The sequence below is a fragment of the Molothrus aeneus genome, chromosome 21, assembly GCF_037042795.1.
Source record: "Molothrus aeneus isolate 106 chromosome 21, BPBGC_Maene_1.0, whole genome shotgun sequence".
In the NCBI taxonomy this organism is placed as follows: Eukaryota; Metazoa; Chordata; class Aves; order Passeriformes; family Icteridae; genus Molothrus; species Molothrus aeneus.
Window position 1 is genome coordinate 1,852,531 of NC_089666.1, and position 61,574 is coordinate 1,914,104.

Consider the following 61,574-nt stretch of genomic DNA (forward strand, 5'->3'; position numbering starts at 1 on the left):
GTCTTTGAATCCTTGAATTCTCCTCCTCCCCCTTCCAAGACCTTGCAAAGCCCCCAAGACAAAGCTGTGAACCCCAAGAATGGAGCTGTGAACCACAAGATGGTGCTGGGAACCCCAAGAACGGAGCTGGGAATCCCAACATGGAGCTGGGAACCCCAAGAAAAAGCTGGAACCCCGAGATGGAGCTGGGAACCCCGAGATGGAGCTGGGAACCTCGAGATGGAGCTGGAAGCCCCAACATGGAGCTGACAACCCCAAGATGCAACTGAGAATCCCGAGACAGAGATGGGAATCCCAAGATGGAGCTGGGAATCCCAGCACAGGTAAAACATGAATTACGACCTTCTCCCAGAAGAGGTTTTCCTTTTTCCCTTTAATTCAATCGTCTGAGGAAGCCAAGACACGGAAAGAGACCGAGACTGTCGAGAGTATAGAAAAAAAAAAGAGCGGGAGACCCGATGGCTGGAGGCAGGAATGCCAGGAGGAGCTGGACACGGAGGAGGAAGAGGAGGAGGAGGCGGTGAAGCTTCACGTGAGCTCCAGGATCACTGTCAGGGTGAGCGCCAAAACGAATCTGAAGCCGCAGTGGCCGGGAAGTGAACCTGGAGAGGAGGAAAAAGGGATCAGGAGTTCACGGAGCCACATCCCAGCGCTGGGTTTAGAGCAGGATGGGGGCACCACTGGTTAGGAGGGGACCCCCCCACCCCGCAAAACTTGGCCTGGGGGTTGGGTGGGGTTGGGTGGAGATGAGGGATGGGGTGGGAGCATCTGTGGGGTCCCTTTTGGTGCGAGGATGTTCCCGAGGACACCGGAGAGGGCTGGGAATGTGGAGAAATGGGAAAGGACATGGAATGAGGTGAGGAGATGGGAAAGGGCTTGGGATGAGGCTAGGAGAGATGGGAAAGGGCTTGGAGTGAGGCAAAGACAGATCAGAAAGGGCTTGGGATGGGTCAAGGAAGGATGGGCAAGAGCCTGGGACAAGGCAAGGAGAGATGGGCGAGTGCTTGGAGTGAGACAAGGAGAGGTGGCCCAGGGCCGGGGCCAAGGCAGGGCCAGGCCCTCTCCGCACGGCCCTTCCCTCCCTGAGCACCTCCATGGAAATCCCAGTGCCACCAGCACTGCTCACCGTTGGAGTCTTCTGGCCCTCTGGGAATATTCGGATTTTCTAGCGGGAAGCAAAGAGCAGAGAGACAATTTTAGGGGGGAGGCACCGCGCAGGGGCCCGTGGAGGGCGCGGCGGGGCCGCGGCGTGGCCGTACCGAAGACGATGAGGCGGGTGTGGGTGTCGGTGGAGCCCAGCGGGTTCTGGGCGGTGCAGCGGTACATGGAGCCGTTGAGCTCGGCCGGGACCCGCTCCAGCACCAGCTCCTTCCCGTCGTGCTCCGCGCTGCCGTCCAGGAGCCGGCTCCCCACGCGCGTCCACGTGAACAGCGGCTCCGGGAACACCTCGTTCTGCAGGGAGAGGGGCGGGGGCAGAGGAGAGCGGGATCAGCAAAGCTGGACATGAAATCATCGCATCTGGCTTGGGGCTGGGGTTGGGTTTAGGTTTGAGTCTGAGCTTAAGTTTGGGTCTGGGTTTGGGTTTGAGTTTGGGTTTGGGTTTAGGTTTGAGTCTCACCTTGAGTTTGGGTTAGGGTTTAGGTTTGAATCTGAGCTTGAGTTTGGGTCTGGGTCTGGATTTGGGTCTGGGTCTAGGTTTGGGTCTGGGTCTGAGTCTAAGTCTGGGTTTGAGTTTGGGTTTGGATTTAGGTTTGGGTTTGAGTTTGGGTTTGGATTTAGGTTTGAGTCTGGGTTTGAGTTTGGGTTTGGATTTAGGTTTGACTCTGGGTTTGAGTTTGGGTTTGGGTCTGGGTCTAAGCCTGGTTTTGAGTTTGGGTTTGGATTTGGGTTTGGCTTTGAGTCTGGGTCTGAGTCTAAGTCTGAGTTTGGGTTTGGGTGTGAATATATCTGGGTCTGAGTCTAGGTTTGAGTTTGGGTTAGAAAGAACCTTTAAGCTCATCCCATCCCAAGAGCAGGGACACCTTCCACTGTCCCAGATTGCTCCAAGCCCCACCCACCCTGTCCCTGGACACTTCCAGGGTGGAACAGCCACAACTTTGGGAACCCATCCCAACACAGACACCATGATGCCACCAAGGCCACCAAGGCAAGCCCACATCCACATCCTTGGATCAAGGCTGTCCATTGGCCTCCGTGGCCGTGGGAATGCTGACCTGGAAGCCCTGCACCAGGATCCGCACGGTGTCCCCCACGCGCGCCCTTGTCGGGGTCATCGTGATCTTCGGACCCTTGGGAGCAACTGCACGGGAAGGGGACAGGAGGAGCCGTCAGCGCCGCGCGACTTTCCCGGTGCCGGGGCTGCCCTTGGAGGGGTTAACGAGGCTTTGATGGATGATCCCGGTGAGGGGTGGCAGCCCAGGGGTGGCAGCTCCGCGATTGATGGCCGGGCTGAGTGACACCGGAATGACGGATGGACAGGGAGGGAAGGACCCCCCGGGCGGGAGAACGGGAGAAGTGTGAGGCTGATGGATGGCTGGGGTGGGATGGATTGATGGGAAGGAGTTATTTCCCAACCAAACCCTTCTCCGCTCGGATAAAAAAGGCCAAGAAGGATCAGGTTGGTTTGAAGCCAGGGAGATGGACACCTCAGAGGAACATTCCCAAAAAATGCGGCCTTGGTGACTCTCAGCCAGGTGCTGTTAGCACAGGAGCCAACCCCAAGGCCTGGCTGGCACAAAATCCCAAGGGCAGTGTGGAAAAACCGGGAATGCCTTTTCTCATGCCAGACTAGGGATGCTCCTCCGCTGGGATGGAGGGACACCACACAGGATCTGCTGCTGCTTCCACCTGGGGCTGTGTGGATGTCCCTGCTGGGCCAGAAGTGGGATGGGACATCCCAGGAGCTCCCTGGACTTTCATGGAGTGAGAAGGGGAAATGGGCAGGAGCGAGGCTGAGCTTTGGATGTGTCACCTTTTTCCATCCAAGCTTTGTCATGGATGGGACAAAATGGACCTGGATGTGACCCCAGCAGGACACAGAGGGACAAAGAGCCACCAGAGAGCTGTGGTGGAGGACACTGGAAGCCCTTGGAATGGCCATCCCTGCCCTGGGATGCTCTGCCTGGACACCCTGAGACCATGGGCTGCTCTTTCCATGTGGGATGTGGCCCTCTGGAGCAGGACCAGGTGGGATGCACTGAAGGTGATCCCACCACACCCTGATTGGGACCAAAAGGCAGCTTTTGGGTTGGTGTTGGGTTTAATGCAGCTTTTATTGGGAATATCTTCTCTTTTATTAGGAATCTATATTTTATATATACCCACAGGGTGTATTTATACTATGGATGTAGGGAAAGGGTTAAGGGGATCTGCTGGGATGGTTCCCAAAAAACTGGAGTGGATGGGCACCCAAGGAGCTGCAGGGACACCTCCAGAGACAAGGAGAGCCCTGGATTTGGGGGCTGGGGACAATCAGGGCTGAGCTTTGCCAATCCAGGTCTTGGACCCCCTGGGCAAGAGCAGCAAAGCCACGAGGTCTTGATCTTGGATCTAAACCCAAAGAGCTCCAGGAAGGGGAGCTCCAGGAAGTGGGAAAATGCAGGATTTCCATACGTTTTGGATGCTGGGGAAGAGATTTTATGCAAAGATGTCGGGAAGCCAAGGAGAAGCTCTCCAGGAGATGATGAGGAGCCAAGTGCTCCACTTGGCCTGGAGCAAAGCCCAGGCTGCTCCACCTGGCTGCAGGCTGGGAGAGCCTTTCCAGAGGATGTCCTGAGGCTGGAAAACCCCGTGGAGAGCTCAGCCTCTTCCAGCAGGAGCAAGAGAGGGGAGGGGAGCCTCAGGCAGGGTGAGAGATGGTGATGGACCCGTGGATCCCACAGTCACCTGAGGAGCTTCTGCTCTTCCAGGAGCCTGGGAATGTGGGGAGCCAAATTGCCTGGCTTCAATCCCATCAGCCTGTCACAGCTCCATGGGCAGGAGCCAGCTCGGGAATTCCCTCCCTGGCAATTCCCACTGGGATGAGCTTTGTGGCAGCCAATAAGGGTCATGGGATGTCCTTGGATCTCCTGGGATTGGGATGGAGGTGACAGCTCCGTCTGCAGCTCCAACACCTCTTCCTGCTCACCACGACACAGATTCCCCAAAAATCCCAGCAAACCCCACCCTAAACACTGCCCATGGCTGGAGGGCCATAAACACCTGGAAAATCTCTTCTCCTGCCTGGTGGACATCCCAGATTCCCTCCTCTCATCCCAAGTTTTGTGGAGCCTTGGCATCACCACCTCTATCCCAATGCAGCCCCATGGGATCCCTACGTGTGCCTAAAAGCCCCCAGAAGAAAAGGAAAAGGACAAAAGGAGAGAGAAAATGTGTGCAAGGAAAGCAAAGCACGTGGAAATAAAACAAAAAACAAAATCCTGTGGAAAATTCCAGAAAAATGGGGGGAAAGTGCCAAAAAACAAAGAAAAAAAGAAGTCAAAAATAAAAAATAAAAAGGAGCCAAAAATAAAAAAAAATAGAAAAAGTGGAGAAAAAAGAAAAAAATTAAAAACCCCAAAATTGAGAGGAAAGTAAAGAAACAAAAAGGAAAAAGCAAGGGGAAAAAAGGAAAACAGGTCAAAAATAGTGAAGGAAAAAAAAAAGACCGAAACTAGGTGGAAAAGGCAAAAAATGGGAGGGAAAGGCCAAAAAATGAAGAGAAAGGCCAAAAAATGGAGAGAAAAGGCAAAAAATTGAGAGAAAAGCCCAAACCTGTAGAGAAAGTCCAAAAAATGAAAACAGAAAAACCAAAAAAAAAAAAAAAAAAAGAAGAAAACCCCGCAAAATGGACAAAAGTGCCTGAAACCCAGGAAAAGCCCCAAATCCACTGGTTTACCTAGCGTGACCTCAGACTGCATGGGCATGGAGAGCGCCGGGTGCTTGACCTCGCAGCTGAAGAGGGCCTCGTTGTCGATTTGGGGGTTCAGGGTCCACGTGAGGGTGGCCCGGGCCTCGACGGTGCCGTCGCTGACGGGCGCGTGCGTGTGCCGGAAGTAATAGATGGGCTCGGCCATGTGCACCCACCGCGGGAATTCCCGGCTCACAACCGTCTCGGGAATGCTTTCCGTCACCGAATCCCGCTCGGCCGCCAGCCCCCGCGGCGCATCCGCCGTGGGAAAGGGGTTCCCCATTCCCAGCTCGCCGTCGGCCGCCAGCGATTTCGGCACCTTGGTGTCGTCCAGGTCACGGTGCAGGAGGCTCCGGGGGGCCCAGCTGCTGGCGCCGGCCGGCGGCTCCGGCAGCGGGGTGGCCTCGATGGGCTCCCCGTCCCGCTTGAAGTACACCTGGAGGGGACAAAGGGGACCGTGAGTGCGGCGGGGGTGTCCTCAGCACCCCTTTGGATGGAATCCGCGGTCCTTTGCCCACTCCCAAATCCCAAAGATTTGGTTCATTCTCCACTCCCAAATCCTGAAGGTTTGGTTCATTCTCTCCCTAATCCCAAAAGTTTGGTTCATTCTCTCCCAAATCCTGAAGGTTTGGTTCCTTCCCCACTCCCAAATCCCAAAGGTTTGGTTCATTCTCTCCCAAATCCTGAAGGTTTAGTCCTTTCTCCACTCCCAAATCCTGAAGGTTTGGTTCATTCCGTGCTCCCCAGTCCCAAAGATTTGGTTTGTTCCCTGCTCCCAAATCCCAAAGGTCCAGTTGGTTCCCTGCTCCTGAATCCCGAAGGCTTGGTCCTGTCCCCACTCCCAAATCCCAAAGGTTTGATCCTTTCTCCACTCCCAAATCCTGAAGGTTTGGTTCATTCTCTCCTGAATCCCAAAGGTTTAGTCCTTTCTCCACTCCCAAATCCTGAAGGTTTGGCTCATTCCATGCTCCCCAGTCCCAAAGATTTGGTTTGGACCTTTCCCCACTCCCAAATCCCAAAGGTCTGGCTGGTTCCCTGCTCCTGAATCCTGAAGATTTGCTCCTTTCCCCCCTCCCAAATCCCACGGTCTCCATGGAAAGATGGGATTTGGGGAGCGGGTTTGGCCTGATGGAAGAGCACAAGGATCTGGTGGATTTTACAGAGGAGGTGTTGGGTTATCCCAAGTGCCAGGGGGAGGGATGGTCCCGCCAGGAGCTCACCAGTGGCGCGGGCTTCCCGCCGGACACCACGCACACCAGGGTGAAGTTCTGCGCCTGGTAGCGGCTGAAGGGCGCCGGGGTGTCTGCGGCCAGCACCGAGATGGACGTCGGGGGAGCTGCAGGGGCAGAGCCAGGAGGTCAGCATGGAGTCCTCAACAACCCCCATCCCATCCTCATCCTTCATCTTCACCCCCGTCCTCATCCTTGTTCCCATTCCCATGCCCATCTTTGCTCCCATGCCTGTCCCCACCCTCAATCTATTCCCTGTCCTAATCCCTGTCCCTATCCTTATCCATGTCCCATTCCCATCTTAATATCCATTCCCATCCCCATGGGCATCCTCATTCCTCTCCCCACACCATCCTCACCCTCATCCCCAGCCCTGTCCTTGTTCCTATCCTATTCCCTATCACTGTCCTTGTCCCCGTCCCTGTCCTTGTCCCCATCCCTGTCCTTGTCCCCATCCCCATTCCATCCCCATCCCCATTCCATCCTCATCCCTATTCCTGTCCCCATCCTCATCCCCATCCCATCCCATCCCAGTCCTTGTCCCCATCCTCATCCCCATCCCTGTCCTTGTCCCCATCCTCATCCCCATCCCTGTCCTTGTCCCCATACCTATCCCAATCCCCATCCCATCCCATCCCATCCCATCCCATCCCATCCCATCCCATCCCATCCCATCCCATCCCATCCCATCCCATCCCATTCCATCCCATCCCCATCCCATCCCTATCCCCATCCCAATCCCATTACCCCATCCCCATCCCCATCCCCACACCCCATTCCTAAACCCAAGTATGGCAGGACAATCCCAATCCCTGCTGTTCCCACACCCTGAGACCCTGCAGTGGTTTTCCCTTGATCCCGATCCCGGCACTCACCCATCACATTCAGGAACACATTCCCGGAGGCCAGGACCACCTTCTCCCGCGTGGCTCGGTCGTAGATCCCCACGTGGCACTCGTAGGGACCGTTGTCCGAGATCCGGACCTCGGGAAGGCTGTGGAGGAGGGACAGTGCTCACCACTCCATCCCCACCCCGTTTTCCCCTGGGATTCATTGATCGGCACCCGGACAGTGCAGCGTTGGACAGGGATCAATAAACTCTTAATAACTCCAAAGGCTGTGGGAGGAGCTCGGGAATGCTTTAGCAGCTGGAGTTCCCTGGCACTGACAGCTCCTCCGAGGGGAAGGAATTGCGTTATTGGAAGGAGACGTGGATGGAGCACAAATCCATGGCCACAGACGTTGCCTGCCCGCAGATGCCAATGGGAAACCTTGACACCGGCCCTGCCAGGCCACCCCAGCACAGCAAATCCCAAACTCCCAGTGAACCCAGAGCGCTCATCGATCCACCTTTTATCTGGAGGCTTTAGATAGACTTGGGGAAAACAGGAGAGGAGCAGTTGTGCCAAAGGATCCGTGCTGCTGGAGCTGGGAATGCTTGGGAGGCTGCACAGGGGCCACTTGGCTGATGGGCAGCATCCCAGCTCCCTGGCCAGCAGCATCCCACCTTTCTGCTCCCCAGAATCCCACCTTTCTTCTCCCCAGAATCCCACCTTTCTGCTCCTCAGAATCCCACTTTTCTGATCCTCAACATCCCACAATTCTGATCCCCAGAATTCCGCCTTTCTAGTCCTCACCATCCCATCTTTCTGCTCTTCAGAATCCCACCTTTCTTATCCACAGAATCTCACTTTTCTACTCCCCAGTATCCCACAATTCTGATCCCCAGAATCCCACCTTTCTAATCCTCACCATCCCACCTTTCTTCTCCTCAGCATCCCACAGTTCTGATCCCCAGAATCCCACTTTTCTGGTCCTAACTGTCCCACCTTTCTTATCTTCACCATTCCCTTTTTCTGCTCTTCAAAATCCCACTTTTTTGGTCCTCAGCATCCTCAGCATCCCACCTTGTTGATCCTCAGCATCCCACTTTTCTGGCTGGCAGCATCCCACTTTTCCGTTCAGCAGCACCATCCCGCCTCACCAGCCGGCACCATCCCATCCCATCCCATCCCACCCCACAGTGCCAGCTGGCACCATCCCTCCCTCCCAGATGGCAGCACCATCCCGCCTCTCCAGCTGGGACCATCCTGCCTTTCCAGCCAATATCCCATCCCGCCTCTCCAGCTGGGACCATCCTGCCTTTCCAGCCAATATCCCATCCCGCCTCTCCAGCTGGGACCATCCTGCCTTTCCAGCCAATATCCCATCCCGCCTCTCCAGCTGGGACCATCCTGCCTTTCCAGCCAATATCCCATCCCGCCTCTCCAGCTGGGACCATCCTGCCTTTCCAGCCAATATCCCATCCCGCCTCTCCAGCTGGGACCATCCTGCCTTTCCAGCCAATATCCCATCCTGCCTCTCCAGCTGGGAGCATCCCACATTTCCAGGCATCATCATCCCACCTCTCCAGCTGGTCCCATCCCTTCTTGCTGGTCTGTGACTTCCTACCTCCCTGGCTGGAAGCATCATCCCAACTTCTCCCAGCTGGAAACATCCCACATTTCCAGTTGGCAGCATTATCCCACCTTTCTGGTTGGAAATGTTATCCCACCTCACTGGGTGGTGGCATCCTGCCTTTCCATCAGGAAGCATCCCACATTTCCAGTTGGCATCATCCCACCTCACCGCCTGGGAACATCCGGCCTTTCCAGTCAGAAGCATCATCCCACTTCTCCAGCTGGAAACATCCCACATTTCCAGTTGGAAGCATCCCATCTTTCCAGTCAGAAGCGTTATCCCACCTCACTGGATGGTGGCATCCCGCCTTTCCAGTTGGCATCATCCCACTTCTCCACCTGGGAACATCCGGCCTTTCCGGTCGGAAGCATCATCCCACCTCTCCAGCTGGCATCATCCCACCTCACTGCCTGGAAGCATCCTGCCTTTCCGGTCAGAAAGCATCATCCCACTTCTCCAGCTGGAAACATCCCACCTTTCCAGTTGTCATTATCCCACTTCTCCAGCTGGAAACATCCCACCTTTCCAGTTGTCATCATCCCACTTCTCCAGCTGGAAACATCCCACCTTTCCAGTTGTCATTATCCCACTTCTCCTGCTGGAAGCATCCTGCATTTCCAGTCAGGACCATTATCCCACCCCACCATCCAGAAGCCTCACCCTGCTTTTCCAGCAAATTTCCACCTTTCCAGCTGGCACAGCCATTCCTCTGTGGTGGAGAAGAGCATCCCAGCACCATCCCACCTTCCGGCTGGCAGCATTCCCTATTCCAGGAGATCCATCCCGCCTTCCATGTGGCAGCATTCCCTGTTCCAGGGATCCATCCCATCTTCTGGATGGCAGCATTCCCTCTTCCAGGAGATCCATCTCTCCTCTCCACCTGGCAGCATTCCCTATTCCAGGAGATCCATCTCTCCTCTCCACCTGGCAGCATTCCCTATTCCAGGAGATCCATGCCCCCTCTCCAGAAGCCTTATCCCACCTCACCCATCCCATGTGGGCAGGAGTGATTCCCTCATGGAGCGCCCCAGTTAAAAATCCCACCCAGGGGAATTTTCCCTGCCGGGGGGATTCCAGCTCCACTTTTCCCTTCTCCCAGCCCCTGGCCGCCTTCCCACTCCAAGGATCCTCCTGGAAGTGAACATTCCCTCCTTTCCATGGATACAACACTTCCAACCGAGCCTCCACCATCTGTTCCAGGCTCCGATTATCCACGCACGGATCGGGAATCTCCCGTTAGCAGCATTTCGGAGCGGCTCCGATCCCCCTCCAGCCCTTTTGGAAGGATTCCTTTGGATTTGCACGCGGATTTTGGGGCCTGGCAGGCTCAGTTTGGAATTCCCAAGGATGGGAGAGAGGGAACAACTGGCCCTGGAAAGGCAAATGCTCCCTGGTGCGTCCTGGAGTTGGAAATACAGGGAAAAAGGGATTTGGGAATTCCTAATGAGAATGGGATTTTAATCAAGGAAAAGGGGAAAAAAAAAACGGGATTGGAGGGATTGGATCTCTTCCAGCTTTGCTCTTCACGGCACAGAGCCAGGCTGGAAAGAGGCGGCGCTGGAGCCCCTGGGCTGTGCTGATAAGGCCGGGAAAACACTGATAAGGAGCGGGAAAAGGCTGATAAGGAACTGGGAAAACGCAGATGTGGCCGGCTTCTCCCGGGATAACGTTCTCTGGGACGGGAAAACGCTGATAAAAGCTGGCTCCACCGGAGTAAAACGCTGATAAGAAACGGGGAAAATGCAGATGTGGCTGGATTCTCCCGGGACAATTCTGCCCGGGAAAATGCTGATAAGGATGGGGATAATGCTGATAAGGACCGGGATAACGCTGATAAGGACGGCTCCTCCTGGGATAAAGCTCCTTGGGATGGCTCCAGCTGTGCCTAAACCGCGGCAAAGATTCCCAAAACAAGAGAGAACAAAAAGATGGAAAAAAAAAGGGAGAATGAACAGGAGCAAAAACCTGGACGGGGAAATGCTTCCTCCATCCCCAAACCCTTCCCGGGTTTGCCCCACTTCTTTGGGAGAGCCCAAAATCCAGCAGGACCTTCCCAAAAAATTCCAATGCCTGGGAAAACAGGCTCTGGGAATGATCTCCTCAGGCTGGCTCCTGTTTTCCTTGGAAAAAAAAGGCCATGCCATGAAAACCCTTTTCCTGCTGGCATCTCCTGGCTCCACGCCCAATTTCCTGGACATTCCCGAGGCCTTCAAGTGCCTGGTGCTGGGGTGGGGGAATTTTCTGCTCCCAAATTCCATTTGTTCTACAATGTGTGGAGCCAGGAAAAGTGGGAGCTTTTCCTTGTTGGGTCTGGGAAATATTCCATGATCAGGGAATGGGTGATTCCTTGTTGTCCTTCTCCAGGGATGCTTCTGATCCCCCGTTCCAAGAGCAGGGAATGTTTGATCCTTGCTCCTGCTCCAGGGATGCTCCCAATCCCTCATTCCATGAGCAGGGAATGTTTGATCCTTGCTCCTGCTCCAGGGATTCTCCTGATCCCTCATTCCATGGAATGTCTGATCCTTGTTCCTGCTCCAGGGATGCTCCCAATCCCTCATTCCATGAGCAGGGAATGTCTGATCCTTGTTCCTGCTCCAGGGATTCTCCTGATCCCTCATTCCATGGAATGTCTGATCCTTGCTCCTGCTCCAGGGATGTTCCTGATCCTTCATTCCGCACACAGGGAATGTTTTAATCCACTTTAATTCCCTGATTTTCCCGTCTGGAGGCAAGTGATGGCCAAATCCCAAGGGAAGCGCTGAATTTACAGCCCTGGAGTCAGGGATGTGAAATTCCTGCCTGGAGCTGCCAAAACCTTCTCCACACAGGAGTCAGGAATGTGTTCAGCATCCGAGGAGCAGCTCTGTGGATCCAGGGAAACAAAACAGGGATGGAGCAACTCTGGAGCATCTCCAGAGCATCCCCGGAGCATCCCTTGAGGATCCCTGGAACATCCATGGAGCATCCCTGGAGCATCTCCAGAACATCCCCTGAGCATCCTCTGAGTAACCCTTGAGTATCCCAAGCATTGTCTGACTCCTCTGAGTAACCCTGGAGTACCTCCTGACCTACCTGAACATCCACGTGAGCATTCTGAACTTTCTGGAGTATCCTCTGAGTAACCTTGGAGTATCCTCTGAGTATCCTCTGAGTGGCCCCCGGGCACCCTGAGCATCTCCAGAGCATTCCTGGAGTAATCCCCGAGCATCTCCTGGCCCCCCTGAGCATCTCAAACTCCTCCTGAGCCTTTCCTGAGCAGGGCCCGAGCATCCTCCTGACCCATCCCATAATATTCCCTCCCCAGCCCCCTTTTCCCACTCTGAATCCACATCCATTCCCACGCAGCCACTCTTTTCTTTAAGGAGAAAAACTAACTCCAAATGCAGCAGGGAAAAACAGCAAAAAGAAAAAACCCCAAAAATTCCCAAATTAATTCCAAAGGTTTGGGAAGGATTTCTCGCTTCCCACCAGCTCATCCCAGGCCATTCCGGATATTTCCAGGTGGGAAAACCTCCTGTGACTGGAGGAAATCCCAGTTTTTCTTACTCCCTGTGCCGGAAAAAACGAGCTGGGAAAATCCGATCAGGAAATTCTCATTTCCTGCAGAAACGAGACTGGAAAGAAACCGGGAGGAAGGGAAATTTCATCCCATTTTTTTTTCCCTTGGATGAAGCCTCTCCTGACCTTTTTTCCAAGCTCCAGAGTTGGTTTTAGAGCAGTGGGAATGGAGCAGGTGAATCAGGAATAAACCTGGAATTCTGGAAGTTATTGCCACTTGGAATAAAAGCAAGGAGACGCTCCCATGCCTGTTTTATAAATAAATATGGACCTGTTTTCCCCAATTTTCCCAAGCTTTGCATTTCTCTGCCCATTCCCACCTCTAAAAACCCCCGTTTTTCCCACCTTTTCCCTGAGAATCATCAGGAAAACGGGAACAACGCTTGGACGGGGCGCGGGTTCTGCTGGAATGCTTTGAACGGGGCCAATAATAGGGAAAAAAAATTCCCTAAAAATTTGCATTAATAGGGAGAAAGGACTCACCGCACGGTGGATTGGTAAACGAGGTCTTCCCGCTTCCGGTAGTTTTCCATCTGGGAAAAGTTGGTGGAAAACATGGCATCGAAGGTGAAGATCTTCTGCTTGATGGTGCCACCATCAGTGACCTGTGGGAAACAGCCCCAGTGTCCCAAATCTTGGAATTTTCGGCCCTTTTTGGAATATTTCAAAGGGTTTTCACTCCAAGAATTTGAATAAATTGATTTCTATTTAAATAGATTTGTTTAAATTTGAATGTATTTATTTAGATTTTAATAGATTTATTTGCATTTTGATATAATTTTTTTATATTTCGGTACTTATTTAGATTTGAATAAATTTATTTGAATTTTAATCTATATTAAATGCAGTAAATACATTTATTTTAATATTCTATGTGGTGCATTTAAATACTTACATTAGAATTTTATTTTTATTTTTGTTTTTATTTTAATTTTTGCTTTTATTTTAATTTTTGTGTTTATTATATCACAATTTCCACATTTATCCATAGAATCCCAGCGTCTTTCATCTTGGAATTTATGGATTTATGATGCCTCTGCCGAGATGAAACTGAAATCCACGTTTTCCATCCCATTATTCCATTTTCCAGCTGGGAATTGTAATTTTTTAATGGAAAATGGCTTTTTTTACGATTCTATACCCTGTGCCTCCCAGCACCTCTGGATTTATCTTCCCTGCTTTTGAGGAGTTTTAGAGGAAAAAAATGGAGGGAAATGGGAATTTTGAGGCTAAACCAGCTTCCAGAGAGTGAAAATTCCCATTTTTTAAATTAAACCAGGAACAACAGAAGAAGATTTTGGGATTTAATCCTCAAATTCAACATTTCCCAAGGACAAAGCCCCAGATCCCCACCCAACGCTTGGCCAAAATTCTGCTATTATTCCCCGTTTCCTCTTTTCCCTCTTTTTTTATGGCAAAAAGTGGCGGGAAAGGAGGGGGAAAAAAAATCCATCACTAAAAAAACTCTTCCAGTTTATTATCCCAGGCTGAGGCTTTTATGGGAAAGAAATTCCACCCTGGCACGGATGTGGGATGAAGAAAAGTGGGAAAAATGACGGGAGTTGTAAATCTCCGGCCTTGGGAAGTTTCCAGGGATTTTTCCTGACTTTTCTTTGGGTTTGAAGAGAAACCTGGGAGCTGCTCTGGGATGGAGAAGGGATCCAAATCCAAAGGGATTTTAGGGATTCTTTTACGGTGGGAAGTGCTGGGAATGGTGGAGGCGACGCCTTTGGATTGGGAATTTGCAGCCTTGGGATTTTCTCAGCACATCCGGACAGATGTGAGCCCAAATCCTGCCCCATCCAAGGGGAGCTGGAATCACCCTCTGGGAATCCTCACATTCCCTGAGCTTCCACTCCGGAGGGAATTCCAGGAAAAGGCCCATCAGGAACTCTCTGTCTCCAGGGATCAGCCCTAATTCCAGCCTTTTATCCAGACCTGGGGAGATTTTTGGGAAGAGAAACTCCATAGCAATTTGCAGCCCAACTCTTCCTGCTGGGAGTCAAAAAGGGAGGATAATTGGGCAGCATCCCATGGTTCCCATCCCAATGGATGTCTCCACATCCAGGAATTTTGGGAAAAGGGGCACAGGAACATAAAATGGGTGCTGCTTCCTGCATTAATCATAAATCCCAGGAAAAATTCCATTCCCACCCAAATTCCCACCTGCTGCCCTCCCCTCCACAATGACCTGAACAAATCCCAAAATCCATTAAAATGGACATTTGCTGTTCCCAAAATCTATTAAAATCTCCGGAGCGTCCCGTCAGGATGCCCAAAGGACCCAAAATCATCAGAAAGTGATGGATGTGGGACGAAAGGGGCAGAATTGGGATCTGATCCAGGCTCCGTGTCCCAAGGATGGATCGATGGATTCCCTTTCTCCAAGCAAATGGAAATGGCTCTGGAAAGAGGGAAAATTCCCTGGAGCGGCTGCAGCACTCCGGGTGTTTGGTGGGGAAAAGGAGGGGGTGCAGCGTCCACGTCAGAGACACCAAGAAGAACTGGTTATCCTGGAAAACTCCAGATTTAGGATATTCCTACCCATTCCCTGGAAAATCAACTGGGAAAAATTTGTTATCCTGGAAACCTCCAGATTTAGATTTTTTTCCTGGTCATTCCCTGGAGAATCAACTGGGCAAAATTTGTTATCCTGGAAAATTCCGAATTTTTTTTCCTGTCCATTCCCAGGAGAATCACAACAATGGGAAGAACTCGTTATTCTGGAAAACTCTGGATTTAGGTTTTCCTTCCCATTCCCTAGAGAATCAACCAGGAAAACACTTCATCCTGGAAAACTCCAGATTTAGGATTTTCCTGCCCATTCCCTGGAGAATCAACTGGAAAAAACTCAATATCCGGGAAAATTCCTGGTTTCACTTTTTCCTGCTCATTCCCAGGAGAATCAACCGGGAAAACTCTATCCTGGAAAACTCCAGATTTAGGATTTTCCTGCCCATTCCCAGGAGAAGCAAACAGGAAAAACTTGTTATCCGGGAAAACTCCTGGTTTAGGTTTTTTCCTGCTTCCCTCACCCATTCCCCAGAGAATCACAACCAATGGGAAAAACTCCTGGGATGCTCTGGATTTAGGTTTTTCCCATACTCCAAGGTTACTACCAGCAGCAATGCCAGGGCCCTGCTCCCAGCAATCCCAGCTCCAGTTCGTTCCCTTCCCGCTAATTACCCTGAGCACGAAACTCTAATTAATGGAGGCAGAGCCCTGTGGGCTCCCCTCCATTCCCACCCTTCATTCCTGGACATCCCAGGAATCCCACGCAGCACCAGGGAATGGTGTCCGGCCCTGCTCGGACACCCCAGATCCACCAAACCCCATTTGCAATTCCCAAATTCCCATGCTCTGAGCCCAGCCCAATCCAGCTCCGCTTCCCTTCCTGCTGCACGAGGCTGGATTGGACCCTCCAAGGATTTCCCCTCCCACTCCTGCTTCCCTGTTATTTTTCCTGAGCTCCACTGGGAAAAGAAGGAATTTTCCCAGTTCCCATCCTGGAACCAACCACACAAATCCGGGGCAACCCCGGAGAGGCTGGCAGCGGGACCCAAGGAACAGCTCTGGGTGTTCCCAGCCTCATTCCGAGCGGATTCTGCCACCCCCATCTCCCGCCAAGGCTTTTTCAGGAGCTCTCCAGGTGCAGATCCGTGTTTGCACCTGTTCCCGGGAACATCACACCTTGCGGAGGTGTTGGGATTGTGGGATGTTAATTAACGCCTCCGCCTGAGGGATGTGTTCCTGTTTATTCTGGGAAAAATTCCCTTTGCTCGTCCCAGGAATGCTGAAACCGGCGGCATTCCAGCAGCTGAGGGGTTTCCCAGCGGGAAGAAAGGGTTGTCCCTGTCCGTCCCTCATCCCCGGGGAATCCAGGGGAATTGCTGGAATTGTGGGTGCTGGTTCCAGTGTGGGGTTTCTCCATGGAGTTTCACCCATGGGATGAGGCTCCTCAGCCTTGGAGAGCACAGATCCCAATGGGATCATCCACTCGGGAGTTATGGATCCACCCCAGGGGTTATGGATCCACCCCAGGGGTTATGGATGTACCCCTGTGGGTTATGGGTCTATCCCACAGGTTATGGATCCATCCCAGGGGTTATGGATCCATCCCATGTGTTATGGATCCATCCCAAGGGTTATGGATCCATCCCACAGGTTATGGATCCATCCCAAGGGTTATGGATCCATCCCACAGGTTATGGATCCATCCCAAGGGTTATGGATCCATCCCAAGGGTTATGGATCCATCCCACAGGTTATGGATCCATCCCAAGGGTTATGGATCCATCCCACAGGTTATGGATCCATCCCACAGGTTATGGATCCATCCCAAGGGTTATGGATCCATCCCAAGGGTTACGGATCCATCCCACAGGTTATGGATCCATCCCACAGGTTATGGATCCATCCCAAGGGTTATGGATCCATCCCAGGGGTTATGGATGTACCATGTGGGTTAGGGATCCATCCCAGGGGTTACAGATCCATCCCACAGGTTATGGATCCATCCCAAGGGTTATGGATCTGTCCCATGGATTATGGATCCATCCCAAGGGTTACGGATCCATCCCACGGGATCCATCCTGGGGGTTATTCCCAACTCCAATCCCCACCAAAGCGCTGCCATTGACTTTTCCTCCTCTCTCCCCTTTTCCCTGCCCCTTCCCGCCCCTGGAGCAGCTCAGATCCCTCAGACTCCAGGAGCTCCCTCTGCTCCCTGTCCAATAAATCACGGGAACGAGGAGCCGGGCGTGACCCCAATCCAGCGCTCCGGAGCCACATTCCCGTGATTTACGGGTGGAATAAACGGAACCCACAGCTCCAGAGGCTCCGCCCCGGCTCTCCCAGATCCATCCATCACCTCCAACACCCTGGAGCTGCCACGGGAGCTTTGGGAAGCTGCAAAAGTCCGGGAGTGAGGCAAGACAGGGAGAAAAATGGGAAAAAAACCCTTAAAATCAGGAAGGAATTGGGCAAATCCTGAGCTGCTCCACCAAAAACCCAACTTCCCAAACCTGGGAAAGTTCCTGGGAAAGAAGCAAGAGGGAAGGAGGGGTAAAAACCCCTGGAAGAAAGGGGGGATTTGTGGGGATGAAAATCCAAGCTGGGATATTTCTGCCCTTCCCTTTGCCTCCGAGGTTTCTCGGAGCGTCGTTTGCTCCGGAGCAGCAGCGGCTCCCACATCCCTGCTCGCAGGGGGGATTATGCAAATCCAGCTCCCGGGAAAGTGGGTTAATCCAATATTACCCAGTGGAAAAGGGAAGGAAAAACCTGGTGGAGATGGCGGAGCCAGAAGAAAAAAAAAAAAAAATCCTCCCTAAAAAAAGGAGGGAGGTGAAACCAATTCCAAGCTGGGATTTTGGATTCGGGGCAGGTTTGGGGTTCTGTTCCCTGCCTGTCCAACATTTAGGGGTCCAGCCATAAATAATTATAGGAAAATCCATCTCAGATTCCATGGAGATGTTCCTGTGCACACACCACATTCCAACAGATGGATTTGCACCGATCCTTTCCCTGCTCATAAACCTGGAAATGGAGGAGAGCATTAGGGAAGGGCAGCTCCTTGGGCAGGGAGCAGGAACAGGATGGGAAATCCAAGGAAAAATATTCCCAGCTGCTCCATCTGATGCCACTGGCAGCACTCGCCCTCTCTTTGCCTCCTCCAGGAGTTTTCCCTGGAAAACCTCAGGTTTTCTTGGATAAAACCATTTGTGCTTGGCAGCTTATCCCAAATTTCCCTGGAGAAAGCTCAGGATTGGTGAACCTGAGGCTGGATCAAGGCTCAGGAATGATGATCCAGGAGCAGCTCCAGCCTCCAAATCCTTCCTTTCCCGAATAAAATTGGTCTCAAAATTTGCCTTTCCCAAAGAAAATCAACATTCAAATGCCCCTTTCCTAAATAAAACTGGCCCCCAAATTTACTTCTCCCAAATAAAACCAACCTCCAAATCCTCCCTTTCCCAAATTAATACAACATCCAAATCCTTCCTTTCCCAAATAAAACTGGCCTCCAAATTCCTCCCTTTCCCAAATAAAACCAGACTCCAAATTCCCCCCTTTCACAAATACAGCCAGGTTCCTAATTCCTCCCTTTCCCAAATAAAACCAGGCTCCAAATCCTTCCTTTCCCAAATAAAACTGGCCCTCAAAATCCCCATTCCCAAATAAAATCAGACTCCAAATTCCCCATTCCCAAATAAAGCCAGGCTCCAAATTCCCCTTTCCCAAATAAAACCAGGAGCTTCCCTCCCATTCAACATCCCAAATTCCCAAATAATTTGGGAACAGGGAAATTTGGGGCTTTTTTAAAAGCTCTACATGAAGAACCCCAAACTTCCCCCCAAACCCCGGATATCCCAGATTTTCCGCATTCCTGCCTTTTCCCCATCATTTTCCACCCTCCAAGCTCTTGGCAGAGCGGTGCCAACCCCAGCTCCAGTTCCAAATCCCAACCCAATCCCGAGCCATCCCTAAACCCACCTGGCAGCCAATCCAAAAAAAAAAAAAAAAAGGATGGGGACTCCACGTGAAGCCCAAATCCAACGATGATCCCAAATCCCAATGATCCCAAATCCCAATGATCCCAAGTCCTGATGATCCCAAATCCATCCTGCATCCCTCCCAGCCTCATTTCCCGAGTCCAGCCCAGCTGCCTCCCTCCTCCTCCTCCTCCCAGGAATTGATATTCCCATCAGCCCAAGCTCCGTCTGCTTTTCCTGCCTCATCCAGCCCTGACCTTCTGTTCCCGGCCGGCTCCGCATTCCCATTCCCGAGGCGTCGGAGCTCACCCGGTACCAGACGATCTCCCGCATTTTCCCGTCGGTTTTGAAGTTGCATTTCAGGGTCACGGCGTCTCCCACCACCACCGGGGGCAAGGGCTCGATGCTGACGGTCAGATATCCTGGAAAAGTGGGGGGAAAAAAGGCAGGGAAAGAGAGCTGAGCCCCAGGGAAGTTTGGAATTGGTGGTGACCAGGAATTTTATGGGTTAATGGCACTGTTGGATGCCAGGGAAAGCCCTGACCCCTCACAGGGCCGTCCCCAATGATCCCAAAAAAGCCAAAGTTGAAGGAAATCCTTCCTGAATTTGGGAAAATCCCAGCGGCCACCATTCCCACTGCAAATTCCCGTCCTTCCTACGGGTTTGCTTTGGGCTCCATTGTCTCTCCCCATTCCCTGCCCTGTGCTTGCACAAAACTTCCCAAATTCATCATTCCCGGTGGGAATTCCCCAACAGCTTCCCCCGAGGATGCACAACCCTCATCCAGCTCCTTTTTCAGCTCCTTCCCCATCTCCCCATGGCCGGATTCTGAATCCGTCTTCGATCCAGAGGGAAAATCAAAGCCCGGGCAGCTCCATCCGTTCCTTTTCTCCCTCTTTCCCCTTGATTTGTTGGGAAATTGGGAGCAGGGAGCAGCCGGGGGGGGCAGCAAGGACAGGAATTGCATTCCTGGTTTGTTTTCCTGCCTTTCCTGCAGCTGTTGGGAACTGATGGATTGACAGCCTGGCAAATCCCAGGCATCCTTCCCTGTTTGACACCGGGACACCCCAAAAAAAACAAAATAAAAACCCTCACCCAATCCAAATTCCTTTTTTTTTAATCTCTCCTCGCACCAGGTGGGAAAAGAGCCGAGAAAAAGTCAGGGAAACAGGAGCCGGTTTGGAAACGGGGCTGGAAATCAGAGATTCCTTTGAGGAAGATGCCCTGGGAGGGCAGAAGGTGAATTCCCAGGATTTTTTGTGCCTCCCAGGCGGTGATCCTGAGGCTCAGCATTCCTTGTAAAACAACTTGGAGGTGTTTGTGCCATAAATCCCAGGCACGACCTGCGGGAGAACACGCTCCGGGAACACGTGCAGGCTGCGGCAGCCGGGCAGCGTGGCCTGGAATATTGAACACCGGGAAAAAGCCGGAAAATCCCGTTTTGTGCTGCTTTTGGGGGCTGCGGGAACAGCTCTGCACAAGGAAACACAGGGGGAAAAGTGGATTTTTTGGGACTGTTTGGGGGTAGGGCTGAGGGTTAAATCTCTTTTCAGCTCCAAATGATGCTTGGAACGAGGGAATTTTGCTGTTGCATCCCAGAATCCTGGTTTTCCTAGCTGGGAGCGACCCAAATCCTGGTCAACATTCCCAGCCTGCCTGGGGCCGGCTCCTTTCCAGCCTCTCCCTGCCTGTCCAGGGTTTATTTTTGTTCCTAAAGCGGGGATTAAATCCCTGCGATTGCCAAGGCTGCACGAGGGCCCCTTGGATTCGGGACCGTGCGGATGGAAAAGGCAGGAACGGGAGGAGGAGGAGGAGGAGGAGGAGGGAGGGAGGAAGGGCTGCCCCGATTCCCCTCGCTCGGCTCCTGACATTTCCGAACGCCGGGATGAGCAACAGGCACGGGAAAGCGGCGGGGAAGGAGGGGGATGAGCAAATCCTTGGCAGCGCGGCAGGATCCGCCCCGAGGAATTCGGGATGGAGCCTCCGTGCGTGCGGAAGAGCTCCCGCCTTTCCATGGAGCCCCCGGCTGGGATCGCAGCTCCCGCCTTCCCCCGGATCAGCCGGAGATTAAAGGGAGCCGGAGAGGAACTGGCAAAGCTGGAGCAAAGATTGGATTTTCACTCCTGTCCGTGGCATGTGGAGATCCAGGAGTTCCCACCTCAGCATTTCTGGGTGGTTTCCATCCCTTTTCCCACCTTATTCCCTTCCAGACCCGTGCACTTCCATGCAAAACCATCCCCATCGCAGTCCAGAGCAGAGACTGGATTTTCTTCCTGTCCGTGGGATCCAGGAGTTCCCAGCTCAGCATTTCCACATGTTTCCCATTCCTCTTCCTACATTATTCCTTTCCAGACCCCTGCACTTCCATGGGGAAGGGATCCATCCCCATCCCAGTCCATCCAAGGCTTTTGGTGCTGTTTGGACCTTTCCCTGATTTTTGGTGGATTTTTAAAGTGAAAAAGAACCAAGTTTGGGGTGGCCCCAGCCACTCCCATGCAGCAAATCCACCCATCCAAGCATTATTTCCAAGGAAATCCGCCTCCAAACCCATCCCTGACCTGCATCTTCTGGGTGGCCAAAAAAATCCCACAAAATTGGAATTTTTCCTCTCTCTGCTTCCTCCATGTGCTGGAAAACCACTCAGAGCTGGCATTGGGAGCAGCTTCCACTCATATTCCTGGGAATTGTGGCTTGGCTGGGCCTTAAATCCAGACATTTGATCCCTAAAAACACCAGTGTGGAAACAGAGGATGCTCCCGAGCTTCTCCTGTGTGGAAGCTCTGGAGTTCCAGGATTTATTGCTGTGGTGCTGTGGGATCAGGATCCCACGGACAGTGATCCAGAGCCCTGACTGGGCCTGGAAAAGGCAGGAAGGGGAAAACTCAAACGCTCCAAGAGCACCCCTGCCCAAATCCAGTGCAAAACCAGCCCGGAAGTTGTGGAAAAGAAGGAGAGAAGGGGGAGAGGGAAACAGATGCCGAGTGCCCACAGGAGCCGGCCAAGGATGCGTGGAGGGGAGGGGGAAAAGCAGGAAAACAAAGGAAAATAAAGCAGGAATCCAGATGGAGCCGTCCAGACCCCGCTGCTTGGCTGCGCCTGACGTGCGAATCCCATCCCTCATCCTCCGCTTCCCTTCGCCTCCCGACAGGGAACAACTGCCAGGTGCCAGCGCTGCTCCAGAGCCTCCCTCGGCTCCCTTTTTTTTGGGATTTACTGAGGAGAACAAAGCTGCCGTGACGGGAATGGCTGGGTGGGAAGAACTCTTCCAAAAGGAAGAGCCCATCCCGAATTTCTGTCATCCCTCGCGTTATCAGCGTCCCTTTATCAGCGTCCCTTTATCAGCGTCCCCTTCTCAGCCTCGCTCCGCTTCCCTTTTGCTCTTTTCAATCCGAGATTTTCCAGAGAATGCCGGGCCCGGCCTCCCCCGGATCGGCTTCGGCCCTCTGGAAATTCATCCCTCTGATTAGATGGCAGCCCTGGGGAGGAGAGGATATTTTTGCTGGCAATCGCTGGGAATTCTGGCACCATCCAGTTTAAGGGGGATTTAAAAAAAAAGGGAAAAGGGAAGGAGGGGGAGGAGAGGGGGAAGGGAGGGATAAAGGAAATGTCCTTTGAAATTGGGAGTGACGCGTTCATAAAGGAGAGCATCGGAACAAGCTCGGTGCTTCCAATTACAGAAGAGCTCCCAGGGATAAGGCAGGAATTGCTCCAGCCCTGGAAGTGTGAGATGCTGGATGAAAACCCCGTTTCCAGCCCTTTCCAGCATTCTGTGGGGATTTCTGCCCACAAATGCAGCTGGACACTCCATGGGAATGGCCAGGGTGGCTGGAATCGCTCAGAGGCTCCTGGGGAGGATGGGATGGGACGGAATGGGATGGGAATGTCCTAAGGAGAGGCCTTGGAGTAATGGAGCCTTCCAAGGAATCCCAGCACCACATGGAGCCCCTTCCACATCTCCCCCGGGCGCCTGATTCCTTCCATCCCACATGGAAATCCAAGATTTATTTATGGAGATCACCCAGTGCTCCCATTCCCAGATTTCTCATCTCCCAGTGCTTCCCAAAAATCTCCAACCAATGGAATTCTGGAACTGGATTGGAAGGGACCTGAGCAGGGACTCTTCCCACTATCCCAGGTTGCTCCAAGCCCCCTCCAAGACTGGACAAATCCTGGGATGGGGCAGCTCCAGCTGAGGATGGATTTTCCCCCTTTCCGTGTCCCCAGAGTCCAACCTGTCCCCATCCTTTTAGGAATGGTCCTTGGAAGCAGCAGCGGATCTGAGCAGACTGGGAGCTCGGGATGGAGCCAGAGGAGGGGATTCTTGGGATCCAGTGGCTCCATCCCCCTCTGGAACGTCCCCAGCCTCCTCGAGGAGCTGCTGACAACACAAACACTTCATCATTTTAATTAGCCATCGATTAACGGGGCTTATCCATAATTCCCTCCTATTCCTCCACCTCCCTTTTCCAAGGGCTGGGATGGGATGGGAAAACCAGGAGGGAACAGGAAAACAGACACCAGCACTCCCTTAACCGGTCAATATCCCAAAATTCCCAGGATTTAAGGAGAGCAGGAGACATTTCACTCCTTTCAGTGGGATCCAAAGGGATGCAAACCCCCCTGGAAAAATCTGGGAGTACTCCTGCAAATTCCCAACCATGGAACGTCCACGGCCGTGGCAGATCCAGGGATGGAAGCCCCGGATCCTCAAGAACCAAACGTGCTCTGACTGGCGGCGCTTTGCAACATCTTGTCCATGAAAAATTCAGCAGCTCCAGTTGTTCCTGGGAACGCAGCAAATTCCTTCCCGCTCCCTTCCCGGCTCCGGCCATGCTTTATTTATGACATTCCAGGACAATTTACAGTCGGAATATGATGCTGCCTCTCGTTGTTAACCCGGGAGGGCTCCAAGGGCAAAGAATTCCCAGCTGGCCCCATCCAGGGAGGTGGAATTTTGCTGAATCCGGAGCTTTTCCTCCTGGAAAGCTGCGGCAGGATTTTATTTCTTGTTTAAACAGGAATAAGCGTCTGGCATGGGTTTAACACCAGCCAGGGAATGGGACATGACAGCCAGAGTCGGCGCCACGCTTCCAAGGAAAATGGGCCTTTGGGAAGTGGCGGAAATGGATTGCGGGAGCCTTGTGCTGAGTTTTCCTTGGATATTCAGCTTTGCTTCCCAAAAATCCACCAGCTCAGTTAACGGGGTTAAACATCCCCAACCCTTCCACCACCCTCCCAAAAGTCATCCTGGCTTTTGGAAAACGGGCTCATTCCCTAAAATAAACCCGGGAAAGTTGGCGTCACCCCCAGGAGAGGAGGAGCCCGGCTGGCAGGGAGCGAATGGCATTAATCCCGGGAAAATGGGATATTAATGGGCCGAGCAGACAATTAAGAGCCAGTAATTAAAATTCCTCTTCCCTCACAAACATCTCATTAGGCGCCGCTTCCCTCTCTCATTTCCATAAGTGGGAGGGAACGATTCCGCAGCTGGATCTGGAATTATTCCTTAGGCGGGGCTGCTGGACCAAACCAGCTCCTAAATTTTTAGGGATCAGGAGAAAATGTATGGAATGAGCAGGGGGACGTCCAGCCCATGCTTTGGGTCCATTTTTCTCCAATTAGCGGGATGCAGAACCTGCCGGATCCTATGGATGTGTCCCGAGGCTCTTTGTGATGGGAATCAATGGTTTGGATCAATCCTTTGGATCAATCCATGGATTGAGCGCGGCCCCTTCGGCCTCCCAGCCCCTTTCAAATGAAGATGAAGTGAGGGAACCCCTTCAAGCCGGGCTCCGGGGGCTGTTTCCTGTCCATTCCATGAGCAAACCTTGTGGGAATTATGGAATGATGGAATTTTATGGATCAATTCAGCCTGGAGAAGCCAAGGCTGCTCCATCCCTTGAAGTGTCCAAGGCCTGGTTGGACTTGGAACAGCCTGGGATAGGGGAAGGTGTCCCTGTCCATGGCAGGGACTGGGATGGGATTTAAGGTCCCTCCAATCCAACCCATTCCATGATTCCCCATTTTTATAAAATACGGATAAAACAAACTCACAAATCCCAGCTCCCAAGGATTTCAACACCTAAATCCCATCAAGATGGAATTTTTAACCACTGTCCAGCTTCCCTTTTTTCCTTAAATCCCAGATTCCTCCTAAGCAAAATATCCTGAAGAAAAGATATCCCAAAATATCCCAGTCCAAAGAAAAAGGATGAATTCCCGATTTGCTCCGTGCCCATGATTCCCAATGTCCTTGTGTCCATGGGGAGCATCTCCAACACCACCTGAGGGCTTCCCAAGGATTGATGCTGATGGATCTTCAGGAAAAATCCATTTTGGGGCTGGTTTTCTCCTCATGATGAGCTCCAGAGTCACTTTTATGTTCTGGAGGGGTGGGATTGGCTCTCATCAGCTCCGAGACTCCAGCGGCTCCAGAGGCAGCAGAAAAAAGAGGAATGAGATCCAAATGGATCCTGCTGGGCTAAAAACATTCCAAACATTCCAGCTCTGTGGGACTTTCATCCCCATCAGCACAACCTCAGCACAGCAAAGGATTTCAGATGGAAGGGGAGAGTTTGGGCACTTTGGGAGCAGAAAGGCCACAGGAAATTTGGGATTTGGGAGCCTCCCGGTGGTGCTGTGTCCCATCTCTCCAATTCCAATCTCCTTTCCATCTCCTCCTTCCCACATTTCCACTTTTCCCCGTCCAGCTTCCTTCCCACAACGACTCAAGTCCAGCTCTCTCCCTGCCGAGTAAATCCTAAGAAAACTCCAGCGTTTTCCACCTTTGCGCCTCCCGACAGACAAATCCGGGTGGGATTGAGCCGTCGGAATCAGCCCCGTGGCCTGGGCACGGGCTGGAATAAATCCTCGAACGTCTTCATCCGGCTTTTCCCAAGCTCCTCGGAGCTGTTCCGGCTCATTGGAGCACGGGATGAGGGAGCCCGTTCCCGGCTTGGCTTCAGCTCACGGCGTCGATTCCGTGCTTGTTCGACATCTCCGGCACAAATCCACAGGGAATGCGGCGTTCCAGGAAAAAGATGGATGTTTGGAGGGAAAACCGTGACGGCTTTGGCTGGAGGGAGACCAGGCCCTGCTACAAACCCATGGAATGGCTTTGGAATTTTTGGATGTTAAGGGGGTCTCTCATCCCAAAAGTCCAGGGATTTCCTGGATGCTCAGAGATGAAATTCCATGGTGGATCTAAGGGCTGCATCCCTCCCACCCCGGGAGATAAATCCAGTGGCTACAAAAGCAGGGATGCTGGAAAAGTGAGGATTTGGGGGTGAACACAAGAAAAACAGGACCGGAGGGAAGCAACATCCATCGGAAAGCCAGGATCTCTCAGATTTGGGAAGTATTTCCCTGGGATGGATGGGAATTATCTTGTTTGGAACAAAATCCCAACACCCCCAAAACTGAACCCCCCTGGAAGAGAATTCCTTTCCACGAAAACACACAAAGAAGGATCCAAGACCCTCCCAAGGCTTGGGAAACCCCTCCCAATCCCAAAACTCCTTAAATCAACTCCGTCAAGGCGCAGCTGGCGCAGAAAAGATGGATTTTCCTGGCCCATGCCGCTTATCAGCGAGAATGTGGTGGCTGCATTGATATTCCCAGTGATTTATGGGATTTTATCCCGCTGCCCGCACAGCCTGGGAATGCAGGGCCGTAAATCACACATGGAATATTTATCTCCGCATGGGAAGGATGTTTAGGAGCATTTACTGAAACGCTGGGAAGTTTTATTTATAACTTTCCCCCCCCCCCCCTTTTCCACTTCCAATGTTTCCATAAAATCCCTTGGCCTCCCAGCGGTGCTGGAGGGGGGAATATTTTATCTCCACATCTTCATCCCACTGATATTCCCATAACATAAAACGCTGGACATCCCACTGGAGCTCCCACAGCTGCTCAAAGTGGTGGCTTGGGATGGGTCACTGGGATTTTGGGAAGAGCACAAGATGAGTGATTGACTTTGGATTTCGGGAAGAGCTTGGAATTTCAGGAAGAGCTCGGGATGGGTTGTTGGGCTGGGATCATGGAAAGAGGAAAGAGCTCCTGGTGGATCTTTGGGTTGGGGTTTTTGGAAGAGCCTGTGATGGGTCAGTGGGTTTGGATTTTGGGAAGAGCTCCTGGGTTGGTGGATCAGGATTTTGGGAAGAGCCGGATGTTTGTCATCATTCCGCTGTTGTTTCTCCTGTTCCATTAACCCCTTTTCCTCATTATCCAAGGATTTTTCCAGATTATTCGTTTTGTTTGGATCATTTTGGGTGCTTTCAGAATCCAAAATGATGCCTCATCCTGGGAAAGGTGGGAAGGTGAATCCAGCAGAGCCAAATTCCCTCAAAAACCTGGCACCATCCCTAATTTGGACCGATGGCTCCACCAGCACCTTGTGGCCTCTTCCCAGATGTTGGAACAGCTGCCGGAGCCAAAACGGAGCCAAAAATTCCGCAGGGCCAGGCTGGGTCTGAGACGCCTCGTTTGATAAATGGAGATCATGGCCCTCATTTGCATCTATGCAAATATGCAAATCAGGGCTGATTCCCAGCTGCCAAACGACTCCCCCCAAGTTAATTAAGGCACAATTCCCCAGATCGGTCACTCCCCAATTTTATTGCCATTCCATGGGGTGAAGCCAATGGATTTTGGGCACACAAGGCCCAGCAGGTGGGAGGTGCCACCTCTCATCCCAAATTTTCCCTTTTCCCTATAAATGAACCCCGTTCCTGCAGGATTTCCTCCACATCAGCTGGATTTTCCTGTTTTCCCCCTGGAAGTCCTTCCACCCCCAGTCTGGGCTGCAGGGCAGGAATTCCCTCCTGCTGATAAATCCCAGGAGGGAGTTCCTTCCTCCTTTTTTCCAGCAGATCCCAATGACACTCGGGAATAGTTAAAAAAATCCCAATTTTTCCTTCTTTTCCCCCATTTTTTCCATCTGCCCCCAGCTGCCCCATGGATCACTCTCCAATCCATATCCATGGAATTTTTGTCTATTTCCAGCAAATCCCAAGCTCACCAGACGGGCATTTTTCCTACAATCCCAATTTTGCCGAGCGGGAGTGATCACTGACCACCAAATCCAATGGAATGCCTCCAGAATGGCTCAACATTCCCTAAAACCCTTCCATCAGAGCATGGTGCCTCCTCAACACCTGGATTAACCAGGATTAATGCTCCAAACCGGAATGTCCAGGTGTCCCAGGGCTAAAAATTCCCCCTGTTCTGCTTTTCCCTGGTTTTTAATCAAGCAGCTCCACGGAAAACACAGCAGGATCTGATCTCCATGTGCAGATGTGGAATTAATCCTGAATTAAGTGTGGCAGGAGAAGGAGAGGCTGTATCCTAATCCCACACTGAAAAAGATTGGAAATGGGATTTTTTCCTCACATCAGCAAATTCCCAGCCCTCCTCTTCCAGCGGATCAGCTCTGCATCCTGACAAGGGAGAGATTCCCGCCAGCTGGATGCTCCTGGAGCTCCCTGGGAAGCTGCACCCTCTGAATGCCACCCCTGGGCACTGGGATTATGGAGAACCTCACCTGGGATAAAGGATTTTATCCCCAGATGGTGTTGCCGTACAAAATCCAACCCAGGAATGCAATTCCAGAGTGAAAAAAAGGAGAATTACTGCACCCAGTGCTCCTTTTTAGAGTCCCAAACCAGAGCTGAGGGATTGGAAAACTGGGGAAAAAATCCCAAACCCCTGGCAGAGCTCAATCAGTGGCTTGGGAGGGATTTGCTGACAGCAGCTGAGGATTTTCCTGCTGTTCCAGCTCCGTTGGGATGGGGATTATGGCACCAGCAGCCAATTCTGGGAAGCTATTCTGGCTCGGGGTGTTAATCCCTGCTGGAGTTAATCCCAGCAGGAATAATTAACAGAGCAGGAAGGAGCTGGGAGCTGCTCCCTGTTCCTGGAAGTGCTCAAATCCACGTTGGAACAACAGCCTATGGGAAATGTCCCTGTCCATCCCAACCCAAAGCATTCCAGGGTTCCAGGTCTTTCCATGCCTCAGTTTCCCCACTTGGGAAGGGGAAAGCAAGGTCCTTTCCAGCTCATCTGAGATCCAGGAAAATCCCATCCCAAAGTAACAGCAAGGGGTTATTAGAGATCCCAATAAATCCTGGAGTAACAACAAGGGGTTTTTGGAGATCCTCCCCCAAAAATACCGGAATAACAGCAAGGGGTTTTTAGAGATCCTAGAAAATCCCATCCCAAAGTAACAGCAAGGGGATAATTTGAGATCCCAAAAAATCCTGGAATTACAGCAAGGGGATAATTTGAGATCTCAGAAAGTCCTGGAATAACAGCAAGGGGATAATTTGAGATCCCAAAAAATCCAATCCTGGGAGAACAGGAGGGGGGTTATCAGAGGTGCTCTTGCTCCCAAAAATAACACCAGGAAAGAATTTTCCCACCCAAAACTCCTCAGTCCTCCCTAAAACTCCTCTTTTTCCAGCTTTACTGGGAGACCCACAGGCTTGGGAGGGGGAAAAGAGGGAAAACCATTAATTCCATTCAGGAAAGTCAGCAGGTTTCGGTTTGGGAGACCCCGCCGGGTTTCCCACCAGTTCCAAGCAGGTTTTCCCAAGCCCCGGTGGCCCTGGAGCAGGGGTGACCCTGACCCGGATAATGAATTCCCTGATTTATTTCTCCACTTGCGGGAAATCCAATTATCCCAGATTTTTGATTGGTGACAAACGAGGAGCCATCGATCCCCCCTCCCTCCCAGCTGTTGGCTCCGGGCAATCTCCACTCCTTCCATCGATTCCTGCATGGAGGAGCTGGGAAGGGATCATTGTTACTGATATTTTGGGATTTTTCCTTCTGAACTCTTTCTCCGGAGGCACAACCTCAGGCAGAGGAAGCACAAAAATAAACCCAGTCCCTGCAGGAATCCCAGGAGCTCCAAAATCCACTTTGTTTTTGGAATTCGGGGTGCGATGTGCAGCTTTTTCCCAAAAAAATGACCTGGAGGGTGCCTGGGGCACCTGGATCAGCCCCAAATGGTCCCGGCTAAGTTGGAAAACCCTTGGTATTCCTGGAGGAATGTTCTGGAGGGGGAAGGTTTGGGAAGGTTTGGGAAGGGAAGGTTTGGGAAGGGAAGGGAAGGGAAGGGAAGGGAAGGGAAGGGAAGGGAAGGGAAGGGAAGGGAAGGGAAGGGAAGGGAAGGGAAGGGAAGGGAAGGGAAGGGAAGGGAAGGGAAGGATTTTTGGGACAGACTCCTCCAGACCTTCCATGGAAACAGCCAAAATTCCCACCAGGATTTCCAGCTCCAAAATTTGACCGTGGCCTGGAGATGCTTTTCCCAGGCACAGGGATGCAGCTGCATCCCAAACTCTCCCTCATCCCTTGGGAACACCGTGATCCCATCCCCCAGGGATCTCCCCGGCCCAACCTCATCCAGCCCCATCTTTCCCGTCCTCTCCAGCCCCATTCCCTGGACAAAGCACGATTGTGATCGCTGCTCTCTCTCCTCCAGATTCACACTCCACGGTTGATGACCCCTCTGCTCTCCCGGTAATTCCGCATCCCTAATGGGATTAATGGATATCTCCCTCTTCCAGCCTTGATTCCAGGCACTGATTCCCGACACTTCCCTCTCCCACAGAGAGGATGTGCGGGGCTCTTCCCTTAATCCCGATCCATCTCCATGGGGCAGTTTCCTTCATCCCGATCCATCCCCCCTCCACTAGGAAACCACTGCTAATTAACACCTTTCCCTCTCCCATCACTTCCAGAGCTGTCCCATTATCCATGTTTGGCTTTTCCCGCTGATCCCAAAGGCTGATGGAGCAAAATCCCAGCCCCAATCCCTCCTTTAGCTCTGCTTGTGGAATGCTGGCGTTTTTTGGGATCTTTTCCCTCAAATGCAACATTCTGGGGGTTCTCCCACCCCTGAGATGGAGCAAAGCTGGAAAATCAGGGAGGAGATTTTTCCACGGCTCCACGTCGTGTCCATGACTCTGCTTTCCCAAATCCATCACTATTCCCGCATCCATCCCTATTCCCGCTGCGAAACTCCCATCCCAAAGCCTGCCAGGACACAGAGAATCCTCAGACAAACCACACATTCCCATTTTTCATCCCAAATTTCCCTCCTTTTCCTGAATACCCCAGCCCGACCCCCCAGCCAAGCCAAGGACTGGAATTGGGAATATCAGCAGCAGCCAGACCTTGGAAAAGAGGGACAAACGCCCGGCAGAGCCTCGGATCCTCTGGATGTGCCGGGGGGCCGAGGCTCCGCGTTAATAAAACATAACCAAGCGTGGGATCATCCAATATTCCTTTAATTCAGTGCTCCCGGGAGGGCGGGAAGAGAGGCCGGGAATGTGGGAGGTTTTCCTGCTCAGCGGGGCGGAGAGGAGTGCCCGGGATGTTAAACAGCTGGAAAAGCCCCCCATTCCCATTCCCATTCCCATTCCCATTCCCAATCCCATTTTCCAGGCTGGAAGTGCCCTCCATTCCCTTTCTCCAGGCAGGAAGTGCTCTCTGTTCCCAATCCCATTCCCATTCCCATTCTCCAGGCTGGAAGTTCTTTCCCTTCTCATTCCCATTCCCATTTTCCAAGCTGAAAGTGCTCTCCATTCCCATTCCCATTCCCATTCCCATTTCCATTCTCCAGGCTGGAAGTGCTCTCCTTTCCCATTCCCACTCCCATTCCCATTCCCTCCCTCCCCCTGAGATAAAATCATTCCAATCAAATCCTTTCTGCCCAAAAACTCTGGGATTTTTTTCACCCATTTTTTTGGGAATCATGGAGCAGGTCTGGAGCGTGATCCACGCAAACCAAGAACGGCAGGAGCATCCTGACCATCCCATTGCCCAAACCCTCTCTCTCCCACCATGGAATCTCACAGATTTTCCTGCCCTAAATAAAAACAACCCCACAAATTCCAAGGAATGGGAAGATTTAATTTGGGAAATGCTTCCCTAAGCTCCTCTCGCCTTCCCATCCCTGCACTAATTACAGCGGAAATTCGGGAGGAATCCAAACAATCTCCACTCCTCACAAAGCGCTTCCCTACAGAAAAAAAGCTGGAATAGCGCAGGGAGATGCAAACAGAACTTCAAAAGGGTCACCGGGAGCTGCCGTTAATGGAAAACATCTCATTATCCAATTCCAAAGGGAAGGACTCTGAGTGGAGCCGGAGCGCTGGAGGCTTTTCCATACAGGATGGGCTCTCTGGGACCCTTGTTCCTGGTGGGAATTGCATCCTTTGGATCTTTTCTGGAACAGGATCTGCCCATTGCCTGATCTGCCTGGGAAAATCCCATTCCCCGGCAGATCCAGCGTTTCCATCCCCCATGGAAAATCCCATTCCCCGGCAGATCCAGCCTGTTATCCCACATGGAAAATCCCACACAGTGGATCCATTTTCATCCATCCATCCATCCATCCATCCATCCATCCATCCATCCATCCATCCATCCATCCATCCATCCATCCATCCATCCATCCCCTATGGAAAATCCCACTCCCCAGCAGCTCCCTGGGAATATTTCATTGGCCTTTCCCAGCCCCCCAAACCCTCCCACCCCTCTCAGAGTCACGGGGTCCTCCCGCAATCCAACATTCCCTGCTTTATTTTTAGGAGGAAAGCCAGGAAAGCAGCCAAATTCCACCCCCGGTTCTCGGGATGCTCCCAGAGCTGCCGAGGGTGGAATGGCAGAGCCCGTGTTCCCACGTGGACCCCGTGTTCCCACGTGGATCCCGTGTTCCCACACTTTGTGTGACTCCATCCGCAGGGAACGGGGGCGGCCGGGCCTAAAAAAAGGAGGAAGATTCTCCATGGAGCGGTGGGAGAATCCCAAATCCTGGTCCAGGAATCCAGGCTTGGAATCTCCCAAAGCCTTGGAGCCGGAGCTTTGGAATGCTCTCTCCAGAGGGGCAAAGCTGGGCCGGGAATTTCCATCCCATCAAAATCCCTTCCCAGGCAATTCCCATCCAATCCATGGGGTTTTTCCAAAGGAAAGATGCAGCCACAGAGAACTCAGGATGAGGAAGGGGAACATCTCCACAAGAGGCTCACAGGGAGCCCATCCACTTCCCCCTTATCCCAAAATTGGGATGATCCCGAGGATTTTGCTGGAATTTGCTGAGCTGGATTCTCTGTGCCCCTCTTCTGCTGTCCCAGTCCCGCCAGGAAGAGCCGGAGATTCCCGAATCCATGCCAGGACATCCCATGGTGACCATCACTGGCCAAAAATGTCCCTTCCGTCACTTCCCTCTTTTCCAGGCCCCAGCTCCAGGAGCAATTCCCACCTTGGGACCAGCCTGGCACGAGCGGCCTCCAAAGCAACGTTCTACCCAGAAATCCAGGCTTACCCATGGAATTCATCCCAAAAAATAAAAGCATTTCCATGGACTGGAGGCCACGAGGACGCAGATCCCTCCTCACCCTTCCTCCCACCCGTCCCTCGGATCCCAAACTCCCCTCACGAAGCCTCTCCCTGGATCCAGCCCTTCCCTGGGGCTGCAGATCCTTGGAAAAGGAGCAAGGAGGTGGAAAAGCAGGAGGTGCATCCCAAAGGAAGATTCCCAGCTCCCATTTTCCCTGTCCTGGCTGGATGGGAAGCGGCTCCTGGATTTATCCCTGAGCACAAGGAGATGGAGAGGGGTTTTTAATCCCCTCTGCCTGGAGAATATTGACCAAGGAATTATAGGAATGGGAAAATATTCCAGAGTTTTGGGCAGGAGATGAACAAATTCCCTGCCTCCCCTGCTCCAGGCGGGATTTTCCAGACGGAGAAGTTCTCCCAGCACTGGAGGAGCCAAAATGTGTGGTCTGGAGGCCAGGACAGGCCCAGTGGAGCCACATTCCCATCTCCATTCCCTTTTCCATGAATTGTGGGGTTTCCTGGCATGTCCCCAACCTCCCCGGAGCTGAATCCCAGCTGGGAATGGGAACGAGGCACCTTCCCTGATCCAAAGGCTTTGGAGAGCCCCCAGTCCCTAATTTGACAAAACCAACAACTCCAAAGAGGGAGCAACAGCCGCGGGTTGTTATCCCTGCCTCTGGAATCCGCCCGTCCTTGGCGCTCCCGCCGGATCCGGGCCCCACCGCGCTGAAAACAAGCCCGTGATTGACGGGTTATTTTGGGAAAAAATAAAAAGAGGGGAAAAGTGGGAAGCAGAGAATGGAACGGGAGCGCCAGCCACGAGCTCGGAACGAGCCCGGCAGCGCCGCGCAAGCAAACAAAAGGGCACAGAGAGCAGCTGGATCGGGAAGGATTCCAGCCCCGTCCGTCAGCTGCATCCCTCCCGCCGGGATTCTCCAGCCAGGAATTCACACGGCCGGAGCTGCCTCCCAAAATTAAGGATCTGGGGGCCCCTTCCCTCGCTTTGCCTCTCTGTGGGGTCTGAGCGCAGAGCTGGATGTGGTGAGGCTGAATCGAGGACTTGACTTGGAAAACTGGGGAAAATCCCGAAAAATCCCATCACTGGGAGTTGTGAGGGGGTGATGCTGCTTCACCCCCCCCCACCACCTGTTCCAGGTAGGAATCTGTGCCCATTCCCAGCCATCCAGGGCGAGCTCTCAGCTCCATTCCCAGCTCCCTGCGGAGCTTTTCCCTCGGCAAGCGCTGCCAGAGCCTCAGGGTCTGCTCAGCTGGATTCCCACTAAAATCCCACTCTTATCCCGAGAGCTTTTCCTTGTTAGATCCCGGAGCAAGAGGTGAGAGCTGGTCAAGCATTCCCAAGCCAAGGAATTCCCCGCAGGAAAGAGCATTTTGGTGGGAAAAAGCCATCACAGGAAACATCTCCATGGGAAGGGGCGGCTGGTGGGATCATCTGGATGCTCCAGGACCACCCATGGATTTGGGATGCAAGGTCCAGGCAAGACCTGGAGGTGTTTGGAGGAGCCTCCAGGCTTCCAGACCTGGAAAAGTCCTGGAGTGGCCCACGGGAATCTCCTGAAGTTTAACAAGGGCGGGGCAAACTCGGGATGGATCCAGGCTGGGAGAAGGACCTGGAGCAGGAGAATCCCAGGATGGATCCAGGCTGGGGAGAAGGACCTGGAATGAGACAATCCCAGGATGGATCCAGGCTGGGATGAGCACACAGAGCAGCCCTGGGAGAAGGACCTGGAGCGGGGCATGGAAACCTCCCAAGTCTAGGGCTGATCCCAGAGCAGGAAAATGGGGAATTCTGCCCTCTGGAGCAAGTCCAGAGGAGGCTCCAGGATGATCCAAGGAAAGGCTGGGAGAGTTGGGAATGTTCAGCCTGGAGAGAAGAGAAGCTTTGGGTTGACCCAATTTTGGCCTTCCAGGACCTGAAGGAGCCGACAGAAAAAAATGGAAAAGATTTCTTCAGGAGGGCCTGGAGTGACAGGACACAGGGAATGGCTCCACAATTCCAGAGGGAAAATTGAAATTAGTTTTTGGGAAGGAATTCCTGGCTGTGAGGGAGGTGAGGCCCTGGCACAGTTTTCCCAGAGCAGCTGTGGCTGCCCCTGGATTCCTGGGAATATCCAAGGCCAGGCTGGATGGGGCTTGGAGCCACCTGGGACAGTGGGATCTGTCCCTGGCCGTGGAATTCCCACCCAAAGCATCCCAGGATTCCAAGGCTGAGCCCATGGATAGAGCTGGGAATATCTGACAGCCTGCACAGGGCAGGGGCTGCTCAGCTCCAGGCTCCCAGCACCTGGATCAGAATTCCTCATCCCAGGCCAAAGGGCAGCAACATTCCCAAGCCAAACTCTGCAACATTCCCAGGATTTGGTTTTGGGGGCTGCCAATAATCCCAAGGGAATTTGGGCTTGGGGGACTTTGGAACCACTCTGGGAGCAGCCACAGGAGCTTTTCCAGGGAGGAATAAAGCTGGGAATGTCTCCCCTTCCCAAAGATTATCCTGGGAAGGCACAAGGAGAGGGAAGATCCTCGCCGGAGCCGCGGCTTTTTCCCGAGCTCTGGATTGGAAGTGGCGGCTCCGAAGCGCAGCTGGTGGGAGGAGGGAAATTGGGCTAATTGGGAAAGGGCAATTAGCACAGCGAGGGGGATTTTCCAAAGGGGCTGCACGGCCTGGATTTACCTGGAGAGGCTCCGTGGGAACGCGGGATTCGTGGAAATGGGAGGGGAAACTTCCCAAAAAGAGCTGAAGGCAGGATTTGATGGGAAAAGCGTGAACAGGAAAGGATGGTGGGAATGTGGGGCAGATTTTTGGCACCTGCGGGTGAATTTAAAGCTGGATTTCACCCCCGCTCCTCCTTTTCCCCGATTCCCCCAGGACACAATTCCTACAATATTCCTCCTTCCATTAAAAAGAAACACGAGCAGGTGCCTCCCACCACCCTGGGGAAAGCCCCACGCTGGATTTTCCCTCCAAAAACGAGGGAAAATCGTCTTTTCCAGGCTGGAAAAGGTTCCACCCGAGGGGCTCCCTGTCAGCTGGGAAAACCCCTGCCAGAAAAACCTCCGGGGGGAATGCAGAGGGGAGAGAATTCCAGGTAAATCCCCAACTGCAAAGGGCTGTTCCCAAGCTGGGTTTTTCAGGAATATCCCCAAGGACAGCTCCCTGCAAAGCCCAGGAGCTTCAAACACTTGAATTTTTCTTTTTTTTTTTTTTTCTTTTTTTTTTTTCCAACCCACTGGGGCTGAGAAGCAGAAGCCGAAGCAAATCCCACCGGGATAAAGCCGCTGGAAATCTCCAGGAACTCGACACTTTGATCCCTCCCAGGGCGCTGAACCAGCCCCCGACGAGCCCCTTATGGGGCCGTATTTCAGACCGGGCTGAACGAGCCAGCCCTGATCCCAGAACCCACGGATTTCAGGGGAAAAGGGAGCTTTTCCAGCTTTTCCAGTCCCTTTTCCAGGCACTCCTCTCCTTTTCCATGGTCCAGCGCTGCCTCCTCCGCGTGGCCTCGTTTTTCCCTCCTGACGGCTCCTTAACCCACTTAGCCCCGGCCCCGGCGGCTTTTTTAGGCAAAAGGAAGAGGTTGAGCCGGGGACAAAGGGGGGGAAAAAAGCTGGAATAGCAGGGGTGATGCTCCCCGAGGGCTGGAAAACACCTCGGGAATGATCCCGGCTGTGCTCGGGGTCACAAAAGGGCTTTTCCTGAGCGGGGCAGGGATGTAGAGCAGGGCTGGAAACCCCCCCCCCCCCCCTCAAAAAAGCTTCCCAGGGATGATCTGTGGGGTGGGAAACGATTCCAGCGGATTCCTGGGGGATGCTCCGGGACGCGGATGAGGAGGTGGATGAGGGGACAATGAAAGCAGGGAAATTCCCCCCCCCCCCCCCCCCAAAATAAAAGGGGTTTTGGGGCCACAGGGCAGATGTAGGGACGGACAGCGGGGAGTGGGGCCGGGCCCACCTGGGTCTCCCCGGGGTCTGCATCCCTGGGATCGCTCTCCAGCCGGGATGGGGAGGGCACGGCGGCGGCTCCAGCCAAGGATGCCGTCAGCCAGGAAAAAGCCATCTGCCCTCGGAAATTCGGGAATGGCGAGGACTCTGCCCCCCCAAATTCGGGAACAACGCTCTGCACCCCCCAAATAATTCGGGAGCAGCTCAGCCCCCGCTGCCCCGAGCAAAGGGAGGCGCCCCCAGCCCGGGATTTGGTCGGGATTTGTGGCTGCCTCATGGGAAAACAGAGCTCGGGATGGGATTTTTGGGACAGCCGAGGGGGGGATCACAGAATTGCGGGGTGGTTTGGGTTGGGAACCCCAAAATGAGCACAGGGACGGCTTCCACAGGGAAGGAGATGCCGAACACGGCGGATCCTCGGGATGCAGCCAGGTTCCAGTGGGGTTTAGGAGCCCAAATCCAGCTCGTGGATGCCCAAACCCAAACAATTCCCGACGCCGGATCCATCACTTCCTAACCCCCAACCCCTCCGGGCTCCCCGAGCTCCTCCAACCCCTTCACAAACCAACTCTGATCCCATTTTTTCCCCCCTCACAAACAGAGATTCCCCCGCAGCCGCTCTCAGGAAATCAACAGCACGAGAGCAACCGCCCGATCTGCGGCGAGAAAAAAAGCAGGAGAGAGGCAGGAAAAATGATCCCTGCGCCAGTGACAGACAGCTGGAGCTCCGGGAAAGCCGGGGGGATGCGTTGTTCCTTGGAAATTGTCTATCCATGACCTTAAAACGGCGGCGGAGGAGAGCGGGGAGGGGAGGGGAGGGTTTGGCACAAGTTCCCCCCTTTTCCCGAGCAGGTTTTATTAATCCGGGCGCTGGGATGCTCGGGATGCTCGGGATGCTGGGGAAGGGGGCTCGGAGGAGCAGCCGCAGCCCGGCAGGACCCGAACCCCAGGGCCAAGGGAAGGAAATGAGGGCTTCAGGGAATTCTCTTCCCGATCCCAAAGCCCGGCTGGGCTGGGGCTGCGCGGTGCCCGAGGGATGGAGCGGGAGCAGGAGGGGAAGAATCGGCTCCTTTGTGTGGAGCTGGCCCCGCAGAGCCGCGGCTCCCCCGCCCCGCGCCCTGCAGCGCCCGCCGGCGCTTCCCGGAGAGCACAAAGTCCATTAAAATCCAAAAAAAAAAACCCCAAAAAAGAGCCAAAAATCAGAGAGATGCGGAGCAGGCTGCGCTCGCCCCTCCATCTCCCGGCGCCTGGAAGAGCTCCCGCTTCCCGGGGCTCGGGAAGGAGCGGCCACCTGAGACCCCCCCGAGCGGGAATTGGGGGAAAAAAAGAGGGAATTCGCCTCAAATGGAGACGGAATGAAATGCCACGGGTGGCCCTGTGGGGTGCGAGGAGGGCAAAGTTTCCTTCCCCGGGCGGTTTCCCCTCCCCGGAGCCCCGGGTTTGGGGCTGGCGTGGGGAGTCCCGGGGTTTTTGGGAGCTCGGGAGCTGCAATCCCCCAGGACAGCGGGAATTTGGGGGGTGCTGCTCCTTGCTGGGGATTTGGGCATCCCAAAGGGGCAGGAGGGGCTGCGACCCCCCCAAAATCTGAGCTGGTGGGGGTCCCCAAACACAGCCCCCCCTCGGTGGCTGGAGCGGGGCTGGGATGCGCAGGCGGAGCGGGGAAAGGGGACTCGGGGTGGCCCCATGGATGAGAGCCCCGGGCCCTCGCACCCCAAAAACGGCGCCCCATGAACGGCTCCACCCCAGTGCCCGGGTAGGGGGTGCCCCATTAAAACCCCCCTCTGTAGGGTGTGCCCCATTAACGGCTCCCACACCAGTACCGGGTTATGGGGTGGCCCAATAATAGATCTCACACCAGTTCCCGGTTATTGGGTGCCCCATTAATGCCTCCCACACCAATACCGGGTTATGGGGTGCCCCATTATCAGACTCCACACCAGTACCGGGTTATGGGGTGCCCCATGAATGCCTCCCACAGCACTACCGCGATATGGGGTTCCCCATTAACAGATCTCACACCAGTTCCCCGTTGTGGGGTGCCCCATTAATGACTCCCACACCAATACCGTGTTTTGGGGTGCCCCATTAACGGCTCCCACACCAGTACCGCGATATGGGGTGCCCCATTATCAGGCTCCATACCAGTACCGGGTTATGGGGTGCCCTATTAACGGCTCCCACACCAATACCGGGTTATGGGGTGGCCCAATAATAGATCTCACACCAGTTCCCGGTTATTGGGTGCCCCATTAATGCCTCCCACACCAATACCGGGTTATGGGGTGCCCCATTATCAGACTCCACACCAGTACCGGGTTATGGGGTGCCCCATGAATGCCTCCCACAGCACTACCGCGATATGGGGTTCCCCATTAACAGATCTCACACCAGTTCCCCGTTGTGGGGTGCCCCATTAATGCCTCCCACACCAATACCGGGTTATGGGGTGCCCCATTAACAGATCCCACAGCAGTACCGCGACATTGGGTGCCCCATTAATGCCTCCCACACCAATACCGGGTTATGGGGTGCCCCACTAACACCCCCCGACCCCATTCCCCAGTACCAAACCCCAACTCCCCACTCCAAACCCGTTCTTCTCTCCGTGGGTGCCCCCCCCACCCCCCAATCACCCCAAACCCCAGGGCGGGGGCGCCGAGCCCCGAGCTCGCCCCGTGACCGGCGGGGTGCGGGGGTCACCCCATCCCTCCCGCGGCCCCGGGGGTGTCCCTGGGGGTCACCCCATCCCTCCCGCGGCCCCGGGGGTGTCCCTGTCCCCTCGAGGAGGGGGGGTGACACTCACCCAGCGCCAGGTGCCGCAGGTGCCACAGCAGCAGCCACAGGGGCAGGGGGCTCATGGCGCGCATGGTGCCCGCGGGGGCGGCTCAGCGGGGCCCCCGCGCCGGGCGCCGGGCGGGCATCGCGCCGGGCACCGCCAGGGGCTCGGCCCGGTCCGGTCCCGCTCGGGAGGGGGCTCGGCCCGGTCCGGTCCGGTCCGGTCCGGTCCGGTCCGGTCCGGTCCGGTCCTGTTGGGGAAGGGGCTCGGCTCGGCGCTGCCCCCCCGGTGCAGCAGCTCCGCCGCCGCTGCCGCCCTTAAGCCGATTTGGAGCAGCCGGAGCCGAGCGGGGCTGGAGCGGCCGCCCCCGGCCCCCCCCGGGCTGAGCCCGCCCCCGGCCCGGCCCCCGGGAGGGGCTGAGGGGGGCGGGGAGCAGAGCGGGGGGCGGGGAGGGACCGGGAGGGACCGGGAGGGGATTGGGGGGGATGGAGCGGGGGGGGAGTCACGGAGGGATGCGGGGGATGGATCCGGGGGGGATCCGGGGGGGGATCCGGGGGGGGATACCGGGGAGGGCGTTCCGGGATACGGGGGGGGATTCACGGATGGATCGGGGGATGGATCCGGGGGGGAAATCGGGGGGGGATGGATTGAGGGGGGAATTCGGGGGCGGGGTGGATTGTGGGGGGATGCAGGGGAAGATTCACGGAGGGATGGCGGGGATGGATTTGGGGAGTGGGGGGGATGCAGGGATGGATTTGGGGGCCCGGGGGATGCAGGGATGGATTTGGGGGGGGTCACGGGGGTGCCGGGGGAGGGGAGGGGCAGAGGACGGGATGGGGGAGGGGCGGTGCCAGGAGGGGGGACACGGATGGGGGAGGGGTTGGATGCAGGCAGGGATGCGGGATGGGGTTGGGATGCGGGATGGGGTTGGATGCAGGGTTGGGACACAGGCAAAGATTTGGGATGCAGGGTTGGGCTGCATGGTTGGAATGCAGGCAGGAATGTGGGATACAGGCTGGGATGTGGGATGCAGGATGGGGTTGGGATGAGGGGTCGGGATGCAGGCAGGGATGTGGAGTCCAGGATGAGATTGGGATGCAGGCAGGGATGTGGGATACGAGCAGGAATTTGGGGTGCAGGAAGGGATTGGGATGCGGGGTCGGGATGCAGGGTTGGGATATTGTCAGGGATGTGGGATACAGGACAGGGAGCAGGATCCAGACAGGGATGTGGGATACAGGATAGGTTGGGATGCAGGAGGGGCTGGGATGCAGGATGGCGTTGGGATTCAGGATAAGGAGCAGGATGCAGGCAGGGATATGGGATGCAGGATCCTGGAGCAGGGATCCACAGGGATCCACAGGGATCCACAGGGATCCACTGGGATCCACTGGGAGCAGCACTTCCCCTCTGCCCCCTCTTCCCTCAGCAATTCCTGCCTCCCTGAACCCCCGGATCCAGCCTGGAGTGATCCCAGACTCCCCAAAATCCCACCCTGGCTGGGATCCCACCCTCCAGGGCCCTGCCCCACAGCTTTTCCTGGTTTCCCTTCACTCTCAGACTTCAGGAAGATGCCAGGATTCCTTGGGAAGGGGGATTGGGATGCCCGGGGCTTCCTGAGAGCAGAAGAGCTGGAGATCCACATCCCTTTTCTTACAAAAATCCATATTTTTATCCCTTATTCCCACTTCCAGGTGCTCTCCCTGTCTTCCCAAATCCTTTCCTTCCAGCCCTCCACCCCCACCTATTCCCAAAATCCCAGGGGAACGTTCCCTGATTTCCAGCTGGACAAAGCCAATTCCATGGAAAAACCCCTAGAATCCTCTTTGGGGGCTAAAATTTGGGGGAAAACACCAGGACAAAAGTTTTCCCTGGGATGGGGATGGGAACTACCCATAATCCTGGCCCGGCAACACCGAGGGAAAGAGTAATGGATTGGGTCAGGCCATGGCAATGGATTTGGGCTTTTTTGGCTCCTGGTGGTTCCTGTCAGGGAGGGTTTTTGGGAATTGAGTCCCACCAGTTTGGATCGGGTAAGTGTTACTGGTTGGGCTGGAATTTCAGCTGTTCCAAATCCCCCTGAAAGGCAATTCCATGGAAAACGCCTCCGTTTTCCCACCCAGGATTGTCTTTTGGGGCTCTGATTGGGAAAAAACACCAGGACAAAATTTTGGGGTCACCCACCCCTCAGTGCCCGGAAATCCGGGATAAAACCAAATCCAGTCCCAGATTCTCAAGTTCAGATCCTTCATTTCCCCCCTCATGAGGAGTTTTCCATGAGAAACGGAACCACCAGGAGTCAAAAATTCCCAAATCCATCGCCACGGGATGACCCAATCCAGGACTTTTTCCCTCAGCTGCTGGAACCCAACGTCTGGCTCTTCCTGTCCGTTTTTCCATGGAAAATGGCAAAATTCCCAACATTCTGCTCTCCCAGCATTCCCGCTTTCCTCAGCCAGGGCTGTTTCCATGGTTGGAACATTCCTCTGGATGGGAGCCACCCTGGATGAGGCGAGTGGAGATTTTCGGGAAGCTGGGAATTGCTTCCCAAAGATCCAACAGCTCCAATACCTCCTTGGACAACAAAAATAAACCCGGATTTGAAAAATTCCCACAATTCCAGAGCTTCCCAATGGGAATTTCAGCCCCTTTCAGCACAGCCTCGCCCCAGAGCCAAACCCATGATCCGGTGGGAGAAGGATAAAGGGGAATAACCCGGAATGTTGGGAGCACGATTCGTTTTCCGAAGGCAAAGCTTCCTTGGCAGCCTCCAGATTCCACAGGGAATTCCCAGGAGTGGAATTCCCGGCCATCAGGAGGCTCCCAGGGCATCCGAGCAGACAGGAATCCTGGAAATCGTGGGATGTGAACCCTGCCATGTCCAGATCGCTCCCATTTCTCCCAGCTTTTAATTCCCCGTGAATCCAGCGGCTGGCGGGAGCTCCCTTGGAATGCCCTGGGGGATTCCCAGCCTTGGGAAGGGAGGGAACGACTGGGGAATGCTGCTCCTGCCTCATCCAAATGATTATTCCCATTTTTTTCCTGTAAATACGGATTTTCCTGTGTTCCCTTCCAAAGTTGGATCCCTTCACTCCCCAAAAACACCAATCCTTGTTTTCCAACAGAGCTGGCACCCTCCTGTCCTTCCCAGATTCCCAAGGGATCGATCCAGCCCGGAAAACCAGGCCTGAGCCTCATTCCATGCGTCCCTTGGGAACAACCGGAATCCAGAGCAGCACATTCCAGGTGAGGCTCCTCCGTCTGCCCTCGGAGATGGGAATTTGGGACAAAAAAAAGCTCCCAAGGGGAAAATTTTCCTGTTTCTCTTTTTTTCCCAACCTTTCCAGAACAAATCCAGGGGCTAAGTCTCAAATTCGAGAAGAGAATCCCAAATTTAGCAAGAATGTCCCACATTTTGGGGAGAAAATCCCAAACTCTGGGGAAAAACTCCCAAACTGGAAGAGAAAACCCCCAAATTTGGGGAGAAAGTCCCAAATTTTGGGAAGAAAGTTCCAAATTTAGGGAAAAAAAATTCCCAGATTGAAAGACAAAGTTCCAAACTTTGGGGAGAAAGTCCCAGATTTGGAATAACCAGGAATTTATTCCGGAGCGTCATCCTGGGGAGCAAATCCCAGGGAGGAGGTTTTGATGGAACATCACCTCGGAAAAATCCCAGGAATTTTGGAGCAGGAAATCCCTCCTGGAATGGGGTTTGGAAAGGAGGAGCAAATGAAAAAATGGGAGGATTGGGATGAAAAAATTCCCTGGTGAAAAAATCTGGGAAGGGCAGCAGGAAAATCCAAGAGTGGGAGCGAGGAAAGGCCGGGAATATCCAGCGCTCCCAGGGCTGAGCCGGTCACCAGCTCAACCACCGGAAAAAATCCATCTTCCCGTTTTCCCATCTTCCATCTTCCCACGTTCCCATATTTACCTCTTCCCATCACTGTGGGAAGATGGAAATATGGGAACACGGGAAGATGGCAGATGGGAAAACGGGAAGAATCTCCAGGAGAATCCCAGCGCCTCCTCCTCCATGAACTCCATGGAAAGCAGCGTTTGGATCCCAGCACAGAGCTGGAAATCCCACCAGGAATTTACCATTCTGGCAGCTCCCAGGGGAGCAGGGATGGTTGGGCTGCTCCAGGCTGAGGAGGAAGCAGGAATAAGGCAGGAAAACCAGGATCCTGAATCCCATTGGTTTTCCCTTTCATCTCTTCCCAATCCTCCCATCCCTGCTCCACCTCCCGGCACCAGGAGCGGGATGAGCCAGGGATTGTCGATCGTGGGAAAGGAATTTAATAAATATGGAAATGGCTGCTCCTTGGGTGGGAGAGGGATGGGAATAAGGGATTGGATCCATCCAAACACCTGGAAAAGAGGTGGAGGAAGCAGAGCTGGGAAAAACAGGAAAAAAGGGATCTGAGGGCGACAGGGAAGATTTTCTTGGAAAATGAATCCAAACCATTGCACAGAGGAAGGGAAATAATCCTGAAAAGAGATCCAAAATCTAGAAAATATACCCCAAATCTGGAAAATAGATCCCTAATCCACAAAATAGATCCCAAATCAACAAAATATATCTCAAATCTGAAAAATAGATCCCAAATCCACAAAATAAATCCCCAATCCACAAAATACATCCTAAACCCAGAAAATAGATCCCAAATCCGGAAAATAGACTCCAAATCCAGTAAATAAATCCCAAATCCATAAAATATATCCCAAATCCACAACATACATCCTAAATCCACAAAATAGATCCAAAATCCAGGAAGTCTATCCCAAGTCTGAAAAATAAATCCCAAATCCACAAAATACATCCCAAATCCTCAAAATGCGGTCGCATCCCAGCCTTTTACCAAGTTTCCCCCAGGGAATTTTGCAGCGTTTCCTACTCCTCCTCCAGGACCTCCTGATTCTCCCCCTTTCCCCTGTCCCACATTTCCCAAGTTCCAAATTCCCGAGCTCCGGGCTCTGCTCCTGGATCAATCAATCCAATCTCGGCCATGGCCCTTTGGAGAGGAGTTCCTGCAGGACAAGGAGCTTTGGGAACATTTCCCCCATGGAATAAATCCCAATTTTTCCCTCCAGAGCAGCCAGGAAAATTCCTTGGGAATTTACCTGCAGCGAACAGCTTCCCAGATTTTTCCTGCAGCCAACATTCCAAAGAGTTCTTGGAATGTGCCACCACCACCACCACATGGCGTTGGCAAATTCCATGAGTGGCTCCCAGATCCAGGCACTCCACATCCCATGGGATCATCTATTCCAAAAGATGGGAAGGAGCTGAGGAGATCCTGGATTTCAATCCTGGGAAATACCTGGAAGCTCCAAAAGGATGGAAAAGAGGGGAGGAAGAGGAGGAATTTCCATTTTTGGCTGGAAAATAGCCTGGAATTTCCAACTTCGGAGCTCCACCGGAGGACAGGGCCTGCCTTGGATGGGTTTTAGGAGGAATTTCTCCATCCTGGGAATGTTCGGCTGTTGGGAAGCTCTGGAGTCGTTATCTCCACACAATTTAATTAAAGTCTGGCATTAATGACACAATGGCCACTAATTAATTTCATCCATTTAATTAATTTAATTATTTTTTAATTAATTTAATTAATTCTCACTTCTGCACAGTGGATTTGGGGTGGTGGGGGGGGGATTTCTTTGGTTGGAAAGCAAAATTGAATTCCAGCCCTGGGAGGGCGGGGAGTCATCGGGAAGCAAAGGAATTTGGGAATGCGTGGGGAGCATCCAGAATTGGGAACTGGGAATGTTTCTGGGAATATTGACTGGAAACTGGGAATATTTCTGGGACCTGGGAATATTGGCTTGGAACTGGGAATATTGAATGGAAATAATGACTGGGAACTGGGAATATTGGCAGGAAACTGGGAATATTGACTGGGAATATTGACTGGGAACTGGGAGTATTTCTGGGAACCAGGAAAATGGACTGGGAACTGGGAAAATTGGTTGAGAATTGGGAATATTGACTGGAAACATTGACTGGGAACTGGGAAAATTGACTGGGAACTGGGAATCTTGGCTTGGAACTGGGAATCTTGGCTTGGAAATGGGAATATTGACTGGAAAGTGGGAGTATTTCTGGGAACCAGGAAAATCGACTGGGAACTGGGAATATTGACTTAGAACTGGGACTATTGACTGGGAACTGGGAATATTGGCTGGGAACTGGGAATATTGGCTGGAAGCTGGGAATACTGGCTGGGAACCCAGAATGTTGGTGGGACAAAGCAGCACCAGGCAGGGATGAGAAACGGGGACATCTCCAGCTGGTTCCATTCCCACCCGGTCATGGAAAGATGGGAACAGGCTGTGACGAATCTGGAATTCTTTAGGATGGGTTGGGAAGGACCTGGAAGCTGATCCCCTTCCAATGCACTTCCCACGATCCCAGGCTGCCCTAATTCCCAGTGTCCAGCCTGGCCTCAGGCACTTCCAGGGATCCAGGGGCAGCCACAGCTGCTCTGGAATTCCATCCCAGGGCCTCGCCACCCTCCCAGGGAAGGATTTATCCCAATTATCCCACCTAACCCAGCACATGGAATCCTGGAATGCTTTGGGTAGGGAAAAAATCAATCCCAGGGTGCTCCAAGCCCTGGCCCTGGACACCCCAGGGACTGAGCAGCCCCAGATTCCCTGGATAAGCTGTGCCAGGGCTTCCCCATCCTGCTTATTCCTACAGCATCAAGCAGGAATTTCGGGATGAAGCAGAACTTTGGGAATGCCAACAATTCCAGCCACTCCAATCGCGGCACAAAATCCAGGGATGGAGTTTGCTGACAGAAGATGAAACTCCTTGGAATGACACCGAAATCTGCTTTTCCTCCCAAAATAACTTCCCACGCCGCAGCCCAGCTCCGAGCTGTCACTTCTTTGGGAAAAATCCCTCTCCACCTCAATCTGGCTCTTTCAAGCGGAATTATTCCCGCTCGGAGCCGCCGTGGCTCCGAACGCTCCGTGGCGATTTCAGCTCCGCGCTTCCACCTCGTCAGCAGAGCAGGGATTTGGGAATTCTGCTCTCCCTCCCTCCCTCCTGCCCAGCTTTCAGCTGCTGGGAGATTTCCCGGCTTTCAGCCTCAGCTTCCCTGGAATTTGGAGATAATGAGGCCCAAATTCCTTTGATCTCCTGAATTCCGGCACCCCCGGTTCTGCTGCTCCTCCTAAATCCACGTGGGGGGAATTAAACATGGAATTTCCTCACCCCAGGGTGGAGTCTGGAAGTTTTCTGGGGGTCCGGGGAAGTTCTGCAGCTTTGAGAGAACCCCTGGAATTTTTGGGTCCGTTTTTTACGGGATTCCCCCCCTGGATATCCAAATAAATCCCCACATTCCAAAGGGTTTCTAGTGGGGAACCTTCGGAAGATCCCATTTTCCCACAAGGAAACCAGAGTTGGGACATCTGGGAATGGTTATTTTGTGGAGATGCCAGATACCCCCAGAAATTCCAGCTGCTCCAAGCCTGGAATTGCCATCCCAGGATCCTGGACATCCCTAAAAATCCAGGTTTGTCTCAGCTGATGGATGAGGATCAATCACTTGAAGGCTTCCAATATCCATGAAATATCCCAGAGTTTGAGGGACTGGGGGAAAATCCTGCAGGACGCTTCTCCCAGAGGCTCGACCTTGACTGGGAATGTTGCAAAGACATCCCGGAGAATTTGCATCCATGATTTTCCTCCTCCTCCTCCTCCTCTTCCTCCTCAGCCATCTGCTCCCCTGGAATGGCTCCTGCTCCTCGGGGAGAAGTTTTCCAAGGCTGGAAGGAGCTGGAAAAGCTGGGATGGGATGAGGAGGAGCCCTGGGAGGGGTTGGGAAGGGAGAGACGGAGCCACCCCAAGGCCTTTTCCAGAGGGATTGTCCCAGATTGGACACGGAGAAAAGGCAAAGGAAAAAATGAGGGGAAAAGGAGGGGAAAATGAGGTAAAAAAGGAGGAAAAAAAGAAAAAAAGGAGGAGGGAAAAAGGAGTGGGAGAAAAAAGGTGACAAAAGGAGGGAAGAAAGAACAAAAAAAAAGAGGAAAAAGTAGGGAAGAAAGATGAAAAAAGGAGGGGAAAGGTGGAAGAAAAGGAGGGAGGAAAATAAGGAGGAAAAAGGAGGAAAAAGAAAAAAAAGGTGGAGAAAAAGAGGAATGTGGTCATTGCACATTCCAGAGTTGTTTTTCCACCTATGGGAAGCTCCATAAAAAATTGAAATCCTCAGGAATAAATTAAAATAACAAGGAAAAAATCCCAATGGGAGTGGCCCAGCTGGAGCTTCCGCAGGGTTGGAAGTGGAGCCATCCCAAATCCATCCCTTTGAGGCCTCTGGAGCTTCCCTTCTCCTCCGGAGCTTTGGGAATCCAGGAGAAGGGACCTGGGGGTGGCTGAGCCAATCCCTCGTGCTCTGAGTCATTCCCAGCCGGATTTAGGAGCTCTCCCACGCGTGTTCCGGGTGTCCCGGCCCACCTGGAACTGCTGACTCAGGATCACTCCCAGTCCCACGTGGCCAATTCTGGGGCACCGGGAACAGCCCTGGATTCCCTGGAAAAGTGGGGGTCCAAGGATGCTCCCACTCCGCTCTGGCCGCATCCCATGGGGTGAGAATCCCACGGGATTTTCCCAACCCTTCCCACCAGCCCAACCCCAGATTCCCAGGAATACGGATGCCGTTGTCCTCCCAGCACAGCTTCACTGCTTTGTTCCTGCAAAATCCCAAAAAAAACCCAAAATTCCAAGAAACGTGAATCCCATTGTTGTACCAGCACAGCTTCACTGCTTTGCTCCTGCAAATCCCAAAACTCTCCAAATTCCCAGGAACACAAATCCCATTGTCCTCCCAGCACAGCTTCACTGCTTTGCTCCTGTAAATCCTAAAAAAAACCAAAATTCCGAGAAACGTGAATCCCATTGTTGTCCCAGCACAACTTTTGATGGTTTGCTCCTGCAATTCCCCAAAAACCCCCAAATTCCCACCAAAACCTCTCCTGGCCACTCCCAAAGTTGCATCCCAGGCATAGAAATCCCACGGGATTTTCCCACCACTTCCCACCAGCCCAACCCCAAATTCTCAGGAACACAAATTGTCCCATTGTCCTCCCAGCACAATTGTGTTGCTTTGCTCCTGCAAATCCCCAAAAAAAACCCAAAATTCCCAGGAATACGAATCCCATTGTCCTCCCAGCACAATTTTTGATTATTTTCTCCTGCAAAATCCCCCCAAAAAACACCAAATTCCCACCAAAACCTGTCCTGGCTGCTCCCAAAGATGCATCCCAGGCAGAGAAATCCTGGGGGGTTTTCCCACCACTTCCCAACTCCGACCTTGTCTTTCCCAACATCATCATTCCCTTTCCAATCCCAGCTTTGTTCCCTCATTCCAATCTTTCCCAGCCCGTTCCCAGCTCCCTGTGGGTGCAATCCCCCAATCCCAATTAATCCAGTTTGCAGTGGGATCCCAAAATCCTGGGACCCAGAGGTTTTTCCTTCAGATCCCTCCAAGTTTCCACAGCTCCACTCGCTCTGGAAATGTTTCCATACAAAATTTGGGAATCCCAGCTCCTCCTGCTCCTTTGCTGCCTTCCTTTCTCAGAATCCTTGATGCGGCACCAGCACAACTTCCAAGCTCCTGCAAAATCCCAAAAATCCCCAAATTCCCAGGAACACGAATCCTGTTGTCATCCCAGCATCCCAACTTCACTTCTTTCCTCCTGCAAACCCCCAAAACCCCCAAATTCCCACCAAAACCTCTCCTCTCCTGCTTTTCCAGCAGTTCCTTCCTTTGGCTTGTCCGGGAACAGATCTGATGGGATCATCCCACACTGGGAAAACCAACCCGACCCCACAACAGGCCTGGAATGGGCAGAAATTCCCCCAAATCCCGCTCGCCACATTCCAGCTGCTCCCTGCATTCCCAGGAGCTTCCCACTCCCACCGCAACGCCGGCACCAGCGGATGCAGCTGCTCCCACCTTCCCAAAAAACCCTGGAATTACATAATCCCATGAAAGACAGCTTTTTTCCCAGCCTCAGTAGGGTTCCTAGAAATAAAAAAATAAAAAGGTGGAAAATATTCCCAGTGTGAGGTGGTGATGGAAAAATCCACCCCCGGCTCCCGTTCCCGGGGGAAGAGCGGGAGGCTCCTCCTTCAGCTGGAAGGATCCCACCAGGAATTCTCACCCCTGGATTGGGAAAGGAGCAGCTCCAGAAATTCCAGGGGATCGGGGGGAGCTGCTGCTCTGCTTCCCAAAGTGAGGAACTCTTCCTGATCCCAAAAATCCGTGGGGATTGCTCGGGAGGTTTCCCTAAAAATCCGATTTTTTCATTGCTGGTGCGTCCAAGGCTGCGTTTTTTCTGGGAAAAGGGAGTTCAAGAAAAAGGGGGGAAAAGGAAAAAAGGGGGAAAAGGGGGGAAAAGGGAATAAGGGGGGGGAAAGGGGAAAAAGGGAATAAGGGGGGGGGGAAAGGGGGATAAAAGGAAAAAAAGGGGAATAAAAGGAAAAAAGGGGAATAAAAAAAGGGGAATAAAAGGAAAAAAGGTGAGGAAAAAGGGGAAAATCTCCATCCATGAGCCCAGATCAACAGGCAGTGGAAAATTCCCAGGGAAGGCAGAAAATCCAGGCTGGAAAACAAAAGGGAAGTGGGGGGAAATGCTTCAGTTTTCCCCAAAATGCCACAGAGGAGGAGAAAAACCAGGAAAAAACCCCTCTGGAAATATTCCAACCCTCATTCTCCAAGGACATCCAGCTGAAGTGGGATGGGGAAGGGCTGGGAGATCAAAGCTGGATCCAAGTTGGAAGGGCCTGAGCAGGGAGCAAAGCCCCAATCCCAGGGATTTGTCTTTGCCCGAGGTCATTCCAGAGAAGAAAACGGGATTTCCGTGGAATTGAACCAAAAACTGGCTCGGATGTGACACAAATCGACTTCCTGGGAATTTCTCCCTCTTCAGGACGAGCAGATGAACTCCCGTAAGAACTCCTCAAATCCAGGAATTTATTCCAGCTCTTTCCCACCTTCTCCAACCTCAAAACTGGCTGGAATACAGAAACCAGGGCTTGGGAATGGCTGGAAAAATCCCGGATTTAATTCCGACTTCAGGATGATGAAGGTGGGATCCAGCAGGACCACGCCCCTTTGCCATCCTCCCGAATTCCATAAATCATCCATGATTCCCTCAGATTTTGGGATGGGATCCAATGGGACCACGAGCCTACATTGTCATCATTATAACTCATCCACAATTCCCTGAAATCTTGGGAATTCCCCCTCACTTCCAGGCACCCGTTGCTGACTCTGACAGGGATAACGGAATGCACAGGATCCATCCACGATGGGGGAATAGAATGAGAATAGGAAGGGCTGAGACCCAAAAACCTGGAAATGGCTCCCTCTGGGCATTCCCTTCCCAAAAAAAGGGAATTTCGGACATGGATTGGGGGATCATTTTCTCCTTGGGAATGAGAAACCCTCGGAGCTGGTTTTATTTCCGAATAAAAACCAGGAAAACATCCCAAAAGTGTTTGGGATTTGGGATTTGATGCCATGGTCAATCCCCATCCTCGGCCTTTGGATCATGGAATTGTTCAGGTGGGAAAAGGCCACTGAGGTCATGGATTCCAACCATTCCCACAGGAATTCCATGTCCCAAGGGACTTTTCAACAATTCCAGGGATAGGAAGCTCATTCCACGGCTTCTCCACCTTTTCCAAAGGGAATTTTCCTGATATCCAACCTAAACCCCTCCTGCTGGACCCTGGGGCCGTTTCCTTTTTTCCTGCCCTTTATTCCCTGGGAAAAGGGATGGATCTGGTAACGGTGGAGAGGCTCCAAGGGTGAGGAAAAGCCTCTTTCCAACATCTCCTCAGTCCCTCAATCCCTGGTTTTCAACCCCAGAAACCTCCAACCCCAAAAATTTGTGGTTATCCATGAGAAAGCTGGAAAATCCCATCCAAGAAACAGCTGGGAATAATTTTGACGATCCCTGTGGAGCAGCTTTGGGATTCATCCCCTCCAGCCTGTCCAAACCTGGGAATTCAGACATTTTTATCCCATATTCAGGTAATTCCCACATCTGGATCTCCATGCTCTTCTCCCACCCAGATGATGCTCCCATGGATTGGCCTTTCCTTAAATACCAAGAAAAGCCAATCCTGAAGAAAACTGAGCCTCCAAATCCCAGATTTTATCCCTTCCCATCCTCCAAGCTCGGCCTTAGACGTCCCAAAGGCCTTTCCCTCACCTGGAAACTCACAGCCAACATTTCCAGCATGGAAAAGCCAGAAAATTCTGGATCCTTCCCAGGAAAACCACAAGACCCCTGGAATTAGGGGCTGCCCTGTGGATCTTATTGTAGAGATTTTGCATCTGGATAAACTGGGAATTCCGGCTCCATGCGAAGCTTGGGAAAGTTTTTCTTTCACCCAAAAAACCAGGGAATGGGTGAACTTTAAAAATCCAGGATCCTTCCCACCCCTTCCTGCCTTTTCCCTCCTCCAGCCGTGGCTCCTTGCTTCAGAGCAAGCTCAGCACTGGAAATTCTCATTTTTCCAGCTTTTTTCTCTCCCCTCCTCCTTTCTCCCCCCAATTCCTGATGCAAATTTATGGAAATCAGGCAGCGCCTGCTCCCAGCCAGGGATAATAAAGGAGAGGGATGAAAAGAGGGAGGAATCCCGGCACGGGGAGGGCTGGAAAAATCCATTGTTCCATGGAAAAGGGCGGATTTATTTTCCTGGTAAAGGCAAGGTTGGCTTTAATTAAATTTGTGTTTTCCACGCTCTTAATGAGCTCCGTTGTTGGGTGGTGCCTTCCTGAGGGATCCTGTGGGAATGGGAAAAGGGGGACCCAGCAGCCGGATCCGGCTCATCCCAATCCCAGCAGTGCTTGGCTGAGGATGGGAAAGGGCCAAACTGGGGGGAAATCCATTGGAAACTCATTTTTTTCCAGGGAAATTTGAGCATGAGCCCTGCTTAAACCTCATATTCCCAAAAATACCCCATTTGGAGGATGAGAACATTCCCATTTCCCTCACATTCCCAGAACACCATTTTGGAGGATGCAAATGTTCCTGTTTCCCTCCTAATCCCCAAAAATGCCACATTTGGAGGATTCCAACATTCCCATATCCCTCACATTCCCAAATTTGTCGTGTTTGGAGGATGCAAACACATCTAAGGAATTCTTGGAAAGGAGCATTGAGCCGAATCCAGCTGGGAATTGTGGCTGGAAGGGAAAAGGGGGACCCGGCAGCCGGATCCAGCTCATCCCATTCCCAGCAGTGCTTGGCTGAGGATGGGAAAGGCCCAAATTGGGGGAAAATCCATTGGAAATGGGTTTTCTTCTGAGAAATTTGACCATGATCCCAACCTGAGCCTTATATTCACAAACATTCCATTTTGGAGGACGCAAACATTCCATTATCTCTCATATTCCCAAAAACACCACTTTGGGAGGATGCAAACATTCCCATATCCCCCACATTCCCAATTGTGCCGCATTTGGACGCTGCACACATCCAAGGAAAAGAGCATGGAGCCAAATCCAGTCGGGAACTGGAGGAAAATCTCCTTTTGCAAGGGAGCCAGATCCAGCCAGGAATGGCAACAAAAGCAAATCTGGGGAGAGGCAGCCCATGGAAAACTGGGGACGCTCCGGACAGAGAACCCCATTCCCACATCCCATTCCCGCTCCAGTTGCCATTGCCACTGGAGAGGCCGATCCCTCCCCTCCCCTCCTGCCCTGATCCAGGTTTTGGGAGGGGTTCCCATCCTTCCTCCCCTTCCAGCCCTTCCCGCCCGCTCCGATACCATCTCGGATCCTTCCATTCTCACTGCTCCAATAATCCCGATCTAATTTGCCGGGAGCTGGCGCCGACTTCCTTCGGCACTTCATTAGGGAGCGTGAGCAGCATCTCATTATCCCAATGCCGCCACCATTCCCGGCAAATTCCCTGCTGGAAAAACCCAAAGTCCAAGGTGGATTTGCCATCCCCACCATCCCCTGGGATGGGGGATCCCAAATCCACCCTTGGTCACACACGGAGCGGTTTCCGCTCCAGACCCGGATTTATCCTTCGGGATCTCCCAGGTTGAGCTCAGTTTTAGCTTTTCCCAAAAATTTAGGTGCTTTCATCGGGATAATTTTGACTTTTTGGAGCTTTGTGCTCATACCAACCCTGTAATTATTTCTGGAATTCCCCATTCCCATGGACCAAGGGACTCTGCTCCTAAACCATGTGAAGCCATTCCCTCTCAATCCATTCCAAACCCATCATGCCCAAAAAAGGCTGGAAAACATCATCACCATTCGGGAAATGCGCAGATTTTGGAATATTTTTGGGGTGGAAACCCAGTGGCATCCTTGGGGGGAATTTTTAGGGAGCGGCTGCCTGGATTTGGGACCATCGAGAAGGATAAAAGGAAAATCAGGAATTAATTATGGGGGGACTGGGGAGGAAATTGAGCAGGGGGGAGGTTTGCATAAATCCAATTAAAAATTCCCCTGCGTGCTTTGGATGCAGCCGATTCCAGGGATGGGGGGGACATGGATGAGCTCAACCCCCACTCCTGGATTTTCTGGCGGCTCCTCCCGGCAGGAGAAAGGGACAGACAAGGAGAAAGGAAGACGGATCCGAGGGAAGGAGGGAGGGGGAGCGAGCACGAGCCGTGGTTATTTATAGGAGCTGCGTTTGTGCCGGAGGAGGGAGCGCTGCCAAAAAGGGATGGGAAAAATAATCCCGGAGCCAGGTGCCGCCGCCTCGGGAAGAGCCGGGGGGGAGCTCAAGGTGAGACAGAAAGGGAGGAAAGAAGGAAATAATAAAAATTGGGATTTGTCCGCGTTTCTCTGCCAGCTCTCACCTGGCTGAGAGCAGCTCCGGCCTCTATGACCCCCACGTGCCACAGGATCGGAGGCTGGAGATGAAGGATTTTCCTTCGGGTTGGGAACTGGGGATGCGGCCACACCTCTGGATCGCGGTTTGGGGAGAGGAGATCCCCAAAATCCAAAGGAAGGGCCTGGGATGGGATTAGAGCCAAGGCACAGCTGACAACCGATTCCTAAGGGAAGCATAGGGAAAACAACCCCTGGATCCCACTGTGAATCCCAGCCCGCTTTGCCCCCATGGATGGAAACCCTCATCCCAAAAATCTGCATCCCAAAAAAGCCTTCTCCACAGCTGGGTTCCAGCCCAAACTGCACATGAATTAAAAATCAATGAACTCAGCCTGCAAGGTTGGGGGGAAAAAGAGGAAAACTCCACATTATTTTAGGGAAAAGACCCATTTTGCCTTAATTTTGGAACCACCCTGGAGTTCTTTGTGCTCCAGGTGGAACGTGGGAAGGGACAATCCCATATCCACGTGGATGGATCCTTCCACGTCCTCACACCACACAGCGCTGGGATGGCTCCTGATTTATTTATGGCAAAGTATAAATATAAAAAATACAAAATCTATAAAAATAACCCTGGGAAAAGCCAGGAGAAGCGGGGGAGGACACACGAGTCCCATCTCCCAGGGAAGGGGGAGGCGGATCCGGCTCCGAGGAGCCGGGATGGGATAATCACGGTGAGTGCGAGCAGCGAAGTGGCATCTCCACGTCTCCTCACTCCCTCCCGACCTCCCTCCCTGCCTCCCTCCCTCCTCTTCCCTGCTTTTCTCCCCCCCTGCACAAATCCATCGCCTCCCCCTCTTTTCGGAGCCGCTGTCATCACGTTGTCACCCGGCGATGCCGTGTTGGGCTCTGAGTGAGATGGAAAAAAATCCGGAGGAAAAAGAAGAGAAAAAAACATCAGAATGTTCCAACCCCACCCCAAACTCGATTTGCCATCCCGAGAACACAAAACCTGGGAATTTATTCCTAAACCGGAGGCGATTTCGGCAGGAGGAGCTGACAGCAGCGCCCGAGCCAGCAGAGGGAAGAGGGATTGTGAAACTGGGGAGGTTGGGAAGGATCTCCAAGGTCGTGGGGTCCAGCTGTGGAGCCAGCACTGAACACGGCCCCAAGGGCCATGTCCACAGGGTGTGAACGCTTCCAGGGATGGGAATTCCATCATTTCCTTGGGAAAAGAAGGACAAGGAAGCACGGAGATGGGCCAAGCCTTGCCGGGGGCTTCGGGAAGGAAAGGGCAAGTGAGGCTTTGGGAAGGAAAGGCCACGCTGGGTTTTGGGAAGGAGAAGGCCAAGTCAGGCTCTGGAAAGAAAAGGCCAAGTTGAGCTTTAGGAAGACAAGGCCAAGTCAGGCTTGAGGAAAGAAGAGGCCAAGTTGGGCTTTAGGAAAGAAAGAGCTGAGTTGGGTTTGGGAAAGAAAGACCCAAGCAGGGCTTTAGAAAGACATGGCCAAGTTGGGCTTTAGGGAGGAAAGGCTAAATCAGGCTCTGGAAAGAAAAGGCCAAGCTGGGCCCTGGAAAGGAAGAGCCAAGTGGGAATTTAGGAAGGAGAAACAGCCCAGGCTGGGCTTTAGAAAGGAAAGGTCAAGTCAGGCTCTGGAAAGAAAAGGCCAAGTTGGGCTTGGGAAAGGAAGAACCAAGCGGGAATTTAGAAAGGAAGGAGTCAAGACAGGCTTTAGGGAGAAAGGGCCAAGCTGGGCTCTAGAAGGAGGAGTCGGGCTTTAGGAAGGAGAAGGCCAAGTTGGGCTTTAGGAAGGAGAAGGCCAAGTCAGGCTCTGGAAAGGAAGAGGCAAATGGGGATTTAGAAAGGAAGAAAGAGCCAAGTTGGACTTTAGGAAGGAAAGGCCAAATTGGGCTCTGGGAAAAAAGGCCTAGTCGGGCTTAGGAAGAAAGAGCCAAGCAAGGCTCAGGAAACAAAAAGGCCAAGCCAGGCTCTAGGAATGAAGAGGCGAGCCAGGCCTTACCCCGTGCCGGGCTTTGGCCCGCGCTGGGCTGGGGTTAAATCTCTCTGCAAGCAGGAACGAAAGCCCCTCGGGTTTATGGCTTTTCTGGCCTTCCCTCCCCTTTCCCGCTCCAGCCTGTGGAATGCGGAGGAGGCCGAGCGGGATCTCCTCGGGCCGGGCTGACAAGGGCAGGACAAATGAGAGCGTTTAGGCGCTAATTAGGCACTAATGACCCGCTCGGAGGTCTCGGGAAAGCAGCGCAGCCGGGCGGCAGCTCAGCAATTTGTCAGGTTCTTGCCAAGCCCGGGGGAAGCGCGGCCGAGTCATTGACCCCATTACGGACTCGGCCTCTTCCAGACAGCCGGCTGGGAATAAAAACCCGCTTTATTCCCGGGTTTTTTCCAAACCGAGCTCCTTGAGCAGAGCTAAGAGGCTTTTCTGGGGTGCTCGAGGGTGCGGCGCTGCCTTTGCTGATCCAATGTGGGGAAAAAAAGGGGTTTAGCCCCAATATTCCAGCTTTTCTTTCCCCAGAAGAGCCTTTGGAAATATTAAAACCTCTTCCCGTCGCTATTTATAGAGGATATTTATAGACGAAAGGAATTGATTGTACTTTGAGGGGGAGAAAACCGCGGTTCTGTCCAAGTTTCAGATTTAAACTCTGCCAAGCTCGTTCAATTTTAACAAGAGCTTTGGCGCTCGGCTCGGCTGGAGCGAAACCTCATCGTCCCTCTCTGCTCCGAGAGACCCCAAATCCGACCGGCAGGGCCTGGATGGGATCCCAGCCTCCCAGGAAGGAGCTGGATCCAAGCGGAGCCGCCCCGGGGTGGTTTTGGCAGGGAAAGCTGCAAAGATGAGCCCCCACCGTGACGGGAGCAGACAGCTCCAGGCCTGGCACCAGCAGGGCTTGGTTTCTGCTTCGGATCCAAGTCCAAGCTTTTCCTCCCTTCCGGTTGACTTCCTCCCTGCAGACGCCAGCGGGATCCAGGCATTTCACAGGAAAAGGATGGGAAAAAAGGCAGGAATTGGCTTTTTGGGCAGTCCTGGCACCCAACCAAAGGAGAAACCCAAGGTGGGTTCACCTTCACCTTCAGCATCCAAGGCGGGGTTTGGATAATCCCAACTCATCCGTGACTGTCACGCTCGGAAGGAGGAGAGGGAGAGGTTTGAGCAGGAAGGGGGAGGAAGAGGACGTTGATTTGAGATAACAGCGCCCCAAAGGCTCGGATCTCGCGGTGGGAACGCACACAACCTGCTCCAGCACCAGGATCATCCCCACAGGCACCAAACTCCGGGAAAACTCATCCCTCTGCTGCCTTATCCCGCCCTGGGAGCTCCAGGGATAGCCTGGATTCGGCCATCAGGGATCATCAAAGCCTCATTAATTATCCTTTGGCTCTGCGGGCCGGGATCATCTGCGAGCCAGGGTCATCTGCGGGCTGGGATCATCTGCGGGCTGGGATCATCTTCCAGCTGGGATCATCTGTGGGGATCATCTCCCGGTGCCACCACGGGGCCTCCTCACGCCCTTAATGCGCTGTGACTTCCGCGGCTCTGGCGGCGGCTCCTCCGCCGCAATCCCAGGATCGACGCCACCGATCCAGTCCCTGACTTGTCACGGAGCCTTAAAATCAACCGGGGAAGGCTCGGGGACACGGCAGCACCCGCGAAGGGTGGGAAGGATTCATGGAAGCGACAGCGCGGGAGCAGATCCCGGGGGAATGAGATGAGCGGGGTGGGGAGCGCGCGGCAGATCCGTTGGGAAAGGGGAAAGCTGGGGAAGGCTCGATGCTGATAAATTAATTAATTAAGAGAAGAACGAGGGGTTTGGTGTTGCTGTGGTTCAGTATGTCCTTGTCTCCAGCCTTTGTTTCCCATAAGGAAAATTCCCATTTTTTTTTTAGGATTATGAGCATTATGTGCAACAAATCCTCCCCAAGAAATCCCAAAAAAAAGGGAGAAGTGGCCCAGCCCTTAACCAGGGATGCAACATTTCACCCCAAATCTTCCCTTTCCCCAAAACACTCTACATCCAGGAAAAACCATGAAAATCCCACTTGGAACAGGAGGAAAACAGCCTCGATTTAGGCTTTACTTCTACTCAACAGCTTCCCAAGCTCACTGGAATTTATTTTTCCTGTTTTCCCAGCAAATACAACCAGGAATGGCACAAAACCCATCCCAATCCCCGTTTGGGACACAGGAAAGGAACAAAAGCCATTCCAATCCCAGTTTGGGATGACACTAACCCCATCCCAATCCCAGTTTGGGAGATGGAGATGGAACAGAACCCATCCCAGCCAGGAAAATTCCCAGGATGTTGTCCAGGAAGTGTCATTGACGATCTCAGGTTGAGGATGGGGCCTGCATCACATTCCAGGAGCATCCCACAGGATAATTGGCTCCTCCTGATGCTTCGATCTCATTTATTGGTTTATTTCCAAATTATTTTTCCCTTTTTTCCCTTCCCATAAACAAAATCCGAGGCTGAGCAGGAGAGGGAGACACCCAAGGTCATCCCGGAGCTTTTCCAAGGGCTGAACATGGAATTCACGCTCCGGAGCTTTTTTGGGATAAACACGAGCTGGGGGATGAACTCATCATTTCTGGGACCTGAAGCATCCCAAACAAGGCCATTCCAAGGTCATTCCCAGCGGGAATCCACCAGGAGCCGCTGATCCATGCTCAGGGATCTGCTCCAGCTCTGGAAAGGGATTTTTAAGGTTAAAACCAAAATATTCCTCCTCACTCCGAGCATCAAATCCAAAAGTTTTGGGGCTCGTTCCCTGGGGTCAAATCCCACTTCCAGAGCTCCAGATCCTGATTTTTCCATCCACATGGACAGAGGGCCAAGGAATGGTGTCCAGCACTGGGGGCCAACCGCTCCATCCCATGAATTCATTATTCCCTCTGCAAAATTCCTTACCCCTTTCCAAAATTCCTTACCCCTTTGCAAATTTCCTTATTCCCTCAACAAAAATTCCTTTTTCCCTTTGCAAATTTCCTTATTCCCTCCACAAAATTCCTTTTTCCCTTTGCAAAATTCATTATTCCCTCAATGAAATTCTTTATTCCCTCAGCAAAAATTCCATATTCCCTGCATAAAATTCATTTTTCCCTCCAGAAAAATTTCTTTTTCCCTTGTAAAATTCCTTATTCCTTCTGCAAAATTCCCTATTCCTTGTGCAAAATTTCTTTTTCCTTTACAAAATTCCTTATTCCCTCTGCAAACCCCCAGGATAACACCCTGGAGGGGGTCTGGCACTAAAAAAATTCCCATCTTTTCCCGAACTTGATGGTTTTGGAAGCGTTTTCCAAGCTTGGTGGCTCCAGTAGGGAGCAATTCCCAGTTCCCAATAATACCCAATTCCCAGTGCCTGGCACATGTGGAATTGCAGATAAGGATGTTTCCCTATTCCCAAGGCTCCTTGGCTGCACTTTTCCTGCTGATAATGGAACAGAAACTTAATTTAATGGAACAACTCCCAATCCCTGTGTTTATTCCCTGCCAGCGCCTGGAAACACCTGGAATGAGCAATTCCATGAGGGAGAGAGGGGGGAAAATAGATGGAAAATAAGAGAGGATTGTGAGAGAGGATGGAGCAAGGGATGCTCCAAGTCAAGGAAAATTGGGAATTTCTGGGCAGAAATTGGCTCCACCTGGATCTAAATTTCCCTGTGCTGATCCAGCAGCCAGAAGGGAACACAACATTCCCAGGAAATCCAAGAGGATGGAGGAGGGAAAAACACAGGGGGGATAAATGGGATGGGAACAGGGCTGGAAGCGATTCCGACGTCTTTTCCCAGCATCTCCCAGGGGCTGGTGGAAGAATAGGAAATGAGGAAAAATATGGAAAAATTCCGTTCTGGGGTGTGGGTTTGTGGACTGAGTGGGAAAATGCTCCGGGAACAAGATGGAGGAGGATTCCCAAAGTAACAAAATTCCATCCATCCCGGGGGGAGAATCCACAATTTCCCTGAAGAGACAGGATTTGGGGAGGCGAAATTCCAGTCCTGGAAATGGGAAGCTCAAGGATCCTCATCCCATTTTCTGCTGGCATTGGAAAATTGGAGCCAAGGCCAAGCTGGGACACTCTGGAATGAGAAGGAAAGGACAATGCCAAAACTGATGATTATCCTTCAAAAAACGGGAATTTATCCCAAAATATCCCAAAAACCAGGCTGGAATGGGAGACCAGGGAAGGACAATGCCAAAACTGATGATTCTCCTTCAAAAAATAGGGATTTATCCCAAAGCATCCCAAAATATCCCAAAACATTCCAAAATATCCCAAAAACCAGGCTGGAATTGGAGGGCAGTGAAGAACAATGTCAGAAATTGTGGTTGCCTTTCAAAGAACGGGGTTTTATCCCAAAATATTCCAAAACTAGGCTGGAATGGGAGAGCAGGGAAGGACAATGCCAAAAATTATGATTATCCTTCCAAAACCAGGGATTTATCCCAAAATATCCCCCCCTATGCCAAGACCTGGAGTTCAGGTGGATCCAATCCCAGCTTTCCCAGTTCCTCCTGCTGTTCCCTGCACCAGCTCTGTCGTTTTTTTGGGAAAAACGAGCTGGATTTCCCTCCAATCCCAAGGGAGCCGTAAGGCCTCCATTATCCAGCTCCCAAATCCCTCAAATGATCCCATTAATTGCTCTTCCCTCCCTTTTCACAGGAGCTTTTCCACTCCGAGTTCATCCCATTACGGCTCCCAGCTCATCCCATTTATGTCACTTCCCATTTTCCTCCCGGCCCATTAAAAGCTGGAATTGGGCTTTTAGTCCCGGTTCCAAATGGAACAGCTCCATCGATTCCCTGGAATGTTCTGCCCCTAAAAGGTTCCCAAACGTGCCGGGAATGCAGCGTTTTCCTCCTTTCCAGCCCCACCCGAGCCTTATTCCCCATTCCTCGTGCAAAATTCCCTATTCCTTTACAAAATTATTTATTCCCGCTGCAGAATTCCCTATTTACTCTACAAAATCCATTATTCCCTCTGCACACCCCCAGGAAAACCCCATGGAAGGGGTCCAGAATTCCTTATTCCCTCCACAAAAATTCC

General features: G+C 52.7%; 1 protein-coding gene and 1 long non-coding RNA gene across 3 annotated transcripts; one reads left to right on the forward strand and one right to left on the reverse strand.

Moving 5' to 3' along the window:
- Nucleotides 1-354: 354 nt before the first annotated feature.
- IGSF21 (immunoglobin superfamily member 21) lies at nt 355-39,880 on the reverse strand. The gene is made up of 10 exons (XM_066564141.1): nt 39,731-39,880; nt 18,933-19,045; nt 12,619-12,740; nt 6,993-7,111; nt 6,109-6,224; nt 4,877-5,324; nt 2,214-2,299; nt 1,260-1,452; nt 1,127-1,165; nt 355-602 (listed from the first exon to the last, which is right to left on the reverse strand). Exons 1-10 carry the CDS (start codon nt 39,792-39,794, stop codon nt 529-531), a joined length of 1,374 nt encoding a protein of 457 aa, XP_066420238.1. The 5' UTR covers nt 39,795-39,880; the 3' UTR covers nt 355-528.
- Nucleotides 39,881-40,620: 740 nt separating this feature from the next.
- LOC136565520 (uncharacterized) lies at nt 40,621-45,250 on the forward strand. 2 transcript variants are annotated; one of them, XR_010784876.1, is made up of 3 exons: nt 40,673-42,747; nt 42,829-42,949; nt 44,795-45,250. It is a non-coding gene; the product is annotated as an uncharacterized lncRNA (long non-coding RNA). The 2 variants fall into 2 exon arrangements; XR_010784875.1 differs by having other exon boundaries at nt 40,621-42,949.
- The last annotated feature ends 16,324 nt before the right edge of the window (nt 45,251-61,574 follow it).

Coding starts and splice junctions, on each gene's coding strand:
- IGSF21 (XM_066564141.1), bottom strand. CDS start 39,794: ATGCGCGCCATGAGCCCCCTGCCCCTGTGGCTGCTGCTGTGGCACCTG. Junction 7,112..12,618: donor GTTTACCAATCCACCGTGCG/GTGAGTCCTTTC, acceptor CCTCCTCCACAG/CCTTCCCGAGGTCCGGATCT. Junction 5,325..6,108: donor GCGGGAAGCCCGCGCCACTG/GTGAGCTCCTGG, acceptor TGTCCCCTCCAG/GTGTACTTCAAGCGGGACGG.